At 37.0% G+C, this 72,089-nt stretch overlaps 5 protein-coding genes, 1 long non-coding RNA gene and 1 pseudogene across 7 annotated transcripts; 5 read left to right on the top strand and 2 right to left on the bottom strand.

Annotated features, from left to right (window-relative positions):
* Nucleotides 1-39,515: 39,515 nt before the first annotated feature.
* LOC140174947 (uncharacterized) lies at nt 39,516-40,160 on the bottom strand. Its single transcript, XR_011865099.1, has 3 exons — nt 40,033-40,160; nt 39,677-39,829; nt 39,516-39,584 (listed from the first exon to the last, which is right to left on the bottom strand). It is a non-coding gene; the product is annotated as an uncharacterized lncRNA (long non-coding RNA).
* Nucleotides 40,161-40,703: 543 nt separating this feature from the next.
* Nucleotides 40,704-43,616, top strand: LOC112710548 (beta-carotene isomerase D27, chloroplastic). Its single transcript, XM_025762813.2, has 8 exons — nt 40,704-41,069; nt 41,200-41,298; nt 41,774-41,878; nt 42,306-42,405; nt 42,543-42,634; nt 42,964-43,044; nt 43,160-43,228; nt 43,319-43,616. The coding sequence occupies exons 1-8, from the start codon at nt 40,944-40,946 to the stop codon at nt 43,454-43,456; spliced, it is 810 nt and encodes a 269-aa protein (XP_025618598.1). The 5' UTR covers nt 40,704-40,943; the 3' UTR covers nt 43,457-43,616.
* A 2,695-nt stretch (nt 43,617-46,311) lies between these two features.
* On the top strand, nt 46,312-48,443 carry LOC112710546 (uncharacterized). Its single transcript, XM_029288926.2, has 5 exons — nt 46,312-46,914; nt 46,997-47,442; nt 47,549-47,611; nt 47,708-47,821; nt 47,915-48,443. The coding sequence occupies exons 1-2, from the start codon at nt 46,347-46,349 to the stop codon at nt 47,362-47,364; spliced, it is 936 nt and encodes a 311-aa protein (XP_029144759.2). The 5' UTR covers nt 46,312-46,346; the 3' UTR covers nt 47,365-47,442; nt 47,549-47,611; nt 47,708-47,821; nt 47,915-48,443.
* Nucleotides 48,444-49,587: 1,144 nt separating this feature from the next.
* LOC112710550 (signal recognition particle 14 kDa protein) lies at nt 49,588-52,225 on the bottom strand. The gene is made up of 4 exons (XM_025762815.3): nt 51,978-52,225; nt 51,510-51,603; nt 51,282-51,391; nt 49,588-50,173 (listed from the first exon to the last, which is right to left on the bottom strand). The coding sequence occupies exons 1-4, from the start codon at nt 51,978-51,980 to the stop codon at nt 50,018-50,020; spliced, it is 363 nt and encodes a 120-aa protein (XP_025618600.1). The 5' UTR covers nt 51,981-52,225; the 3' UTR covers nt 49,588-50,017.
* On the top strand, nt 51,979-53,323 carry LOC112708954 (transcription factor TCP7-like; annotated as a pseudogene).
* Nucleotides 53,324-57,279: 3,956 nt separating this feature from the next.
* Nucleotides 57,280-60,176, top strand: LOC112710545 (pentatricopeptide repeat-containing protein At1g02370, mitochondrial). Of its 2 annotated transcripts, XR_003811651.2 has the most exons (3): nt 57,280-57,659; nt 57,948-59,435; nt 59,566-60,176. XR_003811651.2 is itself a non-coding variant. In XM_029288925.2 (2 exons), exons 1-2 carry the CDS (start codon nt 57,408-57,410, stop codon nt 59,145-59,147), a joined length of 1,452 nt encoding a protein of 483 aa, XP_029144758.1. In that variant the 5' UTR covers nt 57,280-57,407; the 3' UTR covers nt 59,148-60,176. The 2 variants fall into 2 exon arrangements, 1 of the variants encoding a protein (XP_029144758.1); XM_029288925.2 differs by having other exon boundaries at nt 57,948-60,176.
* A 2,694-nt stretch (nt 60,177-62,870) lies between these two features.
* Nucleotides 62,871-64,190, top strand: LOC140175073 (uncharacterized). The gene has a single exon (XM_072201982.1). It carries the CDS (start codon nt 62,871-62,873, stop codon nt 64,188-64,190), a length of 1,320 nt encoding a protein of 439 aa, XP_072058083.1.
* The last annotated feature ends 7,899 nt before the right edge of the window (nt 64,191-72,089 follow it).

Raw genomic sequence — 72,089 nt, 5'->3', positions numbered from 1 at the left:
GAGAGACGTCCCAGGAGGTCTTCCTCACTAGGATTTTCGTCCTCCTCCTCCCTTGTGCATTAGGCCATGTTGATTACATCAATGGCCTTGCACTCTCCTTTTGGATTCTCTTTTGTATTGCTTGGGAGAATACTGGGAGGAGTTTCAATGACTTTCTTACTCAGCTGGCCCACTTGTGCCTCCAGATTTCTGATGGAGGATCTTGTTTCACTCATGAAATTGAAAGTGGCCTTTGACAGATCAGAGACTAGATTGGCTAAATTAGAAGTGTTTTGTTCAGAATTCTCTATCTGTTGCTGAGAAGATGATGGAAAAGGCTTGCTATTACTCAGCCTGTTGCGTCCACCATTGTTAAAGCCTTGTTGAGACTTTTGTTGATCCTTCCATGAGAAATTTGGATGGTTTCTCCATGATGAATTATAGGTGTTTCCATAAGGTTCACCCATATAATTTACCTCTGCTATTGCAGGGTTCTCAGGATCATAAGCTTCTTCAGAAGCTGCCTCTTTAGTACTGTTGGATGCATTTTGCCATCCATTCAGACTTTGAGAGATCATGTTGACCTGTTGAGTCAACACTTTATTCTGAGCCAATATGGCATTCAGAGCATCAATTTCAAGAACTCCTTTCTTCTGAGGTATCCCATTATTCACTGAATTCCTCTCAGAAGTGTACATGAATTGGTTGTTTGCAACCATATCAATGAGTTCTTGAGCCTCTTCAGGCGTTTTCTTTAGGTGAATAGATCCACCTGCAGAATGGTCCAATGACATTTTCGAAAATTCAGATAGACCATAATAGAATATATATAATATGGTCCATTCTGAAAACATGTCAGATAGACATCTTTTGGTCAACTGCTTGTATCTTTCCCAAGCTTCATAGAGGGATTCACCATCTTTTTGTTTGAAGGTTTGAACATCCACTCTTAACTTGCTCAGCTTTTGAGGAGGAAAGAATTTATCCAAGAAGGTTGTGACCAGCTTATCCCAGGAGTCCAGGCTATCCTTAGGTTGTGAATACAACCATAGTCTAGCTCTGTCTCTTGCAGCCAAAGGGAAAAGCATGAGTCTATAGACTTCAGGATCAACTCCATTCGTCTTTACAGTCTCACAGATCTGCAAGAATTCAGTTAAAAACTGATAAGGATCTTCAGATGGAAGTCCATAAAACTTGCGGTTTTGTTGCATTAAGGCAACTAGCTGAGGTTTCAGCTCAAAGTTATTGGCTCCAATGGCAGGGATGGAGATGCTTCTTCCATCAAACTTGGACGTTGGCTTTGTGAAGTCACTAAGCATTCTCCTTGCATTATTATTATTTTCGGCTGCCATCTCCTTCTCTTGTTCTAACATTTCTGAAAGGTTACCTTTAGATTGTTGTAACTTAGCTTCTCTTAATTTTCTCTTCAGAGTCCTTTCAGGTTCTGGATCAATTTCAACAAGAGTGCCTTTTTTTCTTGTTCCTGCTCATATGAAAGAGAAGAAAACAAGAAAAGAAAGAGGAATCCTCTATGCCACAGTATAGAGATTCCTTTATGTTAGTAGAAAAAGAAGGGGATAGAAGAAAGAAAAGTGAAGAATCCAAACACAAGGGATATATTGGGTTCGGATTTTTAGATGAAGAGAGGTGAAGAGAAGTGTTAGTAAATAAATAATTAAATAGAATAAGAAAAGAGATAGAGAATTTCGAAAATAATTTTGAAAAAAAGTGTTAGTAATTTTCGAAAATTAGAGATAAGATAAGATTAAAATTAAAATTTAAAACAAAAAAGAATTTTTGAAAAAGAGATGAGATATTTTAAAAAATTAGAGAGGGAAAAGTAGTTAGGTGGTTTTGAAAAAGATAAGAAACAAACACAAAGTCAAAAAGTTAGTTGAAAAAGATATTAAAATCAAATTTGAAAAGATTTAGAAGATAGGAAGTTAGATGAGATATTTTGAAATCAAATTTTTGAAAAAGATAAAATTTTTGAAAAAAGATAAGATAAAAGATAAAAAGATTTAATTCAAAAATTTTAAAATTACTTACTTCACTAACAAGAAACTACAAGATAAGATTCTAGAACTTAAAGATTGAACCTTTCTTAACAAGAAAATAACAAACTTCAAATTTTTGAACCAATCACATTAATTGTTAACATATTTTCGAAAATTTGATATAAAGATAATAAAAAGATTTTGAAAATATTTTGAAAAAGATTTTTGAAATTTTCGAAAAATAGAAAAAAATGAAAAAAATATAATTTTTGAAAAAGATTTTGAAAAGATAAGATTTTTAAAATTGAAAATTTGACTTGACTTGTAAGAAACAACTAATTTTAAAAATTTTTTGACTAAGTCAACTCAAATTTTCGAAAATTGTGAGAAAAATAAGGAAAATATATTTTTTTGATTTTCGAATATTTTAATTATGAGAGAGAAAAACACAAACATGACCCAAAACATGCAAATTTTGGATCAAAACACAAGATGCATGCAAGAACACTATGAATGTCAAGATAAACACCAAGAACACTTTGAAGATCATGATCAACATCAAGAACATATTTTTGAAAAAAATTTTGATGCAAAGAAAACATGCAAGACACCAAACTTAGAAATCTTTAATGCATAGACTCTAACAAACGAAAAATGCATATGAAAAACAACAAACAACACAAAACAAGAAATCATCAAGATCAAACAAGAAGACTTATCAAGAACAACTTGAAGATCATGAAGAACACTATGAATGCATGGAATTTTCGAAAAATGCAAGAAAAATTTTTAAAGCATGCAATTGACACCAAACTTAAAAATTGACTCAAGACTCAAACAAGAACACAAAATATTTTTGGTTTTTATGATTTTATAATTTTTTTGGATTTTTTATTAATTTTTTTTCGAAAATATAGTTTGGAAAAACGAAAAATAAAAGAAAAATTTTGAAAAAGATTTTTTGAAAAGAAAATTACCTAATCTGAGCAACAAGATGAACCGTCAGTTGTCCATACTCGAACAATCCCCGGCAACGGCGCCAAAAACTTGGTGGACGAAATTGTGATACAAGAGTTCTAGGCACTGTTAGAGAAGCTCACAACTCCGTTCAACTTAACCAGCAAGTGTACTGGGTCATCCAAGTAATACCTTACGTGAGTAAGGGTCGATCCCACAGAGATTGTTAGTATGAAGCAAGCTTTGGTCACCTTATAAATCTCAGTCAGGCAGATTAAATGGTTTATGATAAGTTCGAAAATTAATAATAAAAGAAAATAAAATAGGATAGAAATACTTATGTAAATCAATAGTGGAAATTTCAGATAGGCGCATGGAGATGCTGTGCTCCTCTTGAATCTCTATTTTCTTATTACATTCATCCAATCCTTCTTACTCCTTTCCATGGCAAGCTGTATGTAGGGCATCACTATCATCAATGGCTACTTTTAATCTTCTCGAGAAAATGATCCTATGCGCTGTCACTGCACGGCTAATCGTCTGGAGGCATCACCCTTGACAATGGCTACATCCCATCCTCTCAGTGAAAATGGTCCAGATGCTCTGTCACAGTACGGCTAATCATCTGTCGGTTCTCAATCAGGTTGGAATAGAATCCCTTGATTCTTTTGCGTTTGTCATCACGCCCAGCCTTCAGGAGTTTGAAGCTCGTCACAGTCATTCAATACCGGAATCCTACTCGGAATACCACAGACAAGGTTAGACTTTCCAGATTCCCGGGATCCTACTCGGAATACCACAGACAATGTTAGACTTTCCGGATCCCCATGAATGCCGCCATCTATCTAGCTTATACCACGAAGATTCTGTTGGGGAATCTAAGAGATATGCGCCCGGCCTAGAGTAGAACGAAAGTAGTTGTCAATCACGCGCGTTCATAGGTGAGAATGATGATGAGTGTCACAGATCATCACATTCATCAAAGTGTTGTGCAATGTATATCTTGGAATAAGAATAAAAGAGAATTGAATAGAAAATAAAAGTGATTGTATTGAAACTTGAGGTACAGCAGAGCTCCACACCCTTAATCTATGGTGTGTAGAAACTCCACCGTTGAAAATACATAAGTGAAAGGTTCAGGCATGGCCGAATGGCCAGCTCCCATGAGGGTGATCAAAAGACCGAATGGTCAAAAGATGACTAATACACTAGTAAAAAGTCTTATTTATACTAAACTAGCTACTAGGGTTTACATGAGTAAGTAATTGATTCATAAATCCACTTCCGGGGCCCACTTGGTGTATGCTTGGGCTGAGCTTGATCTATCCACGAGCTGAGACTTTTCTTGGAGTTGAACTCCAAGTCATAACGTGTTTTGGGCGTTCAACTCCGGATCATGACGTGTTTTTGGCGTTTAACTCCAGACAGCAGCATGTACTTGGCGTTCAACGCCAATTTACGTCATCAATTTCCGAATAAAGTATGGACTATTATATATTGCTGGAAAGCTCTAGATGTCTACTTTCCAAAGCCGTTAAGAGCACGCCATTTGGAGTTCTGTAGCTCCAAAAAATCCATTTCGAGTGCAGGGAGGTCAGATTCCAACAGCATAAGCAGTCCTTTGTCAGCCTCCTTTTCAGAGTTTTGCTCAAGTCCCTCAATTTCATCCAGAAATTACCTGAAATTATAGAAAAACACACAAACTCATAGTAAAGTCCAGAAACGTGAATTTAACATAAAAACTAATGAAAACATCCCTAAAAGTAGCTTGAACTTACTAAAAACTACCTAAAAACAATGCCAAAAAGCGTATAAATTATCCGCTCATCGGTTCTACAATGATACCAACCATTCGGTTGGCTACTGTTTGAACAACCAAACCAAACCGAACAAAACCAATAGCAGTTTGGTTCGGTCGGTTTTTTCAATTTTTTTACATCTAATAATCAGAATTTAAATTACAATAAAATAAAGTTTAAAACTGCCAATAAACTAGAATAACAAGAGTATATTACATCCAAATTCAATACAAATTCAACTTAATTAAACATAAAATAAAGACAATTAAAAATGTCTAGCAAAACAACAAAAATAAACACACTTTAAACCAAAATAGTCACTTTAAAACAAATAAAAACCAAAGAGCCACCATGCTTAATCTGAATCTACACCAGACTCATCATCATCTTCTCCGGTTGGTGCAATTTCTACAAAAATAAAACAAAAAAATCAATATAGCTTATAAACATAAACATAATATAGATTATAAATTATAAACATAAACCATGAAGGAACTACAAAATTCTTTTTTGCATACCTAATTCAAGTTTCTCAAACTCTTCAATAAGCTCCTCAAAATCAGTTGTCATTGGAGAAGCACGAAGCCAATTTTGTGTGCAAATCAATGCCTCAACTATCTTTGGGTTAAAGAACTCCTATAGTTGTTAGGCACTCTTCCACCAGTGCTAAAAGCTGATTCTGAAGCAACAGTCGAGACCGGCATTACTAAGACATCTGCTATTTAGGATAAGATAGGATACTTGCTAGAATTCACCTTCCACCAATTTAATATGTCAAAAGTATTTTGATCACGAGACTTTTCTAAACCATCCATCAAATACAAATCCACCTCATTCTTGTTGATGATCTCATAAAAATGCACCTCCTTGAAAAAATCCCCAGCAATGTCGCCATCAGGTACTCCCACATCTAATGTATCATCCATTGTTGCTGAAGTAAAAGATCTACCCCCCATTATTTGCATTCACATAGCATTCAAACATCTTGGAGAAGGTCTCTTTCACTTTTGCACCCAAAAAATCAGCCTCATCCTTATCATATAGCTTTTCAAAGCTAAAGTTCACTAACTTCAATTTGTATCTAGGATCAAGAACCACAGCAACAAAAATCATCATATTGATATTTTTTATGTTACCCCAATACTTGTCATACTTAAGCTTCATCCTCTCAGCCATACTCCCAAATAATGGATCTCGACTACCACAAGAAGCCTTGAACACTCGCAAGATCTTACAAAACTCATGAAAATATTGAGAAGAAGTCACAAGCAAACTACCAGACACACTCTTTGTAACATCATGAAAAATTTTTAAGAATTCCATAAAGTATTTTGCATTGTCCCAATCAAGATTCCTCGGAATACCACCTTGCATTAGAGCATATTCTATATCTCTCTCCCCTAACCTCTTGACGCCTTTTGAAACTTCAAACCACTTTCAAGCATAGTGTATGTAGAGTTCCATCTAGTGGGAACATCGAGTTGAACAGTACATTTGTCTTGTATCCTAGATTCCTTAATGAAATTTTTTAACCTATTCATGCGACTAGGGGAAGCACGCACATATCTAATAGCATTTCTTATCTTGCTAATAGATTCATGCATCTCTTTCATCCATCATTAATAACAAGATTAAGAATATGTGCACAACACCTAACATGCAAATGCTCTCCTTTCAAAGGATGTAAATTCCAATCCTCCATTCTAGTTCTTAGATAAGATATTGCAGTATCATTAGAACTAGCATTATCAACAGTAATTGTGAACACTCTAGATATCCCCCACCCCAAAAGACATCTCTCAATTTTTCTACCAATTGTTTCTCCTTTGTGGTTTTTAATAAGACAAAAATTGATAATCCTCTTTTGCAATTTCCAATCATGGTCAATGTAATGAGCAGTGAGCCACATATAATTCAGATTTTGCACAGAAGTCCAACAATCAGTAGTTAAACAAACAGATTGATTTGGTTGTTTGAACACAGTTTTCAACCTATTCTTCTCACTAATATAAAGATTCCAACAATCCTTAGCAACAGTAATCCTTCCTGGAAGTAGAAATCTAGGTTGCACAATACTCATATAGAATCTGAATCCCTCCCCCTCAACAAACTTGAATGGTAGCTCATCAACAATTATCATCCTAGTAAGGACTTTTCTACTCATTTCAGCATCAAAAGTAACTACAGTAAATATTCCTTCACCCTTTTTTTGTTGGAAGGTAAGGATTATTTGACTAGGGTCACCCGACACCCTAGGAAATTTTTTACATTGATTCAACAAATGATAACGCATATTAATTGTACCATTTCTATGAGAGTCACATGCATATGATGCACCACACCAATTACATTTAGCCCTAGGATGTGATGGCTTGGACTTAGGATCCTTTGTAAAGTGTTCCAAAGTCCAAGATCTAGGTCTAGAAGGTTTTCTGTTACCTTCATTGGGATCATCCTTGCCATCCTCTTCATCAGTTTCCACAGTGCTTGGAGCTTAATTTGTAGGAGTTGCTCTCGGAGTTGCACCCACATTAGTTGAATCAACCTTCTGTAAATCATGTTACTTGTATGCGAAGTTTGTATTCGTAGGTTTTGATGAATGACAAACCAACAAACGACATGAAAAGACAAACCAACAAACAATTTGAATGAACAAGCATGAAGAGTTGAAAGCAAACACAACAACAACAAGAAACTCAAGTCCACAACATTTGAAGACAAGCATAGAGTCTTAGGACTTAGGTAACTTCTTGTTAAGAACCAATTGCTAAATCTCTCAACACACACTCACAAAATGTTTTGATGCACATCTTGCAATTCGATGCTAGCCAAAAGGTTTAAAAACTTGTTTTCAAAGGTACAAAAGCATAGGAATTGACTCCAACAAGTTTGAGATCAATCCTAAGCATTTTGAAGTGATTTTAAGCCATTCTTTAAGGTTTGCATCGATGCACACTCATCTTGCATCAATGCAAAGCATGCAACGACTTGTTGCATCGATGCAAAGATGTTTGCATCGATGCAACCTAGCTGAAAATTCAAATTTCAGCATCAAAGACACATTTGCATCGATGCAAAGTGTTATGCATCGATGCAGATAATTCAAAAACATAAAAAACGGCTAGTTTTGACATAAATGCTCCATCCCATTAATTCCCCAACGTTTCTAAGGTTTGGGAAATCTATAAATGGATGGATTGAAGCCTTATTTCATAATTTTGAGTATTTGGAAACTATCTTGTTCATATTCTTTCATTCTACACTTTTTTAAGTGATATAATACACAATTTGAGAGAGCAATATCAATTGGTTCAATAGTGCTAAACTTGTAATCACAAACTCTTCTAGAGAGCACTCATTTCATCTCAACAATTCTTTGAGAATTGTTTTCTTGTACACCTTGTAAATTGGAGTGTGATCTCCAAGGTTGAGTCAAGAGTTATAAACACTATAGTCGGTGAGGATACCAAAGAGGTATACTAAGTACTCAAGGCAAATCTTAGAGAAGGTATTTCTAAGTGGAGTGGGTTAGTATACGAGTGGTGATCATATACCGTGAGGTGTTAGAAACTAAGGACTCGGATTGTAAAAGGTTTTGCGCGAGCACCTTGAAGCTTGGCAATAGTGGAACTTCTCAATTGCGATTGAGAAAGAAAGTGGACGTAGGACAAGAATTGTGCCGAACCACTCTAAATAGCGTTTGCATCTCTCCAAACTCATCTCTTCAATATTATTGTCTTTTACCTTTAAGCAAATAAATTGTGATCGTAAAGTAGCTTCGTAAGTACTTAAGAAGTGGCTTAAGTCCGATTGGTGAAAAGCTTGATCAATTTATTTGAGTTGGTGTCTATTGGAAAGTAAAAGCTCCTTATAAATGCTTAGCAATTGAGTTAAGCTCTTGGAAAAATACTAGTACAATAACACTTTTGTATATTGTCTTTAAATTTATTAAAAAGATTCATTGTTGTTGCAATACTCAATTCACCCCCCCTCTTGAGTAATTGTGCATAGGTTCTACACCTTCGTCTTCTTTGATCTAGGATGGGGCAGGGGTTTGGTAAACACGCCGCTGTCCGTTGAAGAACGTACCACAGACTCAACATTTTCACCCCTAACTTCAGGCATCGGTTCATTGGATTGTTCATTGCTTGTTGGCTGCATATATACAAACATAACAATGAAATATATGCAGCCATATAAAATCACGTGAAACATATATATGCAGCCAAATTAAGCCAGTCCAACAAATTGTGAAACATATATATGCAGCCAAATTAAGTCACAACAACAAATTGTGAAACTTAAGCATTATAAGTCACGTGAAATATATGCAGACATGTGAAATATATGCAAACAAATTGTGAAACTTAAGCATTATATGCAGACATATATATGCAGCCATATAAAATCATATAAAATAAAAGGCACACATATAAAATCACATGGTCCATGTGAAAAAAAAATAGGCACTCATATTTACTGTATCTTCATAATGGATATTATTTCAAAGAAAAATACAATTAAATCTATTTTTCGTGTTTTACTAGAAGCAAATATAGCATTTTGCATAATCTGAGAAAAATCTATTTTCTATTTTTACTAGAAGCAAATAGATATTTTCTTTCGATTCAGATTTTACGGTTTGTATTGGATATATGTTTTTTTTTTCTTTTAAAGTTTCAAAAGCTTATCCTAACACCATAAATAAACCAGACACTCCAATCTTGCAACATAAATATAAAACATGAGGTAAGATCAATTCTAAAACCATGTCTCATAATATAGTTTTATATAAAGAATAGGAGAAACAAATATGAACTCCTATAACCACTTAGACACCATGTCAGCAAACAAATTAACCAATTAATTAAAGCTGTTTAGTAAAAATTAAGAAAAATTGTTAACTTTTTATTGGAAAAAACAGAGACCAGGGTTTGGTAAATAAGATAAAAAGAACATATAATAACCCACATTTTACATCACCATACATTGTTATCATCACTCACCGAGTACAGATTTCAGTAAAAGCAACAACAATAAAAATTTTGCAGAAAAAATTTCAATCAAACTCATCTTTCTAATTAAGCACAAACTAGCAACAACAATCAAAGACAATAATTTTAATCAAACTTGTCTTCCTAATTAAGCACAAACCAACAACAACCCTCAGAGACAAAAATTAAAAATCAAACTCATCTTCTTAATTAAGAAGAGACCAGCAACAACAATCAGGGACAAATTAAATTTGATATACTATGGCAATATAATGATTTGTGAATTTAACTAATATATGTGCCTTTAATCAATTATAAAAATTTGAACATCAAATTCTAACCTCCGAAGAAGACATTGTTCAGGTGCTTTTTCTAGGAGATGGCTCAGCGACCAGAGTGCTGCTTGGCGACTGGAGTGCTGCTCTGCTTAGGGTTTCTTGCCACGACTTAGGGTTTGTTCCAACGGCTTATGATTGGATGACGGTGTGGACTCAGGACTGCATGAGGACGCGAACTGGACGATGCTGCTGGCTACACGACGGCACTACTCTTTGCTATGCCTGCGAGCCTGCGACGGAGATGAATGGACGACGCTCTCTGGCTCTCTGGCTCCCTCAGGCTCTCATTCTCTCTGACATAGCCAGATGGAGGAGGAAGAATCGAAGATGGAAGTGAGCTGTGGCCTGTGGGTGAGTGGGCGTCTATGTGAGGAGTGAGGACTGAGGGAGTGAGGGTGAGTGGGTGACTGCGGCTGCGCAAGTGAAAGGAAAAGAAAGTGAGGGACTGAGGGTATTCACATCTAGGGTTTTATTCCTAGGTTAAATCAGTAAAGGTAAATCAGTAAAAAGAATCACTATGTAGCATCTTTTCGGTTTGGTTTGGTTCTTACCAACCAACCAAAAACCAAACCGAACTGATCGGTTTAATTCGAAAAAAACAAAAAAAACCAATTTTTTTGGTTTATCATTCGGTTGTTGTAATTTTTGATTCGGTTTTGCGATATTTTTCGGTCTGATTTGGTAACTTACACCCCTATTCACAGCACCCCAATGAGCATGACCAGCAGCCAAGGCATAATGCTAGTGAAACCTCTCCAACACAAGTTTTTGGTATAGGATCTAGTGAGAACGAAGGCCAAACAGTTGAACAATTAACCCAGTACATTCCATAGCCATATAGGAACCTACTCTTACAATCAAATCCTGAATCAGATCCAATTCCACCATCTGATACAAATAACACTCCCCAAAATAACCAATCCAATCCAAATGAGAAGGTTGAGGTAAGGCCTAAAGTGAACAAGAGATCAGCAAAGAGGCCTCCTCCCACCAGACAAATGAGAAGGCTGAGGTGAGGCCTAAAGTGAATAAGAGATCAGTAAAAAGGCCTCATCCCACCAGACAATCATTTATACCCAACCCTAATCTTGAAAAGCCTCCATCCTTTTATATCCCTGTTGATGAAGAGGACTACTTTGATGAAAATATTGGATATCATTGTTATGAGTTAGAAGAACTGAGGAGTATAGCAAGTGATGAAGATGCAGATCAGCCTCCAGTTTTTCCTCAGAGCAATGCTAATGTTCCTGTTAGGCAAGTCCAGTTGGAGTTGGGGATGGAGTTTTCCCCTAGATGTTTACATGATGAAAACTATATTGCAGATTGATGTCTTGTTTTGGTTACATTAGCATTTTGTTTACTTGTTTTGGTATTATCATGTAATCAAGAGAGCTACTATACTCTTATGCTTGCCTTTTGATATTTTGATTTACTAAACAGAGGAGCTAAAGTCTTATTGTTAGTCTTATGTTTCTTTATGCAAATACAGTATTTATGGTTTACATTTTCATTTTACCATTGAGGTTGCTATTCTTGTTTAGCACTGGAATTAGTATTATTGAATTACAATGATATGGTTAAGGAATGTATGAAAATGCATATTTAGATCATCAGCCCAATTGATAAAAGAACTATTTTGTCATATATGGAAATGATTTATAGTTTAACTTGTCAAATGATCAATCATTCATGGCTAATTATGTCAAACGTTTATAAATCACATGATCTGTTGTATTGTTTTCAATCTTTATTCATTCGAAGAACAAGAAACCATTTTCATAGACAACAACGATCTAAAAATACAAACTTCGTATATTTTGATCACTAAATTCAAGTTACAAGTTACACAAAACATCAACCCCAAGGCCATAGTTGCAAGTAATAATCTGCTCCTCTTAACTTCAGGCTTAACTTTTTTCATCTTCTTTATCATCATCGATAAAACCTCATGATTCTCCCGTGCAACTGCAATAATTGTCAATCCATCTTATTGTCTCGCATGAGAAAGCTCCATATTTCTTTTAACTAATGAATTTTCCAAACCCTCCCAACTTTCTTCGATCTCATCCACCCACATAAAATATTTGCAGTCTCTTGCCAGGAACATTAACATATATACCCACCCCAGTGTCAACTAAAATTCAAAAAAAAAAAGAGAGAACCTTCACAAAAAAATAAACGCATATCCATTACCTTCCAGAGAAGACATCGGATGAACCATCTCTTTGGATTCGTCATCGTGCCAAACTCCATCAACACAACCTCCATCCCACAGAAACATCTCCCATCAAGCTTCTTTTCCTTCTTCTATTTAAACTCGAAGCATTGCTGCAACTTGCATTACTTGTAGCCAAGTTAAATTTGCGTAGAGACATCTCTCGGGGTTAAAGGGTTGTCTTCTACCATGGTTTGTATTTTAGGACCAATGCAAAATGTAATACTGTCAATTTCTAGGTCAAAGTTCAAATTGGAGAAGAAAGGAATGCTAGGGTTTGAATCTTTGTATCACTTGGCTCTGAAACACTCACATGTCAAAGTAACAACACACATAGATAGGTTTGGGAGGTTTTTGTTACCACCGGTTTGGAAACTAACGGACTAATTGCGTAATCAACGCCCAGATACTCTTGGCACACAGAGGCCATCTTCCGTGGTTACAATCGTCGTTTCATTCTTATATGGGTACATTTGTCAGTGTCTGTATCTTTCATGGGTACAAATGGTAATTTATTCAAATTCTCAAATCAACATTTTATCATCATCCATATTCCAGTACTTTAACCTCTTTTACCGTTACCCAATCTTTTATCAAAGAAATAAGAAAGCAAACGAATCTCTTGTTACTACTTATTCTTCTTCTTCCAACAAGCAACTTTTCCTCTATCTCCTTCGCACACTCTTTCAAACTTTATGCTCTCTCTTTCTCTCTTACTACACATTGTTTTGATCTCTCCCTTCATCTGCTCCAATTCAAATTAAGGGTATTCGCGATGTGGTTTGGTTCAGTTTTAAGGGAAAAAGTCATCCAATCCGAATGCTTAATTTATGTGCGGTGCAGTTTGGATTGGATGAACTTTTTTTGGAAATCTGATCCGATTACAAGCGGTTTGGATCGGTTTGGATTTGCGGTTTTTTAAATAAAAAATAATAACTTAATTTATAGATTTAATAACCTGTCCAACAATCTAACATAATAATAAAACGTAACCCCATTAAACATTATAAAGCAACATGTCCAAATATCCAACAATCCAACCTATTCAGCAAGTCTTGAATAATAATTTTTCAACATAAGAACAACTAAACAAGTCTCAACAACACAAAATTAAATAACATAACAAAGTCTTAATAAAAATATAACATCAAAAACTCCAAGTTGAGAGGTAAAGCACCGATCACTAATCAGATTCATCACCAGAGTCTTCTTCATCTATTAGTTGAGGAATTTGCTCAAGTTCTATAATAAAATATAATAAAATAAATATTAGTAATTTAAACATATTATCAAGTAGTAAAATTAATAAATAAATGTAGATAGAATAAAACATAATAATAATAAAGAACTTTACCTTTCTCAAGTTTTTCAAATTCTTCAAAAGACTCCTCAAGGTCAATTGGCAATGAATTGACTCGAAACCAAATTTTGTGCACAAATCAAAGTTTCAACAGTTTTCAGGGTAAGAGAGCTTCTATATTGATTAAGCACTCTACCTCCAGTGCTAAAAGTAGATTCAGAAGCAACCGTTGATACCAGTATAGCTAGAATATCCCTCGCAATTTAACATAGAACATGATATTTGTAATTGTTAGAGCTCACTTTTCACCAAGTTAAAATATCAAAACTACTTAGATCAACTGGTTTCTCTAAGAACTCCATGAGATATAAATCCACTTTATTTGTGTTGACACTCTCACTTGTTTGTACATTATTTTCAAATGTTGCTACAAAGCAAACATCATCAAAGGCACTATCATCCATATCCACATCTTGGATGTGTTGTGCAGATTGGTGTGCATGATCACTATTGAAAGCAACTCTATAACTCTCAAACAAGCCATTGAATACTTCCTTCACCTTACCACATAAGAAATCAGCATCCTCCATCTCAAACAACCTTTGAAAACTCCACTCAACAAACTTAATCTTGTATCTAGAGTCAAGTACCACAGCAACAAAAATCATCATATTAATGTTCCTCAAGTTACCCCAATATTTATCATGCTTAGCCTTCATTTTTGTAGACATATACTTAAGTAATATGTCATTACTATCAGCCCAAGTTTTCAAAGAACTAAGAATTGAACAAAAGCAATGAAAATATGAAGAAGAGGTCACAAATGTAGAATCTAAGACTTTTTTTTTGTTACATTGGAAAAAAATCTTCAAAAACCTCACAAAGCATCTTGCATTATCCCAATCTTCATTCTTTGGAATTTTCCCTTTGCATCATTACAAATCCAGCGTCCCTTTCACTTAATCTCTTAAAGGCCTTTTGAAATTTTAAAGCACTATCATGCATTATGTAAGTGGAATTTCACTTAGTGGGGACATTTAATTACACACAAGAGCGGTCTTGGATCCTAGCCTCTTTAATACAACTTTTAAACCTATCCATGCGACTATGAGAAGTACGAACATATCTAACAGCATTCCTAATATTACTAATTGAAGAATGCATATCCTTCAAATCATCATTCACCACCAAGTTCAAGATATGAGCACAAAACGTAACATGCAAATTTTCACCTTTTAAAGGATGTGAATTCCAATCCTCCATTCTACCTTTCAAGTAACAAATGTTGACATCAATTGAACTAGCATTATGAATTGTGATGCTAAAGACTCTACTTATTTCCCAATTTAAAAGATATTTTTCTATCTACCTACCAATTATTTCACCTTTATGATTCTTGATGAGACAAAAGTTAAGAATTCTCTTTAACAACTTCCAATCTTGATCAATAAAATGTGCAGTGATACAAAGAGCTTGATTTGAGTTTATAAAGACACTCTTCAACTTTTGGTTTTCATTCATGAACAAGTTCCAATAATCCCTAGCAACTGATATCCTGCCTAGAATATGGAGTTTTGACTGCAAAACACTCATGAAATAACGAACCCCTCTCCTTTGACAAATCTAAAAGGCAGCTCATCTACAATTATTATTCTAGCAAGAGGTTGTCTACATAAATCATGATCAAATGATACAGTAGTCAAACAATTACCCATCCCATTTTCTTCTTCTTTTTTAAGTTGCTGCATAACAAGTGTTTTTTGTGTGGGATCAAGTGAATTTTTTGAAAATTTTCTATACTAAATTAACAAGTGACTATTAAGATTGCTAGTACCATTTTTATGTGAATCAGCCGCATAAGATGCTCCACACCACTTACGTATAGCCCTAGGTTTGGGACCACTTTCATCTTTTTTAAAATGCTCCCAAGTCCAAGATCTAGGTCTAATAGGTTTTTTAGTGTTACCTGTACCTTGTTTCTCAGACTGGCCAGGATTAGTTGACTCATTAGCAACATTTACTTTGCCTCTCTTCCTCTTAGATCTAGTTCCTTCATTGTTCTGATCACTGAGTGGCGGCAGTGATGGTGGCTGCGTCTGTATCTGCGTTTGTGGCTGTGGCTGCGGCTGCGGCTGTGGCAGCGGCATCGACTCTGACTGTCTCGAAGATCTAACTGATTCAAAAGTGGATGGAGTAGCACTGGTAAATTTTGGCTCATTGCTTTGAACATCCTGTGATAACCAAAATCAGTTTATGTTATTTTAATATTTTTCTCAATTAATCAACATATTAAATTGTTACCAACATACACATTACAATATAACAATATTACCTAGGGATATGAAGTTGACATTGTTGACTTTCAAATTGAAAGCTAAAATCAACTAAACAAATATAAAATCTGCAAAAATTCAACACAAAATTTAACATAACAGATTTTCAAAGATAACAAAAACAAATTGTCAAAAATAACAAATTTAACATAACAAATTGTCAAAGTAACAATAATAGATTGACTTCAAATTCAATACATTAACAGAAATAGAGGAGAAAAACCGTTTCTTTTTATTTTTAATAAAAAAGTTATCAAGAAAACAGGGTTGGGGGTGGTGCATGGATATTATTATTATAACTATAGTTTGAAAATTAAAGACACATATATAATATTGATTTTTTTATGATTGAGCTTAAAATAGACTAGAAAACCATGTGCACTTTGATATGATCATCATGTAAAAAAGTAGAAACGATTATATTACCAAGAAGAGAAGGCGGCAGTGGCGTCCCCGAGAAGAGGAGACAACAGCGGCGCCACCAAGAATAGGAGGCGGCAGAGGGCATCATTGAGAAGGGGTGGCCAGGACGGCGTTGGCGTGTGACTGTGAGAATGAGTGAGATTGAGTGAGGTGTGTGTGACTCTGTGAGATACGATTTGGTGACTTGGTGAGAGTGAGTAAGGGTGGAGAATTGTGAGAAGGGTTTCTTTCTTTAGGTTAGGCCATTACTCATTAGGGTTTGTGTATGTTTGGGGGAAAGGGAATGAGTGTGTGCAGCGCTGTGTGGGGAAAGGTAAGGGAGCATGGGTATTATTATTAATATTATATGCGGTTCGGTTTAGTTGTGCAGATTGGAACCGCAAACCAAATCGAACCAAAATAAAACCGATCTAAAATCCAAAAAACATCCAAAATTGAGCAGTTTGAAACGGGTTTTGGTTTAGATCGATGTGGTTTCACAGTTTTTTTAGACCGGTTTGGATCTGAACACCCCTAAGTCTACAACACTCCTTTCAAGGTCATCTATGTCCTTAACGTCAGGCTTAAGGGTGACCAATGTGTCTTGCCAATATAAGGGAACAAGAGGCTCTTGATTCTTGGCCAAAAAGTAAGGTCGGACTCCCTCCACACCCCGAACCTTAAAAAAGTAATTCTTAAAAACCTTCCGACCTTGAACAGCTCAGAAGGATATCCATCCTAACTTCTTCGTGGAACTATAGGGTTTTGTCGCAACAAAGAGATAAAAGAAAATATTCATAGAAGGTCGGACATCCAACTCCGATCCCGACATAGAAGCTGGTATATTTTCAAGAGTTAGGATGCAAGTGAGAAGGGGCCAAGTTGCACGACCACAGTACATTTATTTCAAAAGCAGTAAAAGAAAATCGGATACCTAGCTGGGTAAAAAAATAGCCATAGGCATAAAAGAATGGTCGCTCAGAGTCCTCTAAAGGGAGGAAATACACCCTCTCTTTCGAATCGGGCGCCACAAATTCATAATTTCTCTCATCTTTCCTGTTCTCCCAAATACTATAATTCCTACGAAACTCCTAACAATACTTTCTATCGGTCACAAGAACACAAGAAAAGACAGTAGTATCTACCCAAGCTCGAAGACTAGGAGGGACTTTGGTCGACATACTCGAAAGGACAGGACGAGTCACAAAGGCTATACCTACAAATGCAAAGTAAAAATTTATTACTAAAAGAAGTTAGACCTCGCCCAAAGTAAGTCGAACAAAGTCAACAAAATCAGCAAAATCCATTTTCTTCACATTTTCTCTGAAACAATCAAATGGTGTCCTTTCTATGCAATATCGTTGCATAGCAACGACGCCATCTGGGGGCAATAGAACCCACGGTGACAGACAAAAGCAACACAGTTCAAAGCAAACGTTTTTCTTTTTTGCAAAACAACTAGAAGATAGCAATTTTAGTCTCAGCATTTTTTCTGAAAGAGGGAAGAGAAGAAGAATCGCATCCTCACAAGAAACAGTTTTTTTTTTTACAATCTTCACATATAGACAAGAAAGACTTAGAAGCACAAGACAAGTATTCAAAACAAGTAAAGAACCAACCTTGAAGGAGATGCGAATAAAAGGTGGGCATGTCAATCAGCAAAAACATGAACGTCCCTTTCCTAAGACAGAGCTCCAGAAAGAATAAGAAAGAAAAATCTCAGAAATGAAGCCTCTAGAAAAGCAAGAAATTGAAAGGAAAAATGAACACTGTTTCACAAAGAGAGTAGAAACAAAATGATTCTGGAAATGTAAAAAGAGGAAAAGGAGAATGGAAAACACCTTATAAAGGGAGACAGTGGCATAGCCGCCATTACTACCCTCATCAAAATATGCGTGAAATCGAAGAGAAACTGTCGCGTAACGTTTGTTCCCCATTTAAAGGGGGGTAACGTTCAAAATTTCAAAAACACATCAGGTGACCAACGTCAAAGTCAAAATGCTTGGGCCCGACCTCTCTAAACTTTGGACTCAAGTAGGGGCACTATTCATACCTTGGTCCAAAACATAAAGCGAGACCCAATACAGATAAAGGGCCCAACCTTAGAAGGTGGCCTCTATCCCATACCCGACCTCTAAGAGGTTGGACACCGATAGAGGGGTCCAGCTCTACTTGCCCAACCAAGTAACTGCCTCTGAATATCCCTCCGGTACTTCTAGAAGGGAGATCTTAACAGACTCCCAAGATAAAGGGAACAATTATCCATCAATAAAGATGGAACTACTCCAACAAAGGTGGTTACTGACTCTACTATAAATACACTGACACTCCTCAGGTATAAGGTACGTTCTAATCTACTAAAAACCTGTCTAAAGTCCTTGCTAACTTAAGCATCAGAGTCTCTTGCAGGTACGACCCCCACCTCCGAACGAGGAACTCGGACAGGCGGCACCTCGGCACATCAAGTTGGACGTTGCCATACAAAAGGATTTGGACCTCATGTCCAAGCACAAATCAACGTTTCAGATAACCCTCGGAACACATCATATTTAAATAACAAATGTATTTATTTATTATTATATATGAAATAATTAAAAATTATATTTTTTAACTAATTTTTTCCATTAAAATTTGTTCATGTCTTTTCAAAACATAAAAATTAAATTAATTTAAAAATATTAAATTTTAAACATTATTATTAATTAAAAAAATAAATGGTTCTTTATAATTGATTTTAATGACAAATTATCAACAAAAAAACACACATGAACTATCAAAAATCAATTTGCTGAGTGGTCTAATGACACATCAAGTTAAAAAAAAGCTAGTTATTAATGGTAAATTACAACAACTAATTTATGTTATTAAAATAGAACAAAATTATGTCACTTTCTGCTGGAACTTCACTTAAAATATTCAGATGTATTGACAAATGCTTGGTATCATTAATCTAAGCCAAATACATAAAATTTATACGTGTGGATATTTTTTTTATCTATATAGTATTAGAATATCATAATTAGGGAACAAAATCAGGAAAATATTAAAGAGGGTCAGAAAAAATCAATGTAATTTATTAGGATATTATTTCATAATTAGCGTACTCATTAGCATACTCTTGGTCTATATATTGGTAAGAACCTTATAATCACAAGTGAGAATGATAACAAATGATATTTTTCTAAATAATTCTTCTTTTCTTTCCTAAACCCTTTGTACCATGGTAACATGGTATTAGAGCAGAGTTAGGTTCTAGAAACTCAAAATCAACCATTTCTGACGAATTGACATTACAAATTGCAAATATGCTAAGCAATATTCTTAGCATGCGATCATCACAAACTAATTTTGACAATTTGTCAATTGGTTTCAAATTAAATGGAGATAATTATCCATTATGAGCAACTCAGATTAAAAAGAAATTGGTAGAAGAAGAAAGAAGAAACACACCAAAGAAAATTGCTTTAAGATTGTGGGTTACCCAAATTGGTGGAAAAACAATCCGAAGTCATCAAAAAATCAGAGTAAGGGTGCCGCCACTGTGAGCACCCAGGGCCCAGAGGTCACCAGCAGTACCGGCGAGGCCAGAAGAGAGGAAGCAAGTCGTGATAGTAAGACAGTAGCGGTGGTAAGGACAAGGACTAATGAACTCCTTGGCTGCTCAACCCAGGCCGCGACTCAATATGAAAGGGAGACCCAAAATCAGAATCCAATTAAAAAAATAAATGAATGGATTTTCGATTGTGGGGCCACTATTAGAAAATTAGTTATTATAGATGAATATTTTCGATGAATTTTATTCCACGGAAATACAGACGGAAATTGCGAGGGATTTTTTGTTAGAAACAAAAAAATAAATTAGCATAAATTACAGACAGAAAAAAGAATCCATCGATAATTCTGTCAAAAAAATTAATTTTTTCGTGAGAAATGATTACCAACAAAAAATTCGTCTGTAATTAAATGAACAAAAATGATGCATTTACAGACAGAAAATCTGTCTGTAATTTAAAATTTTTCGTCGAAAATATTAAAATAAAGTTCGGTGTTACGAAATCCTCCTCATTTCACATAATCTTCTCCGCGCCTCCACACCCTCCCCTCCAAATGCTCTATTGGCGGCACTTCTCAGCCTTGCACCGCCGTCGCACCTTGCACCCCGGTCGCACCTTGCGCCGCCGCCGCACCGAACCTCCATTGCACTGAACTTCCGTCGTCCCGTCACACCCCTTTCCGGCTCTTCTATGTGTGTTTCTCGTGTCGTTCCATTTTGAACCCTAATGTGCATTTCTCCGCCACCGTCTTCGTCGCCTTCGTCCCCATCCTTTTCACCTTCTCCTGCGTTCATTCTTTCTACCTTCACAATTTTATAAAACAACAGCACCGATCGCTCATTCAGCGGCACTAACCATAACCAATGGCGTCCACTGAGCAGCCATTGAAGAAGCAAAAGCACGACACTCTCCCGGAATCCCCACTGCCACACCACCGCTGCTAGCACCGCCGCCACAATCTCCTCAAACCGTAGCTCGTCTGTCTACTCCTCCTCCTCTGCCTCTGTCACAGGATGAGGCGTCACCAAGCAGAGGAACAAAGATGAGGTTTAAACCATGTTTGAGAGTTACTATCGCATTGACGATTGGATTTTTGATGGTATAGAATTTCACAAATGAATTCTCGTTGCAAGTATAGTTTCTAAACCAATCAATAATCCTTTCATACAAAAGTTGTTTGTCACTAAAACAAACCCCTAAATTTATAAACCGAAGTATTCAAACCTCGGGTCGTTCTCCCTAGGAATTACAATAAAGTGTCTTGTTATTGGTTTGAGTTGTTTTGGGGTTTTGATAAGAGGCATGAAAGATAAATGGCAAGAAAGTAAACTAACAACTATAAAAGGCTCTTGACAAGGTATGAAAATTAGAAGTTCTATCCTAGCTATCCTTCTCAATTGTGATGAGAATTGTTCATTGCTACCACTTAGTTAACCCTTACTAAAGAAAGGAAAGTCAAGTGGATGAATTGACTTGAGCCACAAGTCCTAGCCAACTCCTAAGGAAAGACTAGCTTTAGTGCACTCCAAACCAATTAGCAATCTCTCCAATTACCAATCAACAAAGGAATTAGATAACTCAAGTGTCACTAATTACTCTACCTAGGCCAAGAGGAACAAAATCTACACTAAAACTAAAAGAGACATTTCAACAAACACATAAAGTGCAATGGAAGTAAACATTATTAAATGCAAGAATTAAAGAGAGATCTAACTACAAAAGCAAGAGATCAACAATAGAAAAGTAAAGAAGAACAATTACTATGAATTACCTCTTATTGAATTGAAAGAAAATGGAAGGAACAATAGTAGATCTACAACAAAATATAAGAACAACATAAAGGGAATTACAACAAAAGAATGGAAGAAGAATGAATCTAACAACAAGGAATTGAAATGTAGAAGTAGAAGAAGGCAATGATTAAAACCTAGATCTAAGAACTAATCCTAATCCTAATTCTAGAGAGAAGTGAGAGCTTCTCTCTCTAAAAACTACTTCTAAACTAATCCTAATGTGTGAAAATGAATGGAATCCCCTTTGCTCTTCAATCCTTGGCTTTAAATAGCATCTTTGGCGCCAAAGTTGGTTGGAATTGGGCCCCACCACCCTTGAGAATTCGTTGGTCACGTTTTCATTAAAAAATCATAAACCAGCACCGACGCGTACGCGCACAGCACGCGCACGCGTCCATGGGGTGATTCGCAGGTGCGCGCGCGCGTCCATGGGCGAGTTCAACTTCTTTGACTTTTCATGATTTCTCCACTTTGCATGCTTTTCCTCTTCACTCCTTTGATCCATTCCTAGCCCTTTCAATCTGAAATCACTAATAAACATATCAAGGCATCTAGCGAAATCAAGGTGAATTAGATTTAGCTATTTTAAGTCCTAAAAAGCATGTTTTCACTCTTAAGCACAATTAAAGGAGAATATACACAACCATGCTATTTCATTGAATAAATGTGGGTAAAAGGTGATAAAATCTCTTAAAATCAATACAAGATAAACCGTCAAAACGGGATTTGTCAACCTCCCCACACTTAAACCAAGCATGTCCTCATGCTTAAACCAAGAATGAAGTAAGGGTATGGCATTTATTCAATGGAACTAACTAAATGCAATCTACCTATATGTAACTATCTAAATGAATGCAATTGCTTGGTCAAAATAAATCAATTCCTAAGAAGCATATATGCGCAAGGGCTAAGGACTAGCAAGTCTAATCCACAATTGAATTGAGTTATTAAATATTTTTTTCAAACTTGCATGAAAATTATGATCATAGGTGAAAACATGTAATTGAGCATCAAACCCTCACCGGATGTGTTTGCACTCTATTCGCTCATGTGTTTAGGGTTGATTCTCTCAATTCTCCCCTAATCATGCTTTCTAAGATTTGTTCTTCTTCTAACGATCAACATATATTTCATGCATGCATACAAGTATCATGAGGTCTTTTCTTTGGTTGTAATGGGGCTAGGGTCAAGGTAGGATGCATATTTGGTTAAGTGAGCTTGAAATTTGAATCTTTGATAGGCTTAAACTTCCCACCTAACCTATGACATCCTATACAATTAAGTTCTAATCTAACTACCCATTCCTCACTTTTTCACATACTCATGTATTCCTTTTTAATTTCACAACACTCATGCATTGATTTTATTGAGCTACACTTGCTTTGGGGTATTTTGTCCCCTTTTTATTACTTTCTTTTTCTTCTTTTTCTTTCTTTTTCTATTTTTTTTCTTTTTTCTTTTCCATATTATTTTTTCTTTTCTTTTTCTTTTGTTTTTCTCATTTTTTTTCTTTCTATATACAAGAGCATCAATGCATAAGGTCTATACATTTGATCAATACATGAGCATGTACCCAATTCCCAATATTTTCAATAAAAATACAAAATACACCCTTTTATTCACCCAATGTCCCAAGATTCCCACACTTGAATGATACTCACACACACTAGCCTAAGCTAATCAAAGATCCAAATAAGGACTTTTATTGTTTTCCGCGTTAGGCTTGTAATGTGCTAAAATAAGAACAAAGTGGGTTAAGCGTAGGCTCAAATTGGCTAACAATGGAAGATCAAAGGTAAGGCTATTTGGGTAAGCGAGCTAAATGAAATGATGGCCTCAATCATATAAATGCATGAATACACAAAATAATGGACATAAAGAATCAAACAAATCAAAGATTACAATCATAAAAAGAGAATAATACACACAAGAATGGAAAATAAGTGGTTATAAGGTGTAACCACACCATTAGGCTCAAAACTCACTTGCTTGTGTTCTTAGCTCAAAAATTCATGTTCCACAAGATATATAATTCAAGCAAGTTTTATGAAAAGTTTTCACTCAAATCAATTGGTGCCCTATAGATAGAATTCTTGAAAATTTTCATTATTTTGACTATGCTTATTGTGTATACATATGCAAAAATAAGAAAATGCAACAAAAATCCTAAAATCCTAGAATGAAATGCAAAAGTGTTGGAATTAGAATTTTGTCACCCAAAATCGCCGATCGGTCGGACGACCTCCCCACACTTAAAAGTTTGCACCGTCCTCGGTGCACGCAAAGGAGAGCTAGGTGGACGGGTTGCTACAATTGATGAGCTCCTTCAAAAGGTTGTGCGGATGACTTGTTTGTTGCCCCATTTAAAGCTATTCATATCTCCCTTCTTGGTGGCCAACCAAAAAGGGAAGAAAAAGAAAGAAATTTAAGCCTATAACAAAGATATCGAAGCAAATAGAACATAGGCAGGGCTAATGCCAAATAAGAGTAAGGTTCTCACTACATGTTAGCTACGCATGTAAGTGAGAAAACAATATAAGCTAATGGCATATTAACTAATACTTGATGCAAGAGTAAAAGCAAAGCATGAAGAGCATATGGCACATCAAGTTCACATAAGAAGAAGTGGGTCATGAAAGACAATATGAGGTCATATCAATGCACAAAGACATAAGAGTTATACAAGATGAAGCATTGATTTAAAAGTTTCATCACCCAACAATATTAAACAAGTCAAGAAGCACCAAAATAATGCAAGAATTTCTCAACAATTGAGTGTGAGAATCCAACACCATTATTGAAATGACTAAAAAAAACGAAAACATACTACAAAAACTAAATGAAAATGGGAAGAGTAGAAGTATGCGAATGTGATAAGCAAAAGAAAATGGAAGGGGAGAAAAAAAACTCTTTTTTTTTTACCGACGCGTGCGCGTCATGCGTGCTTACGCGTCGATGTGCATATTGGTTGAAGGACGCGTACGCGCCAGGTGCGCGCACGCGTGCATCGAGTTAGGCCGGAGGCATAATGTCGGCCCAAGTCTGGCACAACTCTCGGGTAAAAGTACCGGGGGTGCAGATTGTGCAATCGATGACCTTGAACAAAGCTTCTTCGCTCTCATCGATGCTTCCAGAGATAAACACTACTAAAAAACACTTCATAGTTCATTCTCTATCTTTTTGGAGGGTATAAATTTGAAATCAAGGTTAATAAATTTGAGTTTCTTTCCCTATAGTCTTGCTTGTATAATTCTATACTAATAATACTATACCATTCTTGTCTTCTGGCATTAAAGGAATTTCCAAAAAAGAACAAACAACTCTAAAGGTAACAATTAATACCATTCAGACCTTAATGTATCATTCTTCTCTTCCTCAGAATATAGCATTTTCTTAAATCTTTCTAATTCAGTATTGCTTGCATCACCATTTGCAGGTCTATGAACTGGATTTGATATTCAACTTTCATAAGGTTTGTCCCCACAACTCCATGTCATGATTTATGTTAATAAACAAATAAATTGTAATAATAATTAGTTATTTCAATTGATTCTTCAAGGTGGCCACCCTGAACAAAAAATTCTATGTTTCTCTAATTCCCTTAATTAAATATTGTTTTGTGTTTTCAATGCTTGGTTCATTTGCCATAACTAAATAATATTATAAGCGTAGATGCTTTATTTGAATTTTGATCTGAGCTATCATTTTCTGTGTATAATATTGCCTGAAATTTATTCCCAATTATTAATAATGTGTCTTGCTTTTCGATGCAAAACTAGAAAGAACAAGCTAACATAGACCTTAATCACGCTAACGCGATGATCTTCACGGATAACAAATGGATGCAGTTTCTCAGCAGAATAGAGAATTAGGGGAATAACAAGGTACTTCCAAGTCTGCAATGATAAAAAGGTAGACCAGTTTCAATTGATTTGATAATTTTTTTCCAAATTTTGAACTATAAAAATGCAATGTTACAGAGGAGAATAATCTGAATAAGATATGTTTCAAGCATTAGGCAATAAATTAAGTACAAACTCATGACAAATTGCAAGTTTACATTTAGAGAAAGTTTACATTTAATATACACTATACACCTAGCATGATTGAAAAGAAATAGGAAGAGTCTGAATCAATTTGTAGCCCTTTATTCTAGTGCCAGTGAATGCAGCAAAGTAATGAATGCATATAAATAGAATGAACCTGTGCGTACGTACGTGTGTTTTTTTGTTTGTATTTTTTGGGATGGAGAAATTGAATAGTAGAGAAAAGTATAAGAATGGAAAAGTTTGTTATTTATTTGCTTCAATGGCAAAAGAAGAATCAAACTGGAGCTTAGCTTTAACAATTCAGTTTTGAATCAATGGGAACCAAAATTCCAGATATGAGAATTAAAATACTTGAAAAGTGAGGTAATGTTCTTTTTTTTTAATTTACCTTTAATTAAAGTTGGTTTATAATTATTGTTTGGAGAGTGAGGCCACTTTTACCTTCGATTTTTTTACATTGGTTTTGGAATTTGCTTCTAATGTGTTTTGTTTAATTTATAATATTTTCTGTTTGTTAATTTATGCCAATGCTCCTATTGAAAGTGTAAACCGATGGTTCACTTCAATGACTTATGATCAGAAAAATGACGATTCTGTTTCTGAAATCCAATCGCAGTTTGCCTAAACCATATTTGAGCTATTAGAACTTGAGAACTACATGGTAGTAAATAAATCTTGATTGCAAAATTTCACTTAATGTACCTCATAGATAACTATTTCCTATTGTTTCAATCTGTGTCAAGTTTGACTCCATATTGTGAAGCTAAAGGTGTTGTGCTTTGCATCACTTGTGCTGGTTCTAGCCTATACGTTGACTCCATATTGGAAAGCTAGGGCATAATTGTCAAAGTTCGTTGCTTAGGTATCTTCTGGTGCAAAGAATTCCAAAAGAAATGGAGGATTTAGGTTAATATGATGCTGGTACCCTTGTATAAACCCTTACTTTTTTCATGCTGCAGGATCTTAAATACTATATGCTAAAGGAAGACGTCAATCCTTGTATCTTTGGTCCAGTAGAGAAGAAGAGATGGTCTTATGCCTGTGCAAAGCAAATGACCGATAGGCTAATATAAGGTAAAGAATATACTTTTTCTCTTTTATGGTTAGCTATAATTAGATTTTATTTTCTTTGTTAACTTAATTATATTGCTGTGCAAAACTATAGCTGAGCATGCGGAGAATGGCCTCAAGTTCACAATTGTGAGACCCTATAACTAGATTGGCCCAAGAATGGACTTCATTCCTCGGGTGGATGGACCATGTGATGGTGTCCCCATAGTTCTAGCTTGCTTCAGTAATGTAACATCAGCTGCCTGGTTCTGTTTCTAGTAAATGTCTTTCATGATTTTGATACATATCAGCTACTTGAGATGTTAATTCTCTTTTGGGTCCTAAAGATATGAACTGAACTAGCCCAAACTCTAAAGGGGTGAACAGGCCTTGGATGCTAAAAAAAATTTAATTTTTTCAGGTACTACTATTTCAGCACATGGATGATCTGGTCTTAGAGAACATTTGTGACCGTGTGCGAAAAGCTGGGATGATGGAGAGCAATAGCAGTAGAAAGAGCAAGTGAAGTAAATTTCGCATATGAGATAAGTGGAATTAACATAGGACCTCCTTCACCAACTTCATCTAATGAATCCTATGTTACAAGTTAATTATTAGAGCAGCGAAAATTGTTCAAATGAGTTAGAAAATTGAATAGGAGTTGCTTGTAGCATAGGTCTTTTCATTTACTAGTATGAGAAAAATTATTTAGAGCCCTTTGGATACCCATTAACAACTTTTAATTTACTCAATACACTTTGTTAATGAATGGTTGTTATCTATTTTTATAGGTGATGTATCAATACACTTTGTTTATATTTTGAATTATATTGACTTGTTTGTTTATAGTATGTTTCTTTTAGTTTGATAATACGATGAATTTGTTTATTTTTTAAAATATTATAAATATTCGAATACAAAATAGATAAAAATTTGTATTTATTAAATTTATATTTATTTTGTATAAAAACAAGTTTATTTTGCAATGAAAAAATAAAAAAAATTATTTTACCTTACCGACGGATTTATAGATGGATTTTCTGTCTGTATTTAGAGTTTGGAATGGTTTTCAAGGTTCCAATTATCGACGGAAAATCCGTCTGTAATTATCGATGAAAAATCTGTCAAAAAATTCGTCTATAATTACCGACAAAAAATTCGTCAAAAAGTTCGACGTTTCAGGGAAATGGATGGAGAACTTACAAAGGGAAAATCCGTCGGTAACTGATAAAAATCCGTCGGTAATTTTCTGACGGAAAAAATCCATCGATAAATAATTTTTTACGAGACTTTTACAGAGGGACAAAATCCGTCGACAATTTCATCGGTAACCAAAAATCTGTCTGGAATAAAGACCAAATCTGTCTGTATTAAATAATTTTCTAGTTGTGGGCTACCGATACTATGACTCATAACCTCCATGATTTTAACAGCTTGACTATACCCTCAAAAGCCCATATTGAAACAGCTAGTGAAGAATTAATTGATGTTAAAGGAGGAGGCTCTATTACTTTTTCAGAAAAATTAAAACTAAAAAATTGCCTCTGTGTCCCTGCACTATCATCAAAATTATTGTCTTTTAGTCAAGTAACAAAGGAACTAAATTGTGTGGTACTCATGTACTCTACTTTTTGTCTTTTACAGGACATTCTTACGAAGGAGATCATTGGGTGTGGTACTGAGCGAGAAGGTCTTTACTACGTCGATAAAGTAGCACACCAGGGTCATGCCATGCTTGCTCATGAAACGGTTACTGGGCAACTTTGGTTATGGCACAAGCGTCTCGGACATCCTACATTTGAGTACCTCAAGTTTTTATTTCCTAGTCTTTTTACAAGTAGCACTGAACCCCTCAAATGTGAAACTTGTATTCGTGCAAAAAATTACAGAGTTTCTTTTCCTCAACCAACACTAGAGTCAATTCCAATTTTCTCTAATACATTCTGATATGTGGGGTCCAGTCCCTATTTCCCATAATAATTTTCAATATTTTGTGTTATTTGTGAACGATTTCTCTTGCATGACTTGGGTATATTTTTTAAAACACAAATCTGAAGTGCCTGATAAATTCTTTGCTTTCTATCAAATTATTCAAACTCAATTCAACAAGAAAATCTAAGTACTTCGCTCAGATAATAATGGAGAATTTATAAATCAATGAATGTGTGATTTTTTTATAAAAAATGGTCTTATCCATCAAACTTCCTACCCAAATACACCCCAACAAAATGGTGTGGCTGAGCGGCGAAATCGTAAGTTACTTGAGATGACCCGAGCCATGCTTTTTGATGCACAAGTTCCAAAAACCTTTTGGCCTGAAGCTATAGCGACCTCTGTCTACTTACTGAATTGTCTATCTACCCAAGTTCTCCACCACACAACACCCTTACAAGTCTTGGCTACTCAGACTCCAATCCCGCCTATTCTAATCTTACCACCTCGAGTATTTGGATGTTCCGTCTTTATCCATATCCCCAAAGTCAATAGAACCAAATTTGATCCTTGTGTAGAAAAATATATTTTCGTTGGGTATGCTACACACCAAAAGGGGTATAGGTGCTATAATCCAATCTCTCATCGTATTCATGTGACCATAGATTGTGATTTTTTAGAATCCAAATTTTACTTTAGCCGCCAACATAGCATTCAGGGAGAGAACAATAATGAACCACCAAGTTGGCTAAATAATCTTTGTTGCCTAGAAACTGTTCAAACAGAGCAAGTAGATGGAGCTACCGAGCATACTTCACTCAACGTAGAAAATAACTCGGTACATACAACCAGTGAGAGTCCTTTTGAGAATGTCAGACAAGAGGTAAGTAATTGCCAATCTGATAATTTACTCCTTGTTTTTAATGAGGCAACTAACAATAACAGTATAGCACTGAAACATGAAGAACCAGAGCCCAATACCTTTAATGAGGCCACTAACAATAACAGAAGGATGCCTCCTAATCAGTACTCACCAGAACATATTTCCCGTAACTCAAGATACCCGATAAGGGTGGCTAAAGAAGGAATAGAAAATATTGCAAAGGCTTTTTCTACCACACTCTTGATAGAAGACATTCCAAGAACTGTCCGGGAAGCCAATGAGAAAGCTGAATGGCGAAAAGCCATGAATACAGAAATGGAAGCTCAAGAGAAGAACGGAACTTGGGAGAAGTGTATCCTACCGATAGGAAAAAAGCCAGTCGGGTGCAAATGGATTTTCACCATTAAACACAAGGCAGATGGCACCATTGAACGATACAAGGCAAGGTTGGTGGCCAATGGTTATATACAGACCTATGGTATCAACTACACTGAAACTTTTTCACCGGTTGCAAAGATTAATACTATCAGGGTGTTATTTTCAGTTGCAGCAAATGAAGATTGGCCACTCCATCAATTTAACGTTAAGAATGCTTTCTTGCATGAAGAGTTGAAAGAAGAAGTGTACATGGGAGCTCCTCCAAGTTTCTCAACGGGATTTAAAAAACATGAAATTTGCCGGTTAAAGAAGGTTCTTTATGGGCTTAAACAATTTCCATGTGCCTGGTTTGGAAGATTTATATTGGTCATGAAAAGGTATGGGTACAAGCAAAGAAACTCTGATCATACCCTTTTTTTTTTTTGAAAAAACGGGAAGATTTAACCACTTGCCTAATAATCTATGTGGATGATATGATCATAATGGGAAGTGATGCTGACGAAATTACAAAATTGAGAAGGAACCTATTTACAAACTTCAAAATGAAAGGATTTGGGAAGACTAAAATATTTCTTAGGAATAGAGGTTCTATGTTCCAGCAAAGGAATTTTTATCTCTCAAAGAAAGTACATTTTGGACCTTCTGGCAGAAATAGGAATAGTGGATTACAAACCAATTGATACGCCCATGCAAGTTAATCATAAGTTGAAGATAGCAGAAGGTGCCACCCTAGCAGATAAGGACAGGTACCAGCTGGTTGAAAAACTAATTTACTTATCCCATACTCGGCCTGACATAGCTTATGCTGTGGGAATAGTAAGTCAGTTTATGCATAAGCCACAAGAAGATCGTATGGAAGCCGCCATGAGGATAGTTCGATATTTGAAGGGAGCTCCAGGAAGTGGAGTCATATTAAAAAAGAATGGCCATTTGAAAGTTGAGGCATATACTGATGCAAATTGGGCGGGCAACCCAAATGATAGAAGATCAACCGCTGGTTGCTTTACACTTTGGAGGCAACCTGGTAACTTGGAGAAGTAAGAAGCAGAAAGTTGTAGCACTTTCAAGCACAGAGGCAGAATTTCGAAGGATTGTTAAAGGCATAACTGAAGTATTGTGGATAAGAAAATTGATGAATAAAATTGGGTTTCCACCACAATTGCCAAGCTAGTTGAAATGTGACAACAAAGCCGTAATCATCGTTTCAGAGAATCCCGTACAACATGATAGAACAAAATATGTTGAGGTGGATTGACACTTTATCAAAGAAAAAATTGAGAATGGCATTATTGAACTTCTATTTGTGAGATCAGAAGATCAGTTAGATGATATTCTTACTAAAGCAAATTCAAGACAAGCCCTTGGTGATCCCACTACTCACCTTAAGGGGAGTATTAGAATATCATAATTAGGAAACAAAATCAGAAAATATCAAAGAGAGTAAAAAAAAATCAATGTAATTTATTAGGATATTATTTCATAATTAACATACTCATTAACATACTCTTGGTTTATATATTGGTAAGAATATTGTAATCACAAGTGAGAATGATAACAAATGATACTTTTTTAAATAATTCTTCTTTTATTTCCTAAACCCTTTGTACCATGATAACATAAAATAGGTCTTTCAAAAAATAAAAGTATATATTATATTAAGTGAGTGGAAGGAAAGAGAAGAAAAGGGAATCAAGGTGGTGAAAAAAGACGGAGTGTGTGTTGAAATGTGAGAGGCATCGAGAGAAAGTGAGTTAAAAAAAAAGAGAAGTAAATAAATTGTAAAGACATTTTAGACATTTTAAATTTTAAATAAAATTTTAATAGAATAGAATTTTAAATTGAACCTATTTGAACTGAAATTGATTTTGAGAGAAAACAATGTAATTAAATTGAATTCCATCTAAACTAATTTAAATATTTTTATTTCAAATACTAAAATTGAATTCATTTTCCATAGAAATTAAATTTTAAAAAATTTTCAAACACCTTATAAAAGTATGTTTTATTTGTATTTGTATTTTTATTTTTAATATTTTTTATTTTTTAAATTTTATAAAAACATAAATAAATACAAATTATTTATTTATTTATTTTTTTATAAAATTTAAAAAATAAAAAATATTCACAAACCAAACAAAAACCAATAAAAAATCCATCGACTCAACGTTTTAAATATTGACAAAAAAAAAAAAAGAGGCAAAATTAATTTTCATAACCTCAAAACGGAAATTTTGATCGAAGAAGAGGCTTGAAGAATATAATGGATGCAGAGAGAAATAAATAGAGAGAGAAGATTCAGCCACTCAAGGTTTTAAAGATCGACAATAAGACAAAATTAGGTTTTCAAACATTAACTCAAAAATTCGGATGGAAAGAGAGGCTCGATGAATATAATGAATATAGAAAGAATATGAAATCTCGATTAATGGTTGTAAAAGAATAAATAATAAATAATTAAAAAAAGATTAATTTTAAATTTTTATTTTTAAATAATGTATAAAAAACTATTTTATAAAGTGGCCACTCACGTAAAGTAAAACTAATAAATAATTTGATATGTTTAATTCGATTATTTAATAGGCCACGGATTTGTTACTACCACTTTTATGTGGGAGTAAGATTAACCAACATAAAAATATTTATAAATTAGACCCCGTATTTTTGTTTTCGGAAAAATCAATAATTAAAATTTGCCTCTCTATTTTTTACTTTTTACACTTTTTTTTTCATTCAATCAAAATTTCTAAGAGATGAATCAGTTACTTCTGCTAGGGTTTATCATTTATTCTTCACCTTTCTCCAGATGACACAATCCTTTTTAGCATTCCTCTTTCCCTCTTCTCTTTTTATATATTGCCGCATTGTTCTTCTTCTTCACTACTAACTCCGATTTCGGTCCTTCTCTCGCACCTCTGCCTTGGCGAACTACTGTAAGGTTTTATTTTATTTTATTGTCTTTTCTATGAAAATTATGTGAATTTAGATGCTCTTGTTCTGGTAGGATTTCATGATAAATTTGAGACTCGATGCAAGTATAACTTGTACTTAACTCAGTATTTCTATCTATGTAAGGATCTATGTAAATAAACAATGCTTGTCCAGAACACATGTTTCTGACCAGTAAAGATTGATGAACTATTTAAAATTGTTTCTCTTTAGTTGATAATGGCATAAGATGGTAAGCATTTATGAGGAATGCATTTCATGGCTTTCACTTAGTCCGTGAAGCATCCACCCTTATATCCGGAACATGAAATTTATCATGCAATATTTTAACTGGTGTCTGAAGTTTCGATAATGTTTGATAGTATTTGATATAATACAAATGTTTTAGGAATACTGGTTTGGAAAAATCTTGAAAATAAGGTGTGAATTGTAGTAAGAGACCTAAGTTGCTTGTAAAATTTGTGAAAATTTAGATGTTTGTAAAACGAGAATGATGTTAATATTTTACCTTTAAGATGGTGTAAGATGGTGTTTCTTTTATAAACTTGTGTTTATTATAATGAAGTGCATGAAGAAGCTAGGTTGTAGTTCCTATATTCTCTAATTGTAATAAAGTATTGAGTAGCACTTTATTTCTTGTTTGCATTTAGAACTTGTACCTCTGATTTTTTTTCATTATTATTTTTTTTGTACTTAATTTGTGACATGCTGTGATTTTTAGAATTTTTTGGTTTTGACAGAGAATATACTCATAATCTGAACTGCTTAATGCTATTTACATGCTTTTATCTCCTTTTTGAGAAGCTGTTCTTTTAGACTGTGGAGCAAATCTGATATTTCATGTGCTATCTTGGTTTATGTATACCATATGTATAAAGTGATGCACTAAAACTAAAAGCACTATAGTTATTACTTGCATTGTATAGCGACGGTGATGATGGATTTTTTGACCGCACAAAGAAAACGTCTTTTCGCCAGAAGCCTGGTGAAAACCAATCTATTGAGACTGCTGATACTCTTCTGGATAAAAAAATATGTCATCAGAGTCTGCTAAACAAGAAGAAGTTGATGATTCCCTTGATGCTTACATGTCTGGACTTTCATCCCAACTTGGTAAGAGTTATATTTGTTTGCTTTTTCTGGTTGCTTGCTTATATTTGCACATATTCATTGTATGCAATTGTGTGCTTTGATGTGTTTGGAAGTAATACTAAAAAATGAGTTGTCTCGTTCCTTCAAACTCTAACTTTATGTGCAATTACAAGTCTTAAATTGGACATTTCATTAGCACACGTTAGCTTATCCTTGCTGATTTTGTTGTTGCTGTCAGTTCAAGACAAAAGTGTGCAGCTTGAGAAGGAATTGTCAACTCTTTAGTCCGAGTTGGATAGGATTTGCTACTTATTGAAGATTGTTGACCCAACAGGCGAAGCTGTCAAGAAAAGGGAGTTTAAAACACAAGAACCCAAATCAAACAAATCTCAAGAAGTTGCCTCTAACTTAAAAAAGAAACCACAAGCAAAAACCCAGAAAATAAGTGAATCTTTTACTAAGATCGATAAGAAGAAACCACTTGTGGAAACCTAGAATATCAGTGACACTTGTGCAAAGGTAGATAACTCCATACATAAAGGGAAACCTGGAGATGCAACTATGGATTTGGACAAGTCAGAACCTGGAAGTGACAAAGTGGAGGGTGAGAATGTTGTATACACGGTTCCAAAGCCCCAGTGGCTTAGGGCTCTAGAGGACAGAGTTACAGATGATAACCAACAACCAATAGCCCATTTGCATGATACGGACGAGTCCAACCAGTTCGTTGACTATAAGAACAGGAACAAAATTTTGGGTTCAGGTGATGATGCAAACACTAGAAAATCTAATATTGAGTCTACTGCTCCTGGTCTGATTTTAAGGAAAAGAAAACAAGTTGAGATGACGGGTGCAAATAGTAATGATATCACTCGGCAATCGACTTCTGCTCCTGTGGGTGAAAAAATGGCTGAGGATGTTGTGGCTTTATTATAAAGCACAAAAGGGGATTGTATGCAACTGATGATGTGGGAAACTAAGATGAGGAGAAGAGGAAGCCTAAAAGAGTGCTTGGGCCTGAAAAACCATCATTTTTGAACAATCAGACAGATGACACATTGGTTCCCCCTCAAGGTAAGCATAATTGGTTTCAATGTCCTTACTATATGATTGGATTGTCATTTTTTCAGAATGTTCATATTTTCCTATATCGTGTGTGCAGGACAATCAGGTGATGGACGAACTTCTTTGAATGATAAATATGGCTACTGAGCAGATTTATGCATAACGTTGCCGATTTCAAGAAATAATGGATATCGAGGGAGGATTCGGAAGAACCTGGTAAGATTTATTGAACCTGCAGAGTTGGTTGGACAACTTATTGACCTGCATCCTTTTATCAACTGGAAGTGGAAGGATGACGATGAGGTTACTTGGTGTTTAAGTTACAACAGTAGTGTATTTAGCAGACATGGCAAGTTGAGATGCACTTTACCATTGGTACAGCCACAGGATATCAGAATGCTACTAACAAGTAACTTTCTCTTTTTATTTTTAAAGTACAGAATGGAGTCATTTGGAAAACAATTTTGTTACTGCCACTGTAAAGGTTTATTTGAAGTAGGTATGTGGTGTTAAGAGGATTAATGGAGGGCTCCATTGTTATAGGGAAATGACATTTCAATATTTCATCATGTTAAAGGTGGTTTGCAAACATAGATGCTTATGAAAAATCTTCATTGTTTTTCCATATGCATGAAGATGTTTATTTAAGGAAGGAAAGATGAGTACTTCATTTGGTCTCTGAAATTTCATGAGCTAAAAAGGACTCATATTCTTTTTCTATTTTTGGTGCATATAATGTCTACAATAAATTATCTTAAACATGTTATAAAATAATAAAAAAGAATGTTTCTTTTATATTTAGTTATTTACAAAAGAAATCTTGTAGAAAATACACATGTAAAACCTTATCTAAGGTACACATTCGCTATTCTCTTGATATCAAAGATGGTCTTGCAACTATCCCTGGGATAGTTTTCATGGAGACTTGTGAGCTGAACTTATTCGTAGATTTCTTCCCAAATTCTTAAAATCAATAATTACTACACTCACTAACTAGCAATGCCAAGCTTTATCCCTTGGCTATTTTTTTCTTGAAAGCATCATGGTTGCAAAAGCTACGAATGCTTCTATCTGGTGTTAAGGTATATACCCTCAAAAATTCCAGTGGGACGAGTGAATTTATATTATCATACCAGACAAGAGTCTTTCTCAAGACCCTGGATGCCTTCAAAGATATATAATGCCACTGAGGAACGGCCTGTATCGCGAGCGCATTCGGAAGAACTGTTGTCGCTATTATGCACATGTCGAAATAACTCAGAATGCAATCAATAAACCCTAAAGAAAGAGTCCATGCCCTACAGAGGGCTGCAGAAAGATCAGTTGAAGAAATATGGTGACTCTAAAACTTCCCTTAGGTCAAAGTCTCCCCGTTCCGATAATGGGGGAAACATTAATGTTGAGAAAGATCCCTGGAAGCTCTCCTTTAACTGCTCACAAATAAGAACAGGTTAACAGATCTAGCAGTAACCTATAAATTACAAAGAGGCTATTTATACAAATATAAAATAAAATAAATTAACCATTAATATCAACCTTTGCATCTAGTCACATAAGTTTCTCCATCTACTAAAAATATAGAATGGTTTTTCCCATCATTTTTTTTGAGAAATTCAAACCAGGTTTCAGGTTGCAGAAAACAAAGCACAATACCAAAAGAAGTATCCACTATTTAATTACACAAATAAGTATGAAAATACCAACGAAACTAAAGATAATAAAATCAATTTCCCCTCAAATATTCCCAAGAATACCAAAGATTAAAAATAATAGCATATCATGTAAATGACGTTAACATCTAAACCATACATTTTTCAGTACTAGGGTCTCATAGGGTTCAACAAACTTCTCTCTAAGTATTCTGTTCATTCTATCCACATCACACGAATGTGTCCAATATGAGTCATGAACCCTGGTGCACGAAATTGTGATCATCAATGGCGCCATCAACATGTTACGCACAATTGCAATCTCAACTCTTAATCACAACTTCGCACAACTAACCAGCAAGTGCACTGGGTCGTCCAAGTAATAAACCTTACGCGAGTAAGGGTCAATCCCACGGAGATTGTTGGTATGAAGCAAGCTATGGTCATCTTGTAAATCTCAGTCAGGCAGACTTAAATGGTTATGGATGATGAATAAAACATAAAGATAAAAATAGAGATACTTATGTAATTCATTGGTAAGAATTTCAGATAAGCGTATGGAGATGCTTTGTCCCTTTCGTCTCTCTGCTTTCCTACTGTCTTCATCCAATCCTTCTTACTCCTTTCCATGGCAAGCTGTATGTAGGGTTTCACCGTTGTTAGTAGCTACCTCCCATCCTCTCAGTGAAAATGTTCTACGCACCCTGTCACGGCACGGCTAATCATCTGTCGGTTCTCAATCAGGTTGGAATAAAATCCAGTGATTCTTTTGCGTCTGTCACTAACGCCCAACCTTCAGGAGTTTGAAGCTTGTCACAGTCATTCAATCATTGAATCCTACTCAGAATACCACAGACAAGGTTTAGACCTTCCGGATTCTCTTGAATGCCGCCATTAATTCTAGCTTATACCACGAAGATTCCGATTAAGGAATCCAAGAGATAAACATTCAAGCCTTGCTTGCTTGTAGAACGGGAGTGGTTGTCAGGCACGCATTCATAAGTGAGAATGATGATGAGCGTCACATAATCATCACATTCATCAAGTTCTTGAGTGCGAATGAATATCTTGGAATAAGAATAAGCTGAATTGAATAGAAGAACAATAGTAATTGCATTAATACTCGAGGTACAGCAGAGCTCCACACCTTAATCTATGGTGTGTAGAAACTCCACCGTTGAGAATACATAAGTGATAATAGTGATCATTGGCTTCGGCCCCAGAGAGGGAACCAGAAGAACCAAGATGAAAATACAATAGTAAAAGGTCCTACTTATAGAGAACTAGTAGCCTAGGGTTTACAGAGATGAATAAATGACATAAAAATCCACTTCCGGACCCACTTGGTGTGTGCTTGGGCTGAGCATTGAAGTATTTTCGTGTAGAGACTTTTCTTGGAGTTAAACGCCAGCTTTTGTGCCAGTTTGGGCGTTTAACGCCGGGCATTCTTGAGCTGATTTGGAACGCCGGTTTGGGCCATCAAATCTTGGGCAAAGTATGGACTATTATACATTGCTGGAAAGCCCAGGATGTCTACTTTCCAACGCCGTTGAGAGCGCGCCAATTGGGCTTCTGTAGCTCCAAAAAATCCACTTCGAGTGCAGGGAGGTCAGAATCCAACAGCATCTGCAGTCCTTTTCAGCCTCTAAATCAGATTTTTGCTCAGGTCCCTCAATTTCAGCCAGAAAATACCTGAAATCACAGAAAAATACACAAACTCATAGTAAAGTTCAGAAAAGTGAATTTTAACTAAAAACTAATAAAAATATACTAAAAACTAACTAAAACATACTAAAAACAGACTAAAAATAATGCCAAAAAGCGTATAAATTATCCGCTCATCAAACCCTTAAATGTATGAACAGAAATCACTCCTTGTAAGCATTTTAATCGTTATAAATCAAATCTGAATGAGAAGAACCTAACTAGCAAAAACCTGCAAAATTCAAGCCTTCTTTTTTGCAGGCCACCACAGCCATCATCATATGAGTACCATCAAGTGAGTGAACAAAATTTGAGGAAAATGCTGTCCTCTGCCTCTTTGCCATGACCTAGAACATTTATAGAACAAAACAATTTCATATTATTGTTAAAAATTTAAATCCTAAGCTGTTATTTAGGTCATTGAAGGAGTACAAATTTCTGAATAGTTTCAATGTTATTTAGCTTCCCTATGTTTTGAATCTTGGTGTTATTTTCATATCATAACTTCTTATAAATTATAATCAATAGGGATGCCTTGGGCAAAGCATAAAATAGTTAATAGATAAAATCTAATTTCCTCCGAAGTAAATGATCCAAATATCTATACATGATGTTAAGCTTACCTTATCTGTTTCTCATTGCGATGTCAACATCTGAAGTGAAGTTTTGACCTGTAACCCATCACATAATAATAGCATTAACCTATATAAAGCCATAAACTCAGAATTTGAGGGTATATTTGGCATGGAGGATTTTGGAAAGGATGACGAATTGAGGTTTAAAGTAAACAATATTTTGAAGTTCTTTTTTAAAAATTGAAAGAATAAAATGATAATCCTCCATCCAAACATATCCTGAGAAATATATTTCATGAAAATTCTACTATACTTACAATATGCCTTCCAAGTTTCCGGTAAGGTTGCACAACAGGAAGTCCAAAAGAGTTGTCCAGTGGACTGGCTGATTTTCAGATGCAATTACCTATTCAAGGTCATTGTCATACCAATTTTGTTACTAATACAACGACGACAACAAAAGGACGAAACAAGAATAAGAATATGTGCATCACACATGTAGGTAGAAGAAAGATTGTAACATACTTTTGCATAGTCATAAAACCATTTCATAATATTCCGTGCACCTTGAAACATCTCCTCCAAGGCAGTTAAGGTGACCTGAGAAGGAAATGAGATTAAACAAGCAATACATGTTATGCTACAAGGATAATATATATATCTATAATACAGAGTTATTTTCACACTCTCACCTTTGCAGCATAACAAGAAGCACCAAAGAGTTCGTCATCATCTAAATCGGATTCTCTTTCTTTCAACCTCCTCTTTATCTGCTCCCGCGCACCAATGTACGTGACACCATATACTGATGTCATCATTGTCTGCTTAACCAATTTTCTATCCACCTAACAGTATACAAGATCAGATCAAAATCAGCTTCTACACGAGAACAAAAAACAATAAATAAACAAACCATAATTGCTAATTAGAAAATTTATTTTCAAATGCCTTAAGAACCTAAGATTCCAAATGAAATTATAACTTATTCTTTCAAAAAATACGAGATTGCATTTATGCACCAAGTAACACCAAAAGGATGGCATAGAACCTGATTAACTAGTCTCCTTGCATGTAGGGTATCGGAAAATATTACAGGATCTTCCTAAGCATCCTTTTGCATAATGTGCAATACTCTGCATGAAAATGACATTTGTAAGACTGAGTTGTTTATTAGGAATTTCCTCTCTTCCCTGAGGAATTTCAAACCCGAAACTTAAATTAATTTAACCTTTTTTTGTTCTTTTTAAGCTTTGCAAATATCAGAATATGATTAATATACACAAATAAAATGCAGATTAAGAAAAAGCATAACAAATGTAGTGTGGAGTAAAGGTTGTCTATTGAAAAAGAGTAACAAGAAGAAGTAAATTATGACAATATGTTAAGTACCTAAGAAAAGTGGGAACTGTACCTTAAAAAGATTAGTTCGCAAGGACAAAAGTGCAAGAGAAGAACCGAACCGAAATTAGCAGTGAGGAAAAAGAACAAAGCGGCAATATATAAAAAGAGAAAGAGGAAGAAAAATGCTAAAAAGGATTGTCTCATCTGAAAAAGGATAAAGAATGAATAATAAACCTTCACAGAAGTAATTAATTCATTTCTCAAAAATTTTGATTAAACAAAAAAGAAAATATATAAAAAGTAAAAAATAAAGAGACAAATTTTAATTATTGATTTTTTCAAAAATAAAAACACGAGATCTAATGTATAAATATTTTTATGTTGGATAACCTTACTCCCACAACAAATCCGTGGCCTATTTTATAAATACAACTAGCGAAATTTTTTTTGAAAAAATTGTAAGAAATTTTCCTTTTTAAGCGAAACCAATAAACCTACATCCTCCGCCGGTGCCCACTTACCCAGTTGCTTTACACCCCATCACCATAAACTGATAAACTAAAAAAAAAGTAGTGTTAAATTCAGTTTAGACAGTTGTTACGTAAGTCTTGCAGAGAAATGAAAGCGTTAGGCCTTGTTGGTGCTCGTGCCCCAACGGGGTTTACAACTTCTTTCCACGAACCTAAGCAGAAGCCTCTTCGGAACAATCCGTTTTGCGTTTCTTGCTCTTCTTCGTCCAAAACGGTGCGCATCTTCCTTTAATTTTTTCACTTTTCTTCTCTTGCTCCCAATTCGCTTTGGAAATCTATGTTTTACGGAGCCTCTGTGCAGTGCACGGTAACCTAAGAATGTGAATTAATTGAATTGAATTCAGGTACAAGAACAAGCTAAAACTGCTGTTCTAAAATCTGAATACAAGCCCGGAGTGTTTGATGATTTTTTCCTCAATTTATTCCGCAACAAATTGGTACAGGTAATGAACATTTTTTTTCTCATTTGAGTTTACTTTTGATACCCGTAAAGCATTTTACAACCACATTCCTTCTTTTTTATGATTATTTATGCGATCAATATAAAAGATAGTTATTTTTACTAATGAGATATTATATAATTAAATACATGTATAATACTATTTTACGGTGCATCAAAATTAAATTTTGTTAATTAGTGACATTGGTTGAGGTAATGCATAATAAGTTAAGTGCCAGCGTTAAGTCCTAATTGATTTAGGACACTTATTTAATTACACTGAAGTTTTAATCATGTTACCTTACCTTACTGTGATAACTGATAACTACAGTTGAATTAGAGATGTTTAGAGATTTACAATTTGTAAATTCAGAGAATTTCAGAAACCAAATTGGATATTACCTGAAAATTCGTTTTTTTTTTTAATTGTTGCATCATAGATTTATACGTGGTAAACTGTTTTGTACCGATTGTAACAGGAGGTAGGATGGGACTCACAGAGACCTGGATATGATGGGCTTATCGAAGTTGTGAACCGTCTAATGATGAAGGGCAAAACAAATTCTGATACCATAGAAGCAGCGGTACTTTCTGTTTTTGTTTTTGTTTTTGTTTGTTTGTTTGTTTTTTTTTTCAATGTTGTCCAGCAGTCATCCTTTTGGAATTAACCTAAGCATTCATCTCTTTCCTAATTGGAAGTCTTCCTAATGCGCAATAAAAGGTTTGGGTGCAATTTTTTAAAATTATTTTATATTATAAACTGACCAAATAAGAATTTATCATTTCCAAGATAATGATTTCCATTGCCCAAGATTATAACTTGTAAGAATAAAATTCTACTACTGTTTTTACCAAAAAGGTTTGGCAAGTGCCTTATAAGACATTAATCCTTATGTTTATATGCATAACATAGGTTGTCAAATTTATACTATTTCACGCAAATCTATGTTCTTATAAATTCTAGATTGTCATGTCCGCTGGCTAGCTTTTGTGACTTGTGACTTGTGACAGGTACGAGTATTGAGGGCTCTGTTCCCTCCATTCCTTTTGGAGCTCTATAAAATCTTTATAGCTCCTTTGGGAAGGGGCAAAATTGCTGCTATGATGGTTGGTGAGTCTGATCAGATACCAACTCATTTTTTTTTCCCATATGAATCACCTTCCATTCTTTATTCATGCCTGATCTTCCCCTGAACATAATAGGCTAAGAAACTTGGTTAGATATCCTAAAATGTTTTGGGTTTGAAGCAAGGGTCACCGCACTGACTTGTCAATGGCTCATGGGCCCATGCAAAGTCAATTCCGTGGAGCTACGGGATGGAACCTTATGTAGTAGTGGGGTGATTACCTATACTTTTGCCTGTGCTTGATCTCTCTGGCTGTGCTTGGTAAGTTTCTTGGACAGAAATACATAGACACTGGCAGAGACAAAATATCTTTGTCCCAACTCTCCTTGTGTTTTGGTAAATAAAAAATTAGCAAATTTTGTCTCTGGTAAAAAGATATTTTATTTCGTTTTGTATCACTTTGTTTTCTAGAAATAGTTGTGTCTCTATTCTGTCATAAGAAAGTTACCGAATCAGCCACCTTTGAGTTTTGTAAACTTGAAGCAATACTCTTTGTAATCTTAGATGTGTTGTATAAGTGATGCATTTTCAAAATCTTGAAGGTGTTTGTGGAGAGATGTAAGTACTTGGAGGAAAGCAAGTGTGTTGGTATTTGTATCAACACTTGTAAGTTTCCAACTCAGGTTAGTGATACTTGAACATTCTCACCCACATTTTGTTTTTCACATTAATCTTTCGAGATAGAATTATTATGCCGCACTATTTCAATGATTTAGTCTGAGTCCTTTTTTGATCTAGACGTTCTTCAAGGATCATATGGGAGTTCCATTACTTATGGAACCCAATTTTGCTGATTACAGCTGTCAGGTAAGTATTGTATAATCTCTTCTGGATCTCCATTTTATGAGATAAACCTTCCCATCATAAATTTCTTACCAAGTCCAAATAAATTTGCAGTTCAAATTCGGAGTTCTTGCCCCACCGCATGAGGACGATAGTGTCTTGAAGGAACCTTGCTTGGAAATATGTCCGAATGCAGCAAAACGAAGAACAGTTGCCCGAAATATAGATGTAACTACGTGCCCGAAGACATAACTTCTGGTCAGGGGCTTTCAGAGCATTGATGTACATGGCTTCAAAATACCATGCACATTATTGCCCCAACTTGTCTTTGAGCAAGGAACTGAGGTTATGGATATTCTTGCTTCATAGTTGTAAATTACTTTTTAAGTATATATACAAAATTTAAGAAACATTTTTTTTGTGTGTGTATTTTTAACAAGTAATCTTGGCCAAACGCTTTTTACATTTAAGAAAAACAAGTTAAAACACAGAGACCGAGTAAAAATATTTTATCTCATATAAGTCGAACTGTCATAGTTTGTATGTCTCAATTGCTCAACAACTAAAGTATGAAACCTTGATAGCATAAATCGCCTATACCTAAATTATTTAGAGTAAATACCCTTTCCGGCCCCTATCCATTTTGAAAGTTGACTACCCGCCCCCTATCCTTTATAAATTATCAAATCGGCCCTTATCCATTTACTCCGTGATACCAATTAGCCCTTGAGTTGGTTTCTCCGTTCAAAGTCGACGGAAAACGCTGTGGTGTAACGTGCTATCCGTGACGTGGCTTTGGATCATCAAACGTGGATTGCTCTGTAAGCATGTGGACAAATAAGCCCCTGCAGACTCAGCAAAACGACGTCGTTTTGCTTGGCATCATTTTGCTCGTTTGGGGTGAAATCTCATTCTCCCCCTTGTGCACACCCCAATCACCATACATCACCCTCGTTCCATCCTGAAAATTACGATGAAACCCTAAGAGACCGAAACGTCTCCCTCCAAGCAAGCTGACAGAGACTTCCAACAGGGAGGGGTTGACGGTGCTGCAGACGGAGGAACTGACGGCGCTACTAAGGTTAGTGTCGCTATCTGAGTCTTGAAGCTTCGTTAGCTTGTGTTGCTCCATTTTTTTTTTCTGAACTTGGTTACTGTTAATGATGATTTAGATTAGTGATCACCCCATGCATGTTCTAAAATGTTAAAATGAGGCGTGATGGAAGTTGTTAATTAATTTTTAATTATTGCACATTGTTGTTCTAATAGATGTCATATGAAATAGTCCCTGTTTTTCATCATGGGGGTTCGTTTGAAAGGGATGAAGATGGTGCATTGTTCTACCGCGACGGAAGTGTTGAGACATTTCCTCCGTTAGACATAGATTATGTTAATTTCAAGGATTTGGAGGAAATGTTCAAGGGTTTGGGGTATACAAGTTACAAACAGATGTATTGGTATGATGGCAGTTTCCTTGATTTAGAGTCTGGGTTGCATGTTCTGAAAGGGGATAAGGAAATCAATGAAATGTGTGATAAAAAGATGGAGAATGTGGAGTCGGATTTGTTGGTTATTTACTTTGAGCATGATGTTAGTCAACCAGTATATGGCCCTGATGTTGTTGAGGTAGATTCACCTTCTTCCAATGACGGATATGAAACAACCGAAGACGAACCCTACAAACCCCCTCCAACTGGATTAGAATCTGATAGTAGTAGTAGTGATGAGGAAGTAAATGTACAGAGGAAGAGTGTGAGGAAGAAGCAGCCTAGTGTGAGGATGAAAAAGGCAATGGATGCTGGACAAAAGGGTGCTAGGAAGAAGAGTTGTGTTAGACAACAGACACCTAAGAAGAAGAAGAATGTGCCACCTGGTATTTTTGGTGATAAGGACATGTCTCCTAGGACTAAGAAGAAAAAGGCTAAGAGGTATGTTGGAAGAAAAAGAAAACATGTTCTATCCCAACAAGAAACAGACAATGAGCCAAACAGTGGGCCTAGTGGAGATCAAGGTAATGGGCCAGGTGATGTTGACCCAAATGATGAGGCAAGGGATAAGCCCAATTCAGATCCAGTGGCTGAGGAGTTGGACTCAGACCTGGAAAAGCCATATAAATATGAGTCTGAGGCATTTAACTCCCCAATTTCTGACTCAGATGAGGAGCATAAGGCAAGATATCCTGATTTTAATGAGGATGCAGAGTATGGTGAAGTTCAGTTTCAGGTTGGACAACACTTTGAGACCATGGCAATGTTCAAGCAAGCACTTAAAGATTACTTTGTATATGAGGGAAAAGAGCTTATGTATTTGAAGAATGAGCCAAAGAGGATTAGAGCAAGGTGTGCTGAGGAGGGTTGTCCATGGCTGGTGTTTTGCTCTCATAATAGTCAGAGTCTCAGTTTTCAAATCAAGACATTCATTGGAGAGCATAACTGTGGTAGGAATTTGAGCAGCAACATGGCTGATAGATCTTGGGTGACAAGTAAGCTGGTAAAAAGGTTGGTAACTCAACCTCTGATGACTCCGAAAGAGGCACTAGAGCACATGAAGCAGGACTATAATGTCCATATAAATTATAGGATGATATACAGAGCCTTGAAAGCTGCTAGAGAGCAAGTAATTGGAAAGGAGCGAGAACAATATGGAAAGCTGCATGACTACTTAAATGAAATTCACAAAAGCAATCCTGGATCCACTGGTATGGTTGATGTCATTCCTCAACCGGAGGGTCGTCCACTCTTCAATAGGTTGTACATTTCACTGGATGCTTGCAAGAAAGACTTCAAGGCGGGCTGTCGCCCTCTGATTGGATTGGACGGATGCTTCTTAAAAGGGTACTTCGGAGGTCATCTGTTGTCAGCTGTGGGGCAGGATGCCAATAATAGTTTCTTTGTTATAGCTTTTGCTGTAGTTGAAGCTGAGAACACTGATTCTTGGAAATGGTTTCTTTCAATCCTGCATGATGATCTTGGTTCTGTGGCTGCCAATGGGTGGAACTTCATGTCTGACCAGCAGAAGGTTATATTCCTTCTTTTTTTGTATTTTCTTTTTATTATATGGTTTGTGTTCTGTGTTTATAAATTAATTCAACTGTTCTTATGAACTGTTATTGCAGGGTTTGGCTAAGGCATTGCATGAGGTAATGCCACAAGCCCATCATAGGAATTGTGTCTTACATATATGGAAAAATTTCATCAAGCACTTTAAGGACAAGCACACAAAAGGGCTGGTTTGGAAGGCTGCTAAGAGCACAACAATGAGGGAATTCAAAGACTCAATGGAACTTGTGAAGAAGGTGAACACAGCTGCTTGGGAGTATCTACAGAAGTTTGATCCTGGTTCATGGACAAAGGCTTACTTTAGCCATGGCCCGAAGTGTGACAACATCACCAATAACATGTGCGAAGTTTGGAATGCCAAGATCGTGGAGTATAGAGAGAAACCGATTTTAACTATGTGCGAGGAGCTTCGAAGTTACATAATGCGAAAGATGGCAGGGCACAAGCACAGAATAAGCAAATGCAAGGGTAAATTGGCTCCAGTTCAACAACTAAGGCTGGATGAGTACATCATTCCTGAGAGCAATAAGTGGACAGCAGAGTGGGCTGGAGATGAGGCAAGGGTATTATTTGAAGTTCAGAGGTACCAGACCAGAGTGGCTGTCAATTTACAAAGACATACATGTGCCTGCAACGTTTGGCAACTAACAGGTATAATCATCAACTCATTTCTTGGCAATTATTTAAGTAAAGTTTGAGTGAGTAAATGTCATTTCTGTATCTATCCTACTAGGGTTGCCTTGCAAGCATGCAGTATCTGCTATCTCAAGGTTAAGGAAACAAGGGCTGAAACCAGAGGATTTTGCACATAAATGGCTTACAATGGATGCTGTTCGGGCTACTTATGGGGACTCCATTAAACCAGTGAATTCTGAGGAGTTTTGGGAAGAAACAAACAGGCTGCGTCCAGAGGCACCAATCATTAGGAGACCCCCAGGGAGACCAACCAAAAAAAGGGCTGTTGATGTGGTGGCTGAGTCACAAATGCAGCAGCAAGGTCACAAGGTGAGGAAGTCATTCCAAGTCACGTGCAGTAAATGTGGGCAAAAGGGACACTACCACATGACTTGCAAAGGAGCTCCTGCAAATCCGAATTGGTAGCCAAAACGAAAGAAGGCAAAGCAACAACAAACTGGAAACCAATCATCACAGTCACCTCCAGATCAGCAGGAAGCACAGGTAAGAGGCCTTCTACATATTTTTCTTTTCCATTGTAGTAGTTGTTATTTCCTCTATTCAATTGAAAAGTATAGTAGATGAGACTGTTATTTTTTGATTTGCATAGGTCGGGGAAGGAGTTGGAAGCAATGTTCCCCAAAATGTTACTGCCCCATCTATTGATCTAGTGGTAGTTTTTTGTCTGAACTTAATGTTCCCCTTAGCTTAAGCATTTTTTTGTTCTATCATGGTTGTGCTTACTTTGCTTCTCATATGTCTTTCACAGGGTAAAGCAAAAAGGCAAAAGAAAAAAACCCCTAAGACCTCTAACACTCACTCAGTCTAACAAGAGACAAGGGTTGACACTCAATCTTCACACCCTGCCCAACCACCAGTAGAGGTAATGTTATTTTACATATTCATGCTCTTTAACTATAAAATTAATTGGCCCAACAGCATTTATAATAAACTGAGTTGTTTCCCTGTGGTTTAGGGTGTGGACTCCAATACTGAGCCCTCAAACCCTGCTACCCCAACTGCACTCTCCCAGGGGCCAAATTTCAGGCCCAAGCAAGCTATAACTAGACCTCCAGCACCTACAATGCACCACTCTCAACAGCAGGCCACAGCCCCAACAGTTCAGCCACCTCTACAGCAAGCAACAACCCCAAACTCACAACCATCAACTCAGCAACAACTTCCACCTGAAGGAGCAACTTACTCAGGGACTGCCACAACTCCCTTCATGTTTATCCCCACACCAGGCCTAAATGCACCCCACAAATTCAAGCCAACATATGGGTTTAGGCCACCAAGAATTCAGAAATGACATAATCCTAGTTATAGTTATGAATATTTTGGTGTAAAATTTTTTGGTTGTCAAGTTATTAGAAGTAATACACTAAACAATATGGAACATGTTCTCTGTTTTGTGAAGTCAGACCTTTACTGATGATATTGGCTCACTATGTAAATGCCTTTGTGCTTAGCAGTATGAATATAAACATTATGCTTTTACCTTATACAGAATTGTGCAGAGTTATCTTGGGTTCAGTCTTTACATTATAACAAAGAAAAATTCACATTCATTTCATTTGGAATCTACAATTACAGAGCAAATTAACACAAATCTCAACAGATATCCATGCATCACTTGAAGCAACACAATATACCCTAAAACACTACAAACACAACTGCTGTTAACACAATTAACATTGCCAGCATAACAAACACACTATGGTTATTACTACATTTTTTTATTTTGCTTCATATTCATCTTCAATCTTGAATTCCAATTGCTCCAACTTTTTCTCCATCAACATCAGTCTTCCTTGAATGTCATTGTCATCTTCATTGCCAGAACGTTTAGCAATCACCTCGTCCAGCCAAACAAAAAAGTTGCAGTGACGTTGCTCCATCTGCAATTGCCATTATAGTGAATACAACTTGTTAAACAAGTGGGAAGTTGATTACATAAACTGAAGATGGGTGCACACTTACGCCATAGTTGGAACAACCCAGGAAAATTCTGTCTGGGTTCTTCGCTGTCCCAGACTGTTGCATGACTGCATAGGTGTCACACTTGCATTTAGGGTGCTGGAACTTGGCCTTCTTGCCTTCACTTGCATTGCTACTCGAACCCACCAAATTCTTCCTCCAGACACGGCGTGTGTTACAGGTTGAAGATTGCCCAGGATCGCTCATGCTTCAGTCACTAGTGTTAGGGTTCAGGAATGGGGAGACTGAGATTTCGCCCTAAACGAGCAAAGAGACTTCTTTTTAAAACAACGTCGTTTTGCTGAGTCTGCAGAGGCTTATTTGTCCACATGCTTACAGAGCAATCCACGTTTGATGATCCAAAGCCACGTCACGGATAGCACGTTACACCTCAGCGTTTTCCGTCGACTTTGAACGGAGAAACCAACTCAAGGGCTAATTGGTATCACGGAGTAAATGGATAAGGGCCGATTTGATAATTTATAAAGGATAGGGGGCGGGTAGTCAATTTTCAAAATGGACAGGGGCCGGAAAGGGTATTTACTCAATTATTTACGTCCGCACATGTATCACAATTTATCAATATGTGGCGTTCAATCATTTTGAAATCTAAAACAAATGCTTCCAATAATGGCGAAAAAATCAAATATGATGGACAAGTCTCATACCTTTGATGCAGCAACCTCAACCTCATTTCCGATTTTCTAAACCCAATCATGATTCAATGAGTTCAAGTGACATTAACTCTGAACAAGTTAAAAACATGCAATATAATGAAAAAAAGGAATATATCCTACAAATTCAATTTATAATCTCCAAGGATCTAACCAAAAAAAAATTATGATCTCCAAGGGAATTGACGGAAGATTCTAATCTATTGCCACCCGAAGGAACATCAGTCTCAAGAAAAAATATATATGTAACAAATCGCATGCTTTAGACCCCAAAATTGCTTTAGAATGTATTCCTCTTTCCCTTCACTCCTCACTTTGCCCATGACCAAAACAAAAGGACTGAGGGGCATAGCATCCTTCAGATAAAAATAAAGTCAGCAGAAAATGTTGTTTGTATAGAAGCTCAAGCAGCAAAGGATGTTACTTTAAGATTTCTTAGGTCTCTTTGAAGTGCCTTCTCTCTTATCAGCCTCCGCAGATTTCTTCTTGTCCTTCCTTTCTCTCTTCTTCAATGCAGTCATGTGGGCCTTTAATATAGTTGCATAAGAAGCTTGAAAGCGCTGATGATCCTTTGTTCCAACCTTTCCAATTAATTACCCGAAATTTGGAATATCAGAAGTGGAAACAACATATATGCAAATTAAAAAGTTGATATAAAAAAGATGAAGAAAAGATAACTACTAAGTGACATCAACTTCAAAGATGTTTATCAAGAAGTTAGACTTCTAAATGCAACTCATCATCACTTAGATTTATACTCCTGTTTTGGTTCTAATGCTATTCTCACAGATCATGTTGTCATGGTCATCAACTCGTCATCCATGCTTCGATCTAAATATTTGAACTGCTATTAGACAGTATTCCCAGAGTGTATGAAACTCAGTCATTGAATTTTTACAGAGCAACGTGTTTCTCATTAATAAATCTGAATACTTGCATCAAAGAACTCCATCAATTACCCACCAAATTCATTCCTCTGGACATCTACCACATGGAAACTCTTCTGAGGGCTGAGGTCGTGAGGTAATTCATTTAAGTGAAGTGCCAATAATGGCAATAAGATAGCATGAAAGAACAACATTCGAAATAAGAAAAAAAAAGGCTAACAATAGAAGAAAAATGTTTTGCAATCTAAAACTCAAACAGAAAAACATTCCACACAAGCAAGAAATAATGCAATAAATAAAACAAGTTTCACAGCTAAGAAGCTGTTCCACCATAAGCACATCTCCGGTTCATTTTCCCAGTCCAATAGAAAAACAAAGACCAGGTCATCTTTAAAAGAAATACAATGAAGACTGAAAGGAGGTCTTTGGCATATTCAGAACAAATCATACAGAATGGTTTCACATAAGTTGCAAAAAAAATATACAATTGAATTGTTTAGATCGATTTTGTGATCTCTACTTTTTCTTTATTGAGAATTAGTTTGAGATTCTACTTCTATGTCATTCTCTCTTTCACTTTATATCTTTTTGGTGATTAATCTACTCTAACCAAGAGCACTAAATCATTATGAATGGGATCGAAGAATAACATGCCAGGGGATTAGAGGAGTTTTATGCCTACAACTACTCAAAGGATAATCTAAGTTTACAGTACTTGAAACTTGCATCACCAAGCATGAAGGTTCTGAAAGCAGACTGAGAAACCAAAATGACGAGTTCAGAATATACAAGAGATACGTACGGATGTAGAAATTGTCTTCTTCCCATTGGTGGCACGAATAAGGCATTTATAGTCAATCGCTTCACCAGCTGCGGCCATTTTATTCCTCACGGCTTTAGACTTCAAGGATGCTAAAGGCACACCAAGAACATGAAAAGGAGGCATAATGAACTAAATTCGGTTTGCAGAAATATAAAACCAAAAACATTTGATCAACCAAGAAGCCAACACTAACACACACATACACACATCGTTTAAGTGTAACCCAAACAGAGCCCGTCTCGGTGCTGCGCTCGAACATGGTGGTGAGTTCATTGAGAAACGGATCTAGCTGTAGAAGAACCTAGTAAAAAAAAAAAATTCAAAATAGCAAGGGTTAGACTTCAAAATAAAAGATGTTAATTCTTGCAAAATATTGCATATTCATCAAGATAACATGCCGATTTTTCCAGCATACTCCGCATTTATTTTTTTTAAATAATAACGATAACAAAAAATGAAGGAGAAAAAAAAAAACAGAATCGGTTTTCATGGTGAATCGTAACCAAAATTACAGGATTAGTCAAAGTAGATGATGAATTGTGTGTTATAGGGAATGGGAATGGTTAAGGGATCAATTGTATTTGTGAGACGATCTGAAACTAGTTTGAAATACGAAACTAACTTGTAGACTGGAATTCACCGGAGAGAGAGAGAGAGAGAGAGAGAGTAGGTTACCATGGTTGATGGCTTAGGGTTGCAGAATGCAGTGCAGGTGAGAGCTTCTGATGTGGGAGCTGAACATGCAGTAGTCGCGTATAAGGCTCTCCAGTTTAAGGGATGAGAAGAACGACGACTAGTCAATTAGCTCAAAGACAAGCAAGCATAAAAATAATAAAACAAAGAGTAAAAAGACAAATCCATTCCTGATTTTTTTTTTTACGGACATTTTCGTCTTCAAGGATTGGAAAATATTTTAATGTCCCTGATTTTCTGAAAAAATGGACATATTTACCTTTCCGTTAGAGTCGTTCCGTTTGTCCTGACGGAAAACGGTGACGTGGCTCCAGTGGCGCTAACCTGGCCGTTACGGACTGCCACGTGGGATGAGCTTTTGAAAAGAGGATGTATTAGTCTCCAGGAACCAAAACGTTGCCGTTTCTCCCTCACCCCTAATCTATGAAATCCAGTGAGCCCTAATCCTTCAAATGCAGTGTGAAGGTGAAGCAGATGAAGGAAGAAATTGAGCATTCTGACTCATGGCATCCGACGGAGTTCGGCCTCAAATCCGACGACTAGACCATCGAGTGGCTCCTCCGCCAGGCCAAGCCCTCAATCATCGCCGCTACCAGAACCAGAACCACTCCCGCCAGCTTCTCCTTCGTTTCCGTCTCCGTACGCGGCGGTGCTGACTCTCTCTCTTCTCCTTCCTCAACCTCAACAGCATCTTCGCTCAACCACAAGCCCTTGCTGGCTCACACTCCCTTCATACTCGGCAAGCGCATACGCACCGATGACGACGGTTTCGCTAAGGACGACGGCGTCTCCGTGGGGCCCGTCGTGGGTCCTTAGTGGGCCCCGGAGCTCCCGCGGGGCTCTAGGCCCTCCCGGCCAGGCCCGATTTTGGTCAAATTTGGAGTTTCACAGCGGCTGCTCCTCCGTTGGAGATGGTTGTGCAATCGGCGGCGGTGTCGGTGTCTCAATAGCAACAAGCTTCTTTGTTCGTTCACCATCGGCATCAGCAGCAGCAACAAGCCATGGGAGAAGCTTCGGCAGCGAGGCTGAGAAATTACCTTCCTGGACATCTGAATTTGCTGGCTTCTAAGTTGGGAGGGCCCAGAAAATTTTAGGTTTAGGGCTCTTTTGTTTTTAGTTTTTTGAGTGAAGAAGTCCATGAATTCAATTAGGATTTGTTTTAAGTTATTTATTATGATGATGATGAATTGCTGCAGATTGAGGATGGAAGCGGTTTTCAGGACCTTGATTATCAGTGTTTGATGTGTGCAAGTGCAAATGCAGCTTGGAAATTCATAATGTTGGTTGTGATTAAAAGAAAGCAAAGTTCTCCAAGTTGGAGAGACTAATAAGCTTTGTAATGATAATGGAATTGCATTATTGGTTGCTTGGTTTTTGAGTTTTTCACTTACTTTCATCCATCATGTCCTAAATCCTAATGGAGTGTACAAGTTTAATTGTTGTTGCAGCTAGCTCAAGTGCAATTAGTAGTAGATTTAGTGTTAATGGTGGTCAAGCTCAACTCAACTTTGCTCCCAATTTGTTGGAGTACACAACTCAACACAACACACCACACTACATTCCAATTCCTGTGAAAGAATTCATGTGTTGTTCTTGTTAATCATATGGGTTTTGGCACAGCTTGATGGATGGTGAGTGGTGTGGTGAGTAGTCGATGCTATCCTCTCTCTCAATCTCTCTATTTCTTTCACTTTCACATGTGTTGTGCTTGTTAATGATATGGGTTTTGTGAAAGAATTCATGTATTGTTCTTGTTAATGATATGTTCTTGTTCATCATGATGTTGTTTTCTGAGGTCACTATAGTGTGAGTGAAAGACCAGTGTTTTCTGAGGGATTTCATAGATTGGGGTGGGGGAGAAACGGCGATGTTTTGGTCCCTGGGGACTAATATGTCCTCTTTTCAAAAGCCCATCCAACGTCCGTAACGGCCAGGTCAGCGCCACGGGAGCCACGTCACCGTTTTCCGTCAGGACAAACGGAGCGACTCTAACGGAGGGATAAATATGTCCAGTTTTTCGGGGGGTCAGGGACATTAAAGTATTTTCTAATCCTCGGGGACGAAAATGTCTGCAAAAAAAAGGCCAGGGACGGATTTGTCCTTTACTCTAAAACAAAATAATACATACATTGAACAACGTAAATAACTATTTAAAAGAATTAAAATTTAGATTTCTAATCAATTAAATAATTATTAATGAATTTTGAAATTTAAAAAATTAGGATTATCACCTAAACATGTTTACGCTACTTACGGTTATTCCTAATTCCACCATAATTACGTTTTTGACATCCGCATCAGTTTCTCTCACATCCATGACCATTACTCATCGTCGTTGTCGGAGACGCAAAAGAACATCGCCGTTCCTCCTTTCTGCCGTACCAACTTTTCTCTAAACCTTTTTCAGCGCCGCCGTTATTCATCCCACCAGCTCCCTCACCAGCGTTGATCTCTTTCTATCCGGACACCATCGTCGCCTCCGAGTTCTTGTCGCCGTTGTTCCTTTGACCACCAACTCCGCTCATTACCATCCTTGTTTCACCAGACACCCTTATTAATGTGTTTGGGGTTGTATACGTGGCGCCACTACTGCTGTCTCATGATTCGTGGGCAGCGCTGCTGTTGTCTCGTCGTCGTGCTCCCTCCGTCACTATGGTTCTCCTCCTCTTCCTCTTTCTCCTCCTCTTCATCTTCTTCCTCTTCTTTTTTTTTTTGAATGTGGATGCTCATTTTATTAGGTATATAAATGGTTATTTCTATTTTAAAGTAAATGTTCATTTAATTTGGATTGAATTTATGTAGATACAATGAAATTTTCTAGATGTTCATTTTACTAGCTAGGTATATGGATGATTATTTTCATTCTAAAACGATCTTGATGGAGAAAAAGTTCGGCGAGATTGAGGCTAGCCGGTGAAAAAAGGACTTATGGTGCAATTAAAATTCAGATTTCTATTTAACTAAATAATTATGAATAAATTTTAAAATTTTAAAAATTAGAAATTTAAAATTTAAAATTTTGAAATCAGTAGTAATGACGGATAGTTAAAATTTGAAAATGTAATGTAAAAGCCTTTTTTGTTACTTGATTTGAATGGTTGTTTTTTTTATTTTTTAGTGGGCCAATAAATCAGCTCGTTGTTTACGTTGTTCAAATTCTCTATTGTCAATCTAGCAAAATACTATACTAAATTATAATAAGTAAGTAAGCCTTAGTAATTTTTAGAGTTACATCTAATTTTTAAAATGGTTTTTGAAATTAATAGTTATTTAAATTTGGAATAAATTACTTAAATAAAATAATTAAAAATTAAATTTATTAGATTACAACTTTCTGAAACTACATATTTGTATGCAACTTTTTTATAACTATGTAAATCGTTACAAACACCAGCAAATTTAAAAATGAACGTAATCTGTTATTGGTAGCCGCAGTTTGCGTTGAAATGGAGTTGGATAGAAACTGTTATAGGCTGTATTAGTTCCTGAAGGACGTGCAATATACATAAACTGCTGCTGGTTATAATGATTTTATGTATAAATAGGGGTACATGAAAATCACTGCTCAAGGCTGCACTGGAGATACCTAATGGTAGTTGGTTAAGAAGACCAGCCAAACTGGTGACATTTCTGTTGGCCATCCGACACATGCATCGAGACAACCATGCCAATGCGGCTGAACCCTAACTATAATTACCCATCTCGTCAAGTTTCGCCACAAATGGCAACCACCAACCCGATTCGCACTTTTGTCGCCAAACAGTTGAGTGGAAACCAGCATCATGATATAGGCACGTGCGTATATGCAAGCAGTATCCTCACTTGCATCAGCTGGTAGCATCCTAAACTTCTCGTGAAACCATGTGAAGTGGATTGTCATCTGCTTGACCTTATTCGGCGGTGACAATTCACCGAATAATTCCTGAAACCACTTCCAAGCTGGTCTGTCATCTTCCATAAAATTTTCAAAATCAGTGAGACACCCACTAACAGCCTTCCCATCGACGGACAACCCCAGTTGATACGCCATATCTTGTAGCGTGATGATGCACTCTTCAAATAGCAAGTGAAAAGTGTGCATCTCAGGACACTATCTCTCAATGAATACGTATACCATAGGCTCATTCAACCAGAACCAACAGTTGTTCACCCTGGTCAAGTGGTATAAATCAACCCTCTTCAAATAAAGTATGATCCTTTCATACATAGACATATTTTGTTGCTTTTCGAATGCTGTAAATACACCTACTCAGATGCATTATGTGATATAAATAACCACACCGTAATTAAATTCTAATACGTACAAGCCTAAACTCTAAATAATTACTACAAATGTCCTAATTCAATATATACATTTTAAAATATTTAATATATATGACTGTATATAAAAATAGAACGAATGTTAATGTACTTTAGAACAAGTAACAAATATGCCAATTTTTTTAATTTTTTAGTCTACATTTAGAATTTGAAATAATAAATTTCAAAATTTAAATCTTAAATTTTAAATACTAAATTAGAAATATTAAATTATATATTCTAATTTGTATACTCTAAATACTAGATTCTATATTCCAAACTCTAATACTAAAAAAAACAAACTAACCTCTTCAATGATAGCTCTGACGATATGTGTAATATCCGTTGACTCGGTATAAGTGGTTCGTCTACTATGCTCCTACTTAAATATGCACACTCCAAAAAATCTAAATTCTTTCTCAGCCACTTCCTCCCTTTCTAAAAAATTTCCTCTCTCTAGCTAAATGAACACTCCACACCAAATGAAGAATTTACAGTTGGTATATATATTATACGTTCTTTAGAAACCGCTACAATTTCAAATAATTTTTGTCCAGCTTCATTTTAACATAAATTGCGACTATCAATAACGGAATGCGTACAATTTCAAATATACAATTTTAAAAAAAATACAATCTAATAAATTTAATTTTCAATCATTTTATTTAAATAATTTGTTCTTAAATTTGTCTTTAAAATTATAGTCCAACACTCATAATTTCAAACATTCTTCATTCATAGTTTATGATTAAAAAATTAAATTGATTTTTAGCAATGTAATAATTCACTGATGTGGCAAAAAATATTTTAAAATTTGATTTCTTTCTTTCTTAAACCTCTAATTTTCGAATACAACATTTAATAAATATTAAATAAGATAAATTTTTATTGCTTTTAACTAATATTTTTTTATTACCAAATATTTCGGTAATAATAACAGATGCTATTTTTTGGTGACTCAAAAAATTACAAAAGAAAAAGAAAACAAAGAAAAGCAAAACGATGACTGTACCTGTGTGTTCTGATAAACCCTAACAAAACCCCAAGAGGAGTGATAATAAACATTAAACAGAACAAGGTTGCTCTCAGCGTTGCGACCAAAAATTGATCGAGATGAATTGCAAGCGTCTAATTTCCGGAGGGTCATGGCTGCTCCGCCGGCTGTGCACGGCTGCCACTGAGGCTCTGCCACCGAAGAAGAAGGAATCTCTTTATCGGAAGATATCATCGCTGAACATGACCGGAGGGAGCGTGTCTCAGATACTGAACCAGTACGTAATGGAAGGCAACGTCATCAGCAAACGTGAGCTCGAAAGATATGTCGTGGAGCTCCGAAAGTATCGTAAATTCCAGCACGCACTTGAGGTATATCCACAATTTCAACGATGAGCGTGAATGGGATTAAGATTTTACATTTCTTTTTGTTTTATTTCGTTTTAGGTTAATATTATGATCATTTTTCATATGCATATAGGAATAACGGCTGGGAAAAAAATATATCATTTTGTGAAAACTGGGCTGTGTTATGACAAAAATGTAGTGAATGATCATTTTGGTTCTTGGTAATAGCTAATTTCACATTGTCATTAGCTCTATCATGTCATAAACAGTGATAGAATTTCATGTATCTGGATTTTATTTTGTGCTGAGCAGATAATGGAATGGTTGGAGAGGAGGAAAATTAACTTTGCTTTGAATGATTATGCGGTGTACTTAGATCTTGTGTCGAAGACCAAAGGGGTGGCTGCAGCTGAGAATTACTTTAGTGGTCTTCCACCGCGTGCCAAGAACAAGTTTACATATGGTGCTCTTTTGAACTGTTACTGCAAGGAACTAATGACAGACAAGGCACTGGCTCATTTTAGAAAGATGGATGAGTTGCATTATGTCACTAACCTGGCCTTCAACAACTTGATGACTCTGTATATAAGGCTGGGTAAGCCCGAGAAGGTGCCTCAGCTGGTGGAAGATATGAAGCAGAGGAAGATCCCCTTGAATGATTTCACATATCATATATGGATGAATAGCCTCGGGAATCTGAATGATCTCGATGGTGTTGAAAGAGTCTATGACGAGATGAAAAGAGAAAACAATGACAAAATTGATTGGCATACTTATTGCAACCTTACTTCTATCTATGTAAAGACCAAACAGTTTGAGAAAGCCGAGTCTATGCTTAAGATGCTAGAAGAAAAGGCGAAACCCTCAATGCGGGACGCTTATCATTTCATGCTTTACCTCTACGCAGGCACTTCTAATCTACAAGAGGTTCATAGAGTGTGGAACTCCCTCAAGACGGTCTCCCCAGTGACCAGCACAAGTTATTTGACTATGATGCGTGCCCTTCGGAAGCTTAATGATACGGAGGGTATAATAAAATGCTTTAAGGATTGGGAATCTAACACTGTTGGTTATGATATAAGGTTGGTTAGTATTGCTGTCAGTGTTTACTTGAGTCAGAACCTGTATGAAGAAGCTGAATCACTCTTTAAAGAGGCTACTTGTAAGAGCAAAGGACCTTTCTTTAAGATTCACGAATCGTTCATGATCTACTTCTTGGAGAAGCGTCAGTTGGATAATGCCATGAGCCACCTTGAAGCACTGGTTTCAGAAAGCAAATGGCACCCTACACCAGAATTAGTAGGTGCCTTTCTGAAGTATTATGAAGAGACAGATCTTGATGGTGTTGAGGAGTTATGCAGGATTTTCAAGAGTTACAATTATGATGATTCCTGGCTTACAACGTACATTACAGCATCGAAAGTGTCTCCTGAAGCTCATCAAATGTTGAAAAAAGATTCTCAAGCAAACCATGAACTTCCAAACCTGCAAGCTGACATGCACTCTGGATAGGTTCCTCCTGGAAGATCAATCCTTTCTGCAGCATGCAGATGCAATATATTGAATCATGATTTGATGATTAATAGGAGGTTTAGTTTTGAGGTTGACATTTTGCAAATCATGGTGTGGACCAAAGCCTTTTGTTCTTTTCATAATTTTCTTCCAAACATAGTTTTGGAGTTCCAAATTATGAGCAGCTATAGAATTCACCATCTAGGAAAGATGGCATAGACGATGCCGTTCAGACCACCCTTACAATCTATGGCTGAAATCTCAGCCAAGTTTTATTTTGCTTTGCCTGTATCCTTTTAACTATTTTTGTTATCTTATCCTTGTTTTTTAGCATATTAGTATCACTCTATTTGTTATGTTCTGCCTAGTCTCAATCCACTCGTATTTGGTTTGGATTGTTACCTTAATTGTCTGGCAGACTGCAAGTTGTCATGGTCACATGGCAGGTTTTTGTTCTGTTTCTTCTGTTTTATGAACTAAGAAGTCATTCACAAGGCTCAATGTAAAGGTCATTATTGTCTTGTATTCTTCTTCTTGTTCCTTCTCCCTATTTATAAGCAAGCCATTGATAAGCCGAAAGAATCTAAGAAATCTTATTATGACTCCAAAAGCACGGCTGCTAAGGGAGGAGCAAGAGACGAGTTGAAGTCCAAGTCTGACTATCAAATGGAGGCCACTTTGCTGGACCAGGATGGGGAACAGGATCAATAAAGATAGGATTGGGATGAGACAGGGATGGGGGAGAGGGACCGAACAAAATTCAGGGATCATGATTGGGGGTGGATTAAGGAGCATCTTACTAACAGTGAAACAGCTTGATTGAAGAAAGCTCTAATCTCTGGTGTATCACTGTGGGCTGTGGCTAGTTGAAAGTGAGGATTTCTGATCCAGATGATGGTTATTCTTTATCTTGGAAGGGTCCAAAGAAATTCAGATATTTAATGGGCCACTTCTCCATGATGCATTACAAAATTGCTTATTCCATAAGGAATTCTGTTGGTTCAAATAAATTACGGTATATTTCCATTATTTTGATTCATCACTTAATTTTTATTTTTTTCATTTTGACTTCTGCACTGGTGTTTGCTTTTTATTTTCAATCTTTTGTTCTGGGTGATTCCATATTAGGTTCATAATTGTTCCTGGGATGGAAACAGTTCGGGAGATGTCCCTATCTCATTCTCTAAGTACGTTTCACACCCTTTATGTCTGTAATTTTGTTCCAAAGATGGTTACTGTTGCCTAAGGAATTACTGTAAGAGAATAACTGGATTGAGAGTACACAATTTTCATTCAGAATGGGTATAACAAACAGAATCACAATTTTCATTCAGGAAGAAAGCTGGTACGCTGGTGAGGAAAATAAGATTGATAGAGTTTGAGAGCATTACTGAATGAGATTAAACAGGGAGTAATGGCTCTCGCAATATTTTGAGTTTTCCTATAATTGAAATGGAAGAAAAGAAAAGCAATTAACAGCAGCAGTAACAATGTTGTGATGGTAGCTTAGAGCAAAGAGGCTTTACCGTTGGAGCAAATATCAAACGAGGACCTTCACAAATTTCAAAGCAGGTGAAGCCCTGCTCAGAGGGACTCGGTCTCTCTCAAAAAAAAATAATATTTTATTAATAAAATTAAAAATTTAAAACTTTATATATATATATATATATATGTATTGAACCGTTATTTCATATATATATATATAGTATACTTTATATAATTAGTTAATTATTATAATTATTAATTAATTAAATAATTAAATTTTTATTTAATTAATAATTTATATTATTAAATTAAATTAGCCGTTGTAAAATTAGCTGTTGGAAACTAGCCGTTACTATGTTACTGTTATTATTAATAAATTAATATTTTGTTACTCTATATATACCACTTAGATACACTTCTATTCTCACACTCTCTACTACTCTTCCTCATTTTCTTCCAAGTTTACAAAATCAAAGTTCTACTACTATTATTTTTTTCGAAAAAATGGATCCAAACCAACTCAACTCTTTCTTCAATTACTTACAAAACTTTCCTCAAATTCCAAATACCCAACAATCTCAAACCTCAAACACTCAAGTTCCAAATCAAAACATGACACTACCAAATACATTTCAAAATCCAAATCCACAAAATCTTTCTAATTTCAATTTTCAAGCTCCTTATAATAATCAGTTTCCTATATTCCAACCGCAAAATCAAAATTCACAAACACCTCATTTTCCATTTTCACCCATATTTAACCCTTCTATCGGAAATGTTACTCCAACTTCCTTGCCGTTTCCAACTCAATTCAGTGCATCAAGACATAACTCATCTGGTGTTGGTGGCTCTTCTAACCCATCTTCTCAGACTCCTATACAATCTAGTCCAAATTCGCAATATTCCAATTTTGGCAACCCTCGTGGATTAGATGCTATCGACCTCAATGATGATGATATTGAAGATCGGAGGCAAGATAGTATTCAACACTGGCATTGGGAAGAGGATGAGATGTTGATCAGTGCGTGGTTAAATGTTTCAACTGACCCTGTAGTTGGTACCGATCAAAAGGGAGAAACATTTTGGAGTCGAATTCATAGCTACTGTGTAGAATTTTGCACCGACATGACAAGGGGGGTAGTTGCATGTAAGAAACGATGGTATAAGATCAACAAGGCTGTTGCACAATTTGCTGGTTGCTACGATCAAGCTAGTCGAAACATAAGGAGTGGTTCGAACGCTGATGATATAAAGGAGTTGGCTTATAAACTTTATTCCACAAATTATGGTCAAAAGTTCACTTTTGAGAGGCATTGGAACATGCTTCGGTTGGAGCAAAAATGGAGAAGCCAACTACCTACACAAAGTGGCGGCTCAAAGAGAACCAAAGTTAGTGCAACTGGAGCATACTCATCTTCATCAAACCCAGAAACACCGTTGGCTGACGAACCCGGTGTGGACTCTCCCGTTCGCCCACAAGGATCAAAGAAGAGCAAGCGAAGAGGTAAGGGAAAAGCACAGATGTCTGAAGATTTTAGCGAAAGAAAATCATCGGTTGTCAAAAAATTATCTCTCATGGAAGATATTAAGAATGTTAGAGAAAAGGAACTAATGGAAAGGGAAAAAGAAAGAGAAGAGGAGAAGGAACATAGAGCAAAGATGATGGCAATCAAAGAGAATGAGATACAAATTCAAGCGGCAATGAAAGAACAGGAATTACAAACTCAGAGGTATATTAAAGAAATGGAGATAAAAGCAAAAGAAAGGGAAATGGATATGCAAATACTTAATGCTGACACGTCTACAATGAGTGAGAAACGACGAGCTCTTCATGAGATTGCATGTGAGAAAATAATGGCCAAGTGGTTTACTTAATGGTTCCTTGTATTCGTAGTGTTATGTAGTATGTTCTTATTTATTTATTGCGTATTACTGCTATGTGATGTAGTTTGTTTTATTTACTTCTGATGTAAGTTTTTAAATTAGTCAATATTATTGTGCCGTTATTGTTCATGAAAGTGACCGTTGCAAAACTAGCCGTTAAGTAGCCGTTGCAAAAGTAGCCGTTAAGGAAAACTAGCCGTTGCAAAAGTAGCCGTTGCAAAACTAGCCGTTGCAAAACTAGCCGTTACAAAACTAGTTTCTCCACTTATAAATATCAACTATCAATGACTCCACAACTCCACTTCAACTCTTCTTTCTCACCTCCACAGAGAACTAAAAATTACATTTCTCCATATGGCTAAAAATTTTGATGATATGTTTAATGAGGCTTTGTATGGCAAAAGAAGACGGCAAGATAACACACTGATAGATAATTGGATCGATGAGTATTTACTCGAAGATTCAGAAGAAGAAGATATCGATAGAAGCCCTATCCCAATTACTCGTAGATGGATCAACAGAGATCGAGAAGCAGGACATGATCGCCTTTTTCAAGATTACTTTGCAGATGAACCGGTGTATAATGCTGACATTTTTCGACGGAGATTTCGAATGAGAAGAGATGTGTTCCTTCGGATAGTAGACGCTCTCTCAAACGTCTATCCGTATTTCCACCAGAGGGTTGATGCAACTGGAAGAAGAGGCTTGTCGCCACTTCAGAAATGTACCGCTGCGATACAGATGTTAGCATACGGCGTAGCAGCTGATGCTGTTGATGATTATGTGCGCATAGGCGAGAGCACTACAATTGAATGCTTGGAAAAATTTGTTGAAGGTGTCATTTCTGTGTTCCAGGATGAATACTTGCGAAAACCCAATCCAAATGACGTACACCGCCTGCTACAAATGGCGGAGGGTCGTGGCTTCCCTGGCATGTTGGGTAGTATTGACTGCATGCATTGGCAATGGAAAAATTGTCCAAAGGCGTGGAAAGGTATGTACATGAGTGGTTATCGTGGGGTTGCAACCATTGTACTTGAGGTTGTAGCATCTTCAGACCTTTGGATATGGCATGCGTTCTTTGGAGTTTCTGGTTCAAACAACGATATCAACGTGTTAGATCGTTCTCCAGTATTTGATGACATTCTAAATGATCGTGCTCCGGAGGTAAATTATACTATTAATGGTAATAATTATACAATGGGATACTACTTAGCAGATGGTATTTATCCTGAATGGGCCACATTTGTCAAATCAATCTCAAAGCCACAAGGGGAGAAACGCAAGTTATTTGCACAATACCAAGAAGGGCAAAGAAAAGATGTGGAACGAGCATTCGGAGTGTTGCAAGCACGCTTTGCAATTATACGTGGTCCAGCTCGTTTTTGGGAAAAGAAGAAGCTTGCCAACATAATGAGAGCTTGTATTATATTGCATAATATGATTGTTGAGGATGAAAGAGACACTTATGCAGGAAATTTTGCTCAAGGCTTAGAGTATGATGATGTTGAAAATGGATTATCACAACCTCAGCTGGGAGAAGAAGATTTTGCACCATACCATCAATTTCTCCAAAGAAATGCCCAACTTCGAAATAGGCAGCAGCATAGACAATTGAAAGAGGACTTGATTGAACACATATGGCAATTTCATAATGCTTGTCGTCAACTGTAGAATTTAATTATGTTTTTTTGTATTAAGTAATTTTACAAATTTGTGTAACCCCGAATTATATATTGTGTATTGTTGTTATGTATAAATTTATTTAATATTAATATCTTTTAATAGTGAATTATTTTTAAATTTAAATATTTAAATTATATTATTAAAAAAATTAATTACATTAATTTCAAGTATTTTAATTAATTAATTAATTAGGTGGGACCACAACAGGGACTAAAGTTAGTTCCTCCTAATGGAGAAGAGAGAGATGCTATGAGTTCCTATTTACTGTTTATGACGCAAAAGCTGATGTGGAGTTACTTTTTATGACAGGTGGGCCATAAACAGGAACTAGGATGAGTTCCCTACTGGAGATGGTCTTAATGACAAACTACTAAAAAGTCACATTTGTAGAAGCAATGCATCACTTGGAAGAAGAGTGAGAAGGATTATAAAGAATAAAGATTAGAGACAAAGCCCTAAAGAAATTATTACACTCTCGTGCCTCTATAGCATGTAGTCTTGGACGACGGTTGGTTATGAGAATAGGACAAGATAAGATATTGAGAAGATGACATAAAAGACACAAATACAAAAATTAGTATTTTTGTATTTTATTTGGTAATAAATTAGAACAAATTATAAAATTTAATTTATTTTTATTTTTTTAATTAAAAAAATTTAGAAAAAATATAATGAAAAATATAATTAGAAAAATTAATAAGAACAATGAAAGGAAAAAAAGTTGCATCTTTTGTTAGTGTCTCTGTATCTTTTTTGTCAGACGAAAACAAAATAAATTAATTTAGTATTTCTAGACACAATATCTTCGTCTATATTTCATCTGTCAAATATGATTTTATGTCTTTTGTGTTTGTCTCTAGACTTATTTTGTTTTGTACTAACAAGGAATATGAGAATTGTTCATACCCTGGCCCAACGATAAAGGCCCAGGTCCAAATAAAAGGCCTAATCTGAAGGATTAGAGCCTAGCTAAGTGCCGACCTTCACATAAGAAGTCGGTATCAACCACGACTTGGTCTGAAGAAGTCGGATGTGAGATTAGCTGGCAGATAAACACTCATTCAAATGAGTAACCGCCCCTAAAATCTCTCTAACCGCTTCATAAAGCCATATCTTAACCTCCCCAAGATAATGGGAGCGGTTAACACCCTAAAGATACGACACTACTCCAACGGTGGTTATTGGCTCACCACTATAAATACACTGACACCCCTCAGGTATCTCTAGGCCCAATACTCTCTAGACTTGCTCACACTCTTGCTAACTTAGGCATCGGAGTGTCTTTGCAGGTACCACCCCCCATTCACTCACGAGCACAAGTCGGACGGAGCCTCCCGAGTTGCAGATCCATCCGGAGTTCTCCTCCTTCACACACTTGGGCCACCAAACGCCATCCATCGTATTAATCTCCGGTTACCCACCGTAACATTGGCGCCGTTGCCGGGGACCCGAGAGATCATCCATTGATGGCGGACAGATCCCACGAAGAAGGCCATGCGGAAACAGATTCTGAACAAGAGAATCTAGGCATGGGTAATAACGATGAAGACCTGGCCCTACACCAGGAAGATAACAATCAACACAGAGAGGGTACCTCCGGAATGAAGAACCCGAAGGTAAATTCCTCAGAAGGGCGTGAGTCAGAGAAAGGCGGACCATCCCACGTAGTTGAACTAATGGGATTAGTCCACAGCCGCCTGGAACAATTGGAGCAAGAGCGGGAGAAACAGAAAGAAACGGAAAGGTACCTCAAAGAGGAGATGGAACGGCGAAAAGAGTTAGAAAGAAAACTCTTACAGCTAGAATCCTCCCTCAAGAACTCCCGCGATGAACAAGAAGATCAACTCTCGGGAGGAGAAGATCCTTTCAGTGAGGACATAATGAGGGCAAAAGTTCCGAGGAACTTCAAAAGCCCTGATATGGACCTCTATGATGGAACCACGGATCCGAAGCATCATCTAAGCAACTTTAAAAGTCGGATGTATCTGGCTGATGCCTCCGACGCTACGAGATGCAAGGCTTTCCCGACCACTTTATCGAAAGCAGCGATGAAGTGGTTCGATAGCCTTCCCCCGAGATCCATCACTAGCTTTGAAGACCTCTCAAGGAAGTTCTTGATGAGGTTCTCAATTCAGAAAGATAAGGTAAAACATGCACCAAGCCTCCTGGGAATAAAACAGGGGGTCGGAGAATCTCTGCGAGCCTATATGGAAAGGTTCAACAAAGCATGTTTAGAGATCCAAGACCTGCCCACAGAGGCAGTCATAATGGGGTTAGTCAATGGACTTAGAGAAGGTCCCTTCTCACAGTCCATATCTAAAAGACACCCCGTTTCTCTAAGTGATGTACAAGAAAGGGCTGAAAAGTACATCAATATGGAAGAGAATGCAAAACTAAGGGACCTGAGTTGGCGACCTGGACCCCCTCCTTCATCTAAGGAGAAGGAAAGGGAAGTCAAGAGAAAGGAAGAACTCGGTCTCGAGAGGCCCAGGAAGTATCACTCTTATACTCCTCTAAAAACTTTTATAGTGGATGTATACAGAGAGATTTGCCACACTGAAAGGCTGCCACCCCCTAGACCTATTAAAAATAAAAAAGGGGGAAGCCGCGGCGATTATTGCGAATACCATAAGATATATGGTCACTCCACTAACGACTGCTACGACCTTAAGAATGTGATAGAAAAGCTGGCTAGAGAAGGTCGGCTTGATAGATATCTCATGGAAAGGTCAGACAGTCACGGAAAAAGAAAGCGAGATGATATGGATAGAAGAGATCCACCACCACAGACCCCAGAGAGACATATCCATATGATCTCAGGAGGATTTGCGGGAGGTGGAATCACCAAATCTTCTCGCAAAAGACATCTCAAAAGAGTCTATCAGGTCGGGGAAGAGACACCCGACCTCCCCACTATCTCATTCACAAAAGAAGATGGGCAAGGAATAATCCCCGGGCACGATGATCCCGTGGTGATAACTATGATCCTAGCCAATGCCCATCTCCACAGAACCCTAGTAGACCAAGGAAGCTCGGTGGACATCCTTTTCAAGCCCGCCTTCGACAAACTAGGGTTAGATGAAAAAGAGTTGAGAGCCTACCCCGACACCCTATACGGATTAGGGGATACGCCGATAAAACCACTGGGATTCTTACCCCTTCACACCACTTTTGGAAAAGGGGAAAAATCAAGGACTCTAAGCATAGACTTCATAGTCATCGATGAAGGGTCAGCCTACAATGCCTTAATTGGCAGGACTACCCTTAATCGTCTTGGAGCAGTGGTATCCACTCCCCACCTTTGCATGAAATTCCCAACTCCAGGAGGAATAGCAACGGTAAGGGGAGATCAAAAATTGGCAAGGAAGTGCTATAACGAAAGCCTAAATCTGAGAGGAAAGGGCAAAGAAGTCCACACCATAGAGCTAGGCGGCACAAGGACCAGAGAAGAGCTACGACCCCAACCGGGAGGAAAAACCGAGGAGATACAAGTCGGTGAGGAGGAAGGAAAAAACACTTACATAGGAGCCAACCTAGGGGAAGCCCTAAAACAAAGGTTGGGTGAACTCCTAAGAGCTAATTCTGACCTCTTCGCATGGAAGGCTTCCGACATGCCCGGGATTGATCCTGAGCTCATGTCCCACAAGCTCTCGGTTTACCCAGGGTCCCGACCTGTACAGCAAAGAAGACGCAAGCTCGGCCCGGAACGAGCCTCAATAGTAGAAGAGCAAGTACAGGCGCTCCTGGAAGCCGGCTTTATTAGAGAGGTCAAATACCCAATGTGGCTAGCCAATGTAGTGCTAGTCAAAAAACAGAATGGTAAATGGAGAATGTGCGTCGACTATACCGACTTGAATAAGGCATGTCCTAAGGACCCTTATCCCCTACCGAGTATTGATACCCTGGTGGACTCCAGCTCGGGGTACCAATACTTATCATTCATGGACGCCTACTCGGGATATAACCAAATCCCGATGTATGAACCCGACCAGGAGAAAACATCATTCATCACACCCAAAGCCAACTATTGCTACGTGGTCATGCCATTCGGACTAAAGAATGCAGGAGCCACGTATCAAAGGCTTATGAATAAAGTGTTTTCCCCCCATCTAGGGAGCCTAATGGAAGTATACGTCGACGACATGTTAGTAAAAACCAAGCAAGAAGTCGACCTCTTATCCGACCTCTCACAAGTCTTCAACACTATAAGGTTGCATGGGATGAGACTAAATCCCGCAAAATGCGCCTTCGCGGTGGAAGCAGGAAAATTTCTAGGATTCATGCTAACACAAAGAGGGATTGAGGCCAATCCCAACAAATGCAGAGCCATCCTAGAAATGAAAAGCCCGACTTGTTTGAGAGAGGTTCAACAGCTCAATGGCCGACTTGCAGCCCTCTCCAGATTTTTGGCAGGATCGGCACTAAAATCCCTTCCACTATTTTCCTTATTAAGGAAGGGATGCCAATTTAAATGGACCTCGGAATGCGAGGAGGCATTTCAAGAGTTCAAAAGATTCTTAAGTCAACTTCCTATCTTAACCCGACCAGCACCGGGAAAAGACCTCGTCCTGTACCTATCCGTGGCAAACAGGGCTGTCTCATCAGCCCTGATCAGAGAAGACGAGGTCGGACAGCACCCGGTCTACTTCATCAGTAAGGTCCTACAAGGCCCTGAACTAAGGTACCACAAACTAGAAAAGTTTGCATACTCCTTAGTGATAGCCTCACGAAGGCTACGACCTTACTTTCAAGCTCACACAATAAGAGTCCGTACGAACCAACCCATGAAGCAAATCCTCCAAAAGACGGATGTTGCAGGGAGAATGGTTCAATGGGCGATAGAGCTCTCCGAGTTTGATTTGAGATATGAAACTCAGACGGCAATTAAAGCCCAATGCCTCGCCGACTTCATTGCAGAATATGCAGGAGAACAAGAGGAAAAGCCGACTACATGGGAACTCTATGTAGACGGATCCTCCAACAAGACAGGGAGCGGCGCAGGCATAATATTGGCAGATGGAAAAGGAACCCAGATAGAGGTCTCCTTAAAATTTGAATTTCCGGCTTCAAACAATCAGGCAGAATATGAAGCCTTGATTGCCGGATTAAAGTTAGCAGAAGAAGTTGGCGCTACAAAGGTGATGATCTACAGCGACTCACAAGTGGTGACCTCCCAAATAAGCGGAGAGTATCAGGCAAAGGACCCCAATATGAAGAGGTACTTAGAAAAAACCTTGGAACACCTTGGGCACTTTGCGGAAACCGAGGTTAAGCACATAACTCGGGATCTAAATAGCAGAGCTGACGCCCTATCCAAGTTAGCAAGCACCAAACCTGGAGGAAACAACAGAAGCCTGATCCAAGAAATCCTCCAAGAGCCCTCGGTATCAAAAACAGAAGATGAACGAGAGGTACTTGAGGTAGTCGGTTTAAACCTCGGATGGATGAATCCCTTGGTCGAATACCTGAAATTCGACATCCTCCCCAAGGAGGAGAAAGAAGCTAAAAAGATCCGAAGGGAAGCACAACATTATACTTTGGTGAGAAATGTCCTTTACAGAAGAGGGATATCAACGCCATTACTAAAGTGCGTACCGACCTCGAGAACCACCGAGGTGTTGGAGGAAGTACATAGTGGGATCTGCGGAAACCATCTCGGAGCAAGGTCGTTGGCCAGGAAAGTAATCCGAGCAGGATTCTATTGGCCGACCTTGCAGAGAGATGCCACAGACTTTGTGAAAAAATGCCAGCCATGCCAGATGCATGCAAATTTCCACGTAGCTCCACCAGAAGAGCTCATCAGTATCACTTCCCCCTGGCCTTTCGCAAAATGGGGAATGGATTTGTTAGGTCCTTTTTCCCCAAGTACCAGGACAAGTCAGGTACTTGATCGTGGGAATAGATTACTTCACAAAGTGGATAGAAGCAGAACCACTAGCCACTATCACCGCTCAGAGAAGTCACAGGTTCCTCTACAAAAACATCATCACAAGGTATGGAATACCTTATTCCATCACAACAGACAATGGAACCCAATTTACCGACGCCACCTTCAGAAATCTGGTAGCCAGTATGAAAATCAAGCATCAATTCACCTCGGTGGAACACCCACAAGCCAATGGGCAAGCCGAGGCAGCTAATAAAGTCATACTGGCAGGATTAAAGAAGAGATTACAGGAAGCAAAGGGAGCTTGGGCTGAAGAACTCCCTCAAGTGCTATGGGCTTATAGGACAACCCCCCAATCCGCCACAGGAGAAACACCCTTCCGACTAGTCTACGGCGTGGAAGCCATGATTCCAATAGAAATCAATGAGCAAAGCCCAAGGGTAATTCTCCATGACGAGGTCGGAAATATACAGGGGCACAAAGAGGAGCTCGACTTGCTCCCCGAAGTCCGAGAAGGTGCCCAGATAAGAGAAGCGGCATTAAAGCAAAGGATGACTACTAGATACAACAAGAAAGTCATTCGAAGAACATTTGTCCTGGATGACTTGGTCCTCATCAGAAACGACATTGGAGTCAACAAATCAGGAGAAGGAAAGCTCGCCGCAAATTGGAAGGGGCCATACAAAATCAAGGAAGTGTTAGGGAAAGGTTATTATAAAGTAACCGACCTGGATGGCACTGAGCTACCAAGGTCGTGGCATGCTTGTAATATGAAAAGGTACAGTTAAAAGCGAACTCTACTCCCTGATGTACTCTTTTCCCAACTTCGTGATTTTTTCCCAAAAAGGGTTTTTTCTGGAGAAGGGTTTTTAACGAGGCATCACAGTAGAGGCTAAGGGAAAATAGGCTATCAAGACCCTTAGTAGCAAGAAGGTACCTTCCTAATTAATAAAGATCTTTTTCATTTACAATATCTCTTATGATATCCTTCTTTATTTTTCTAAGTCTTTCTACGAAACGCGCCGACTTAAGCTCGACAAAACGTGAAAATCCCATGAACCGACCTAAGATGGTCGTCAGGATGAAACGACGAGGCACAAGTCGGTGTAAAGAGGTTGTATGAGTTGATCGTATTAAACTCGGGAACAGTCCGATTCGTAAGTCGAGACAAGAACCCGAGTAGAGAAACTCAGAAATACTCCGAGTAGATGAAAAACGCATCACAAAAATAACCTAAGTCATAAAAACTCACTAAAGCAAAGTTGAGTATAAAGGATAACAAAAGAGATAGGAAAACCTGGAAAAAGTTTAAAGGCTGCATAAAAGCCCTTGAACGAAAAAGGCTCGAGAAAACAATGCAAGCCAACAAAAAGGTTTTTTTTGAAAAGATCAAAAATATCGAAAACAGGAAAGCATGCACGCACAAGGTAACTTAGAACCCTTATCCAAAAAAGGGCATTTATTTTCCTACACCCTTGTTTAAAAAGGGCACTCACCAGAAATATTTTGTTTACGGCCTTAAAAGGCCAAAAGAAATCGTTCTCACAACCACCAACATATAAATAAGTTTAAAAAAGGGGGGACCCACAGGCCGGGCCCCCATATAGCCATGAAAAAATAAAAGTCATCTTTTTAGAGGAGCAAAGGAATCACCACCACCAGATTCAGGAGGAGCACCACCAGGGCCGGGAAGAGAAGCTGAAGAAGAAGTCGGAATGACGGTGGAAGAACTCGGAGCATCTTTGGAACGAGGAGGAGACTCAATAATCCTCTGCCCCCGAGTCTTCAGGTCTGATTCAGAAACGACCTCGGGGATAGGAGGATCAACGATGGTGCCGTCAATAACAACTTTATCAGGATGCAAAGGAGACAGATCCAAGTCAGGAGCAATAACTCTGACCTGCTCCAGAAAAATCCTCCAAGATTCCTCGGCGCCATCGGCAATAGAGTCTTCTAACTCCTCGTATGCCTTCCGAGAATTAAACAGGTCAGTTTTCACA

Source organism: Arachis hypogaea, chromosome 9 (genome assembly GCF_003086295.3).
Source record: "Arachis hypogaea cultivar Tifrunner chromosome 9, arahy.Tifrunner.gnm2.J5K5, whole genome shotgun sequence".
Lineage (NCBI taxonomy): Eukaryota > Viridiplantae > Streptophyta > Magnoliopsida > Fabales > Fabaceae > Arachis > Arachis hypogaea.
This window is presented reverse-complemented; position numbering and strand designations above follow the sequence as displayed.

What these genes read in the sequence shown, in the direction of transcription:
- LOC112710545 (XM_029288925.2), top strand. Translation starts at nt 57,408, where the DNA reads ATGAATTGCAAGCGTCTAATTTCCGGAGGGTCATGGCTGCTCCGCCGG. An exon ending in AATTCCAGCACGCACTTGAG is followed by an intron (nt 57,660 to 57,947) that starts GTATATCCACAA and finishes TGTGCTGAGCAG; the next exon opens with ATAATGGAATGGTTGGAGAG.
- LOC112710550 (XM_025762815.3), bottom strand. An exon ending in TTGGGTTACACTTAAACGAT is followed by an intron (nt 51,392 to 51,509) that starts GTGTGTATGTGT and finishes GTGTGCCTTTAG; the next exon opens with CATCCTTGAAGTCTAAAGCC. An exon ending in AGAAGACAATTTCTACATCC is followed by an intron (nt 50,174 to 51,281) that starts GTACGTATCTCT and finishes TTAATTGGAAAG; the next exon opens with GTTGGAACAAAGGATCATCA.
- LOC112710548 (XM_025762813.2), top strand. Translation starts at nt 40,944, where the DNA reads ATGAAAGCGTTAGGCCTTGTTGGTGCTCGTGCCCCAACGGGGTTTACA. An exon ending in GAACCTTATGTAGTAGTGGG is followed by an intron (nt 42,635 to 42,963) that starts GTGATTACCTAT and finishes AAAATCTTGAAG; the next exon opens with GTGTTTGTGGAGAGATGTAA. An exon ending in CTTGTAAGTTTCCAACTCAG is followed by an intron (nt 43,045 to 43,159) that starts GTTAGTGATACT and finishes TTTTTGATCTAG; the next exon opens with ACGTTCTTCAAGGATCATAT.
- LOC140175073 (XM_072201982.1), top strand. Translation starts at nt 62,871, where the DNA reads ATGGCTAAAAATTTTGATGATATGTTTAATGAGGCTTTGTATGGCAAA.
- LOC112710546 (XM_029288926.2), top strand. Translation starts at nt 46,347, where the DNA reads ATGCCACAAGCCCATCATAGGAATTGTGTCTTACATATATGGAAAAAT. An exon ending in CAACGTTTGGCAACTAACAG is followed by an intron (nt 46,915 to 46,996) that starts GTATAATCATCA and finishes CTATCCTACTAG; the next exon opens with GGTTGCCTTGCAAGCATGCA.